Raw genomic sequence first — 72,089 nt, 5'->3', positions numbered from 1 at the left:
AAAATATGGTAGAAACAAAGGAGATAAACTTAAGTTAAGCCTTTAAGCATGAATCACATATTATTTACATGGAAGAAGATCTGACAGTTGAAGAACGGAAGGTGAAAGTAGAGATGAGTGAAAGGGTTCATTAGAACTGAGACTCAAATTCGGTACCTTTGCCTTTCGTCGGCAAGTGCTCTACCAACTGAGCTACCCAAGCACGCCTCACGCCTCGCCCTACAGCTTTACTTCTGCCAGCACCCCGTCTCCTACCCTCCAAACTTTACAGAAGCTCTCCCGCGAACCTTGCAGAACTAGCACTCCTGAAAGAAAGGATATTTCGGAGATATGGCTTAGCGACAGCCTGCGGGATGTTTCCAGAATGAGATTTTCACTCTGCAGCGGAGTGTGCGCTGATATGAAATTTCCTGGCAGATTGAAACTGTGTGCCGGACTGTGATTCGAACTCGGTACCTTTGCCTTTCGCGGGCAAGTGCTCTACTAATTGAGCTACCCACGCATGGCTAGCACGATTCGCAGGAGAGCTTCTGTAAAGTTTGGAAAGTAGGAGACGGGGTACTGGCAGACGTAAAGCTGTGGGGAAGAGCCATGAGTCGTGCGTGGGTAGCTCAGTTGGTAGAGCACTTGCCCACGAAAGGCAAAGGTCCCGAGTTCGAGGCTCAGTCCGGCACACAGTTTTAATCTGCCACAAAGTTTCAATAACTCCTTTATTTTCTGTTTCATTTTAACGGTTTTATGCGGTGCCATCTGCAACCAGATAGAGAGTTGAGGAAATACATGACAATCAGTTAACTACATGTTTGAGACGTACACTGTGCTGAGTAGTTTCAAGCTAGTATATTTTACGGTGGCTGTGCACCAAAACTGTACATATTGTACTAGAGTAATATTCATTGATATGATCTGTTGGGCCAATAGATGTTATATTTACTTCATGTTTAGATTCCGCAGATCAACGTCAGATACCCCGAATGAGACAAAAGCAAGAGAATATTTCTCCATTATAATGAAAATAAAAGAAATGCGATTCTCCTTCGTACACTCAATAAGTGACATACAGGGTTATTACAAATGATTGAAGCGTTTTCACAGCTCTACAATAACTTTATTATTTGAGATATTTTCACAATGCTTTGCACACACATACAAAAACTCAAAAAGTTTTTTTAGGCATTCTCAAATGTTCGATATGTGCCCCTTTAGTGATTCGGCAGACATCAAGCCGTTAATCAAGTTCCTCCCACACTCGGCGCAGCATGTCTCCATCAATGAGTTCGAAGGCATTGTTGATGCGAGCTCGCAGTTCTGGCACATTTCTTGGTAGAGGAGGTTTAAACACTGAATATTTCACATAACCCCACAGAAAGAAATCGCATGGGGTTAAGTCGGGAGAGCGTGGAGGCCATGACATGAATTGCTGATCATGATCTCCACCACGACCGATCCTTCGGTTTTCCAATCTCCTGTTTAAGAAATGCCGAACATCATGATGGAAGTGCGGTGGAGCACCATCCTGTTGAAAGATGAAGTCGGCGCTGTCGGTCTCCAGTTGTGGCATGAGCCAATTTTCCAGCATGTCCAGATACACGCGTGAAACTTGCCCGCACGCGTTCAACCGTTTCTTCGCTCACTGCAGGCCGACCCGTTGATTTCCCCTTACAGAGGCATCCAGAAGCTTTAAACTGCGCATACCATCGCCGAATGGAGTTAGCAGTTGGTGGATCTTTGTTGAACTTTATCCTGAAGTGTCGTTGCACTGTTATGACTGACTGATGTGAGTGCATTTCAAGCACGACATACGCTTTCTCGGCTCCTGTCGCCATTTTGTCTCACTGCGCTCTCGAGCGCTCTGGTGGCAGAAACCTGAAGTGCGGCTTCAGCCGAACAAAACTTTATGAGTTTTTCTATGTATCTGTAGTGTGTCGTGACCATATGTCAATGAATGGAGCTACAGTGAATTTATGAAATCGCTTCAATCATTTGTAATAGCCCTGTATTTGCTTGTACAGAAAATGTTAAGCCGGCGTATTTGGTACATAAAATTACGTCGCTCATACTTTTCCCAGAAGTAAATACGGATAAGAAGTCAATACACCTATCATACGAGCTGTGTATTAATAATAAACAGGGAATTTTTAGTATCATATCACAAGCAGGTTTAACATCAACAAGTGGAATAAGCGCATATTTGAAATCCGCTTAATTAGTTTGCATAAGTTGATGCAGAGGCTTGCATGGCGGTAAAGGTTTCATTTTTCTTTACGTAATATAGCAGAAAACGCGAAAAGACCGTACAGTCGTATTTTCTGTTTACGTTCTGCTGCAGCAAATCTATAGAATTTCGTTTAGTTGTTCCTTGCTCTCTCCAGCAATTTAACTTAGCGTACCTCTTCATTATTTAACTAGCATTTCCGGAAAGTAGCGTAAAGTTTAACTTGTTGTTTCAGAAACTGTGCACTTTTGTTTTTGTTTACACACAGTTGCGTATAGGCCAAATTTGTGTAACCATATTTTCGTGTTTATCTGTAATTTAACTGACTTATTCTTAATAAACTAATACGTTTATCATGAGTGAAAAGTGCTTGACTTGCCGTAGAATTGTTAGGTCGGGGCTTTGGTGTGATGGGTGCTGTAGTTTTTTCCATGTGGGTGACTGTAGTGGCGTGGGAATAGGGGAAGTAAATGAGACTCATCAGTGGTTTTGTAGGATTTGTAGTAGAGATAGGAAGATACTGGAACAGGAGGGGAAAATTGCTGCCCTTCAGGCTGAGTTAGACAAGGCCAGGGGAGATCTTGACAGGTTAAGGAGGGAGAAGGGTAAAGAGAGGTGGGAAGTGGCAACAGGCAACAGGAGGAACAGGCCTAGAACTTTGTCTGACAGCTTTATGGTGAATGTGGAAAATAGATTTGACCTGTTGCTTCAGTTAGAAGCTGGTGAGCCTCAAGCAGTTACAGGTGTAGACAGGGCACAACAAACTTTCAGCAGCAAATTGAAAAGTAAGAATGTAGGGAAATCAGTAAAGAGAAAGAAAGTGTTGTTGTTAGGTAGTTCCCATGGAAGAGGTGTTGGCCAACTCTTGCAGGATGAACTAGGATCAGAATACCAGGTCACCAATTTTTTTAAACCTAGTGCTGGTCTGGAGCAGGTGACAGAGGATTTAGGATCACTTTGCAAAGATTTCACTAAGGAAGACACCGTGGTTATAGTGGGTGGGGCAGGTAACAGTATTGACAGAGATCCTGGGTACAGTATAGAGTGTGACCTGGCGAAGATTGCATCAGCATCGAGGCATACCAGTGTTGAGTTTGTATCTGTTTTTGGGCGCCATGACCGACCTCATTTGAACTCTTCTGTCAAGAGAGTTAATTTGGAGCTGGAAAGGCTGCTCATGTCGGGTGCGGGGTCACACATTGGTGTGGTTCATGTTGATTCTATCAGTAGGTGGGATTATACTAGGCATGGCCTTCACCTCAACAGGAAGGGGAAGGGTAAATTGGCTGGGGAAATAGCAGGAAAGTTAAAGGGGGGAGGCACTGTCATGAGTGGTAAAATACCAGTGGTTGTAGGATTCAGAAAAGACCCTTTTTTAGGGTAGGGAGGACAGAAAGAAAGCAAATTTTAAGAGAGGTTAGAACTGAGACAAACCTTCAGTTTGAGAAAGAAATCAAAAAACATAATTCCAGCTTATTACATCAACATAAACAGCCATTGGTTAAGAATTTTCAACTGTCAGCAGATATTTTAACTCCACCCAATTTTAACTCAGTCAATGTGAAATGTCAGCTATCTTTATTGCATCAAAATATTCGAGGACTGAGAAATAAAATTAATGAATTAACTATCTGCATAGATGAATTAGAGTCTTCAAACCCAGCTGACATAATCTGCCTCTCGGAACATCATGTGACCACTGGTATAGAACTTTTAAGTGTTACAGGGTTTACGTTAGCATCTCACTTTTGTAGATCAGAAATGGAGAAAGGAGGAGTTGCCACATTCATCAGGAACTGTCATAAATTTAAGAACATAGACATTCATAAATTTTGCCTAGAACAGCATATGGAAGCATGTGCAACAGAATTAGATTTTCACAAAAAATCTTTCATAATATTAAGTGTATATCGAGCACCTGCAGGTAACTTTAATCTGTTTGTAAACCACCTTGAAGCTGTACTGGCCCATTTAACAATCAAAAACAAGGAAATAGTGGTTGCTGGTGATTTCAATGTAGATTTCCTTAAAGACTCTCCCAATAAGATCTTATTTGAGTTAGTAACACTATCATTCAACTTAATTCCCACAGTAAAGTTCCCCACTAGGATAGCCACTTGCTCACAAACAGCCATTGATAATATCTTTATAGAAAAGTCCAATGAACAAAATTATATTACAAAACCAATAGTCAATGGCCTCTCAGACCATGACATGCAGTTCCTTCTGTTAAATGTTAATACTGAACAGGATATAAAATCTGTTAAATCTGAGCTCAAGAGGGTAATCAGTAAGCCAAAAATTGGTTATTTTAGGACACTCCTCAGAGACATTCACTGGACTGATGTTTACAGTGCTCATGGCATGAATGAAAAATATAACATTTTTGCTAATAAAGTGCTTACCTTATTTGAACACTGCTTTCCCCCAAAACTTACCAAGGTTAGAGCAAAGTCTACAAAGAAGCCATGGATTACTCGAGGAATAGGGGTATCTTGTAAAACAAAAAGAAAACAGTATCTGTCAATCCAAAACATTTCCAATGTTGATGCTATAGCGCATTATAAGAAATACTGCAAAATATTAAAGACTGTAATACGGATGTCAAAGCAAATATATTACAAGGAAAAGATAGTCATATCAGATAACAAAATAAAGACAATATGGGATATAGTGAAGGAGGAGACCGGTAGAACCAGACATGAAGAGGAACAAATAGCATTAAGAGTAAATGATACATTGGTGACAGATGTGTATAGTGTTGCAGAACTTTTTAACAAACATTTTATAACTGTTACTGAAAAGATGGGGTTGTCAGGTTCGGTAGATGCTGCTATGGATTACCTTAGACCAGACATTTCAAGTAACTTCCATAATATGAATTTGACCCTCACTACCCCAACAGAAATAATGTCCATCATAAAATCTTTAAAATCAAAAACATCTAGTGGGTATGATGAAATATCAACAAAGTTAATTAAAGAATGTGATTCTGAGATAAGTAACATATTAAGCTATCTGTGTAACCAGTCGTTTATCAGTGGAATATTTCCTGAATGGCTGAAATATGCTGAAGTTAAGCCACTGTTTAAGAAGGGAGATAAAGAAATAGCATCAAATTTCCGTCCAATTTCACTGTTGCCAGCATTCTCAAAAATTTTCGAAAAAGTAATGTACAGTCGTCTTTATAACCATCTTATCTCAAATAACATACTGTCAAAGTCACAGTTTGGATTTCTAAAAGGTTCTGATATTGAGAAGGCTATCTTCACTTACAGTGAAAATGTGCTTAATTCATTAGACAAAAAAATTGCAGGCAACTGGTATATTTTGTGATCTGTCAAAGGCATTTGACTGTGTAAATCACAATATCCTTTTAAGTAAACTAGAATATTATAGTGTAACAGGAAATGCTGCAAAATGGTTCAAATCTTATATCTCTGGCAGGAAACAAAGGGTGTTATTAGGAAAGAGACATATATCAAGCTATCAGGCATCATCCAACTGGGAACTAATTACATGTGGGGTCCCACAAGGTTCCATTTTGGGGCCCTTACTTTTCCTTGTGTATATCAATGACCTTTCATCAGTAACATTACCAGATGCCAAGTTTGTTTTGTTTGCCGATGATACAAACATTGCAATAAATAGCAAATCAAGTGTAGTCTTAGAAAGATCAGCCAATAAAATATTTGTGGACATTAATCACTGGTTCCTAGCCAATTCTTTGTCACTAAACTTTGAAAAAACACACTACATGCAGTTCAGAACTTGTAAGGGGTGTCCCAAGAGTATATGCCTAACATACGATGACAAGAAGATAGAAGAAGTGGACAGTGTTAAATTCTTGGGATTACAGCTTGATAATAAATTCAACTGGGAGGAGCACACCACAGAACTGCTGAAGCGTCTTAACAAATCTCTGTTTGCAATGCGAATTTTGTCAGACATTGGGGATATAAAAATGAAAAAGCTGGCATACTATGCTTACTTTCATTCCATAATGTCATATGGGATTATTTTTTGGGGTAATTCATCAAGCCAAGCTAAAGTTTTCCGGGCACAAAAACGTGCAGTAAGAATTATATGTGGTGTGAACTCAAGAACATCCTGCAGAAGCCTGTTTAAGGAACTAGGGATACTAACTACAGCTTCCCAATATATTTATTCCTTAATGAAATTTGTCATTAAAAATATATCACTTTTTCAAACCAACAGCTCAATTCATGGAATCAATACTAGAAATAAGAATAATCTTCACAAGGATTTAAAGTCACTTAGTCTTGTACAAAAAGGTGTGTATTATTCAGGAGCACACATTTTCAATAACTTGCCAGCTGCCATAAAAAGCTTAACAACCAATGAAATTCAGTTTAAGAGAAGCCTAAAGGATTTATTGGTGGCCAACTCCTTCTACTCCATTGATGAATTTCTTAGTAAAACCAACTGATTTGTATATAAGTACAACATAACTTCTGCACAATTTCAGTGCAGTAATGTGTTCACTGAAAATTTGTGTGTCTGTGTGTGTGTGTGTGTGTGTGTGTGTGTGTGTGTGTGTGTGTGTGTGTGTGGTTGTGTGTAAGTATAATCTAACTTCTGCACCATTTCAGTGCAGTAATGTGTTCATTGTAAATAAGTATTACAGTAGTTGTATTACATGTTTATTACCTTATAAATAAATAAAAAACTTTTTTATTTTAAATTCAGTGCATTAGTATTTGTAAAATGACTCTTAGTGTTCATTAAAAAATGACGATCATTCCACTTGGGACCTGTGGAATGGTACATTAGCTTATTTGTTTTAGTTGTAAATATTTGTCATGTATTGTTGTTTTTCTGACATGTTCCACATCCTGGAGGACCTCCTCACTACGGATCAATTGGAATGAAAGTAAATCTAATCTAATCTAATCTAATCTACTGTGGCACATTCCAAATTAAATAAATGCATTGATCTGATCTTATTCTAATACTATTTAACTGCTAGAGTTTTTCAGCACTACTTTTGTCTCTATTTCAGCGCTCAGGATACATTTGAGTATCGACGACATAGTGTTTTAAGTATGCTGGCTTGACATTTTGTGGTTCCAAGTAGTAAATAAAATTTTTGTTCGACCAGCAAGCAGACGAATGTGAGGTTCTTTAAATCTGCTAGCTGTGTATTTCATTGTCACGAGCATACACGAATCATCATCGCCTGATTCACTGTTGACACCTAAAATCACAAACTAGTCATATGAATAAACAAGACTAGTGAGAAGAAAAGCTTGTAATTAATACTAAACGTTTTTTTTGGAGCTTTCCTGCTCAATATATTGGTGCATATTTGGGAAATGCACTTTGTTCGCTGTTATTTAATCTCCCGAAATTCCTGCTGCAAGACGTTACGTAGCTACTGAAGCTTTTTGTAGGTTACAAACTTCTTGTGTGCAGGATCGAGACTCGAACACGTCGCGCTTTGCCCTTCACGGGCAACTGCACGATTCACGAGTCATGACCCAATGTGGCGTCCTTGCTTCCGCCAGTTCCCCTCCCCTGTACTTTCTCCGTTGTCAAGGAGCACGCCGGCCAGTGTGGCCGAGCGGTTCTAGGCGCTTCAGTCCGGAAACGCGCGTCTGCTACGGTCCCAGTTTGGAATCCTGACTCGGGCATGGATGTGTGTGATATCCTTAGGTTAGTTAGGTTTAAGTAGTTCTAGGGGGCTGATGACCACAGATGTTATGTCCCATAGTGCTCAGAGCCATCTGAACCATTTGTCAAGGAGCGTCATTGACTGGCCAGAGTGCAATGCGCAGTCTGTCTGTTCCGTGATTGGCCAACGAGCTTAACAGCCCGGTTAGATTTATTTCTTATTTCTTCAGCCCAGTAATTAGGCAGCTCCTAATCAAAATGGTATCTCAAGAAATGAAAACGCACAGGATCTCACTCGTAAGTCCATCACCACAATTATCATCAAAGATATAGATTTATCATGCTTCTTCGTCGATGCAGCATGGAGTATGCATATCGGACTCTATGATTGACCTCGTTGAAGTACGAGGTGCATTCAAGTTCTAAGGCCTCCAATTTTTTTTCTCCGGACTGGAAAGAGATAGAAACATGCGCATTGTTTTAAAATGAGACCGCGTTCATTGTCAATATGTCCCACAGATGGCAGCACCGTACGGCAGATGGAATTTTACCGCCAGCGGCGAGAATGAGAACTGTTTTAAATACTTAAAATGGCGACGTTTTCCTTACTTGAACAGCCTGTAATCATTCGTTTTCTGAATTTGCGTGGTGTGAAACCAATTGAAATTCATTGACAGTTGAAGGAGACACGTGGTGATGGAGTTATGGATGTGTCGAAAGTGCGTTCGTGGGTGCGACAGTTTAATGAAGGCAGAACATCGTGTGACAACAAACCGAAACAACCTCGGGCTCGCACAAGCCGGTCTGACGACATGATCGAGAAAGTGTAGAGAATTGTTTTGGGGGATCGCCGAATGACTGTTGAACAGATCGCCTCCAGAGTTGGCATTTCTGTGGGTTCTGTGCACACAACCCTGCATGACGACCTGAAAATTCGAAAAGTGCCATCCAGGTGGGTGCCACGAATGCTGACGGACGACCACATGGCTGCCCGTGTGGCATGTTGCCAAGCAATGTTGACGCGCAACGACAGCACGAATGGGACTTTCTTTTCGTCGGTTGTGACAATGGATGAGACGTGGATGCCATTTTTCAATCCAGAAACAAAGCGCCAGTCAGCTCAATGGAAGCACACAGATTCACCGCCACCAAAAAAATTTCGGGTAACCGCCAGTGCTGAAAAAATGATGGTGTCCATGTTCTGGGACAGCGAGGGCGTAATCCTTACCCATTGCGTTCCAAAGGGCGCTACGGTAACAGGTGCATCCTACGAAAATGTTTTGAAGAACAAATTCCTTCCTGCACTGCAAAAAAAAAAAAAAAAAAAAAAAAACTTCCGGGAAGGGCTGCGCGTGTGCTGTTTCACCAAGACAGCGCACCCGCACATCGAGCTAACGTTACGCAACAGTTTATTCGTGATAACAACTTTGAAGTGATTTCTCATGCTCCCTACTCACCTGACCTGGCTCCTAGTGACTTTTGGCTTTTTCCAACAATGAAAGACACTCTCCGTGGCCGCACATTCACCAGCCGTGCTGCTATTGCCTCAGCGACTTTCCAGTGGTCAAAACAGACTCCTAAAGAAGCCTTCGCCGCTGCCATGGAATCATGGCGTCAGCGTTGTGAAAAATGTGTACGTCTGCAGGGCGATTACGTCGAGAAGTAACGCCAGTTTCATCGATTTCGGGTGAGTAGTTAATTAGAAAAAAATCGGAGGCCTTAGAACTTGAATGCATCTCGTAGAAGGGTTCCATTGATGAACGGGAAATGGCGCTACGTGATTTAGATTCCAGTTATCAGGAAGACACTTCAGGTCGACAGAGAGAGAGAGAGAGAGAGAGAGAGGCAGCGATGTGTTTTACAACCTTAAACCTCAAGGCGGTTTCTGGTCGTGTCGCGGCCTTCACGACTGGGATGTTGTTCTAGAATTACTCTCTTGCTTCTGGGAACCATGCGGCATTTGTCACCTAGCACTGCGCCACATAGTGTTCACTCGCCGAAAGCAGACGTGCGTTCCGTGGCTAGACAGCCGTGTTACAACGAGATGTCCGCCTGTCTGTCTGGTATGTAGCGATGTGACGTCCGCGGCATTCCCACACGACCCAGCATGATAGACTGAGATAAGCATCGAACGGCTGCATCACACACACACACACACACACACACACACACACATACACACATGCACACACACACACACAGACACACACACACACACACACACACACACACAAATCTTCCGTTCATACCAGGCTGCCTCAAATTTAGAAATTTTATTTTAGAGTCGCAATAGTGTGTAACATTAATGTTTCAGAAAATGGGTAAAAGTTTTCACGCTAGAAACTGAATATTTGTACAAGAATTTTTGAAAACAAGCCAGTTAAATTACTTTCAAATAGGCATAATTGTGTACAGAAGTTAGTTGAATTTTTATATAGTTTCCTAGTATTTTACCATCCCCTTTTTCTTTATTTTGAAGCAGATGATTCGTCAGACAGAGAATCCCTCCTCGAAGCTATGAAGGTATCTGCAGTAAATAAGAAAACTCTGAAAACAACTAAACAAACTCTGACAAGCATAGAATCGGAAGTTAAACTCTTCGGAACGAGCTCTAGTCCATTCCAAATTGTATCAGGAGTCAGAGAAGGAAACGGTCTGTCGCACTGAAAAAAAAAAGCTATAAGATAATGGAAAACAGAGGAAGAAAAACAAAAATTTAATCACGTAAAGCTGGATAGATAGAAGGAAGCAATAAATTTTTTGGCCTTTGTACACGATCTCGTAATAATAGATGGTACCTTAGGTAATGCAAAGGAAAGATTACAACTTCTGAAGGAGACAGCTGAAAAGACAGATCTGTAAGTATATTTTGAAAAGATGAAATACATTTTTAGTGTAGTTAGCTCGCCAAGAGTTTTAAAACCATGTTATGGAAACATCAAGAGAAGAGATAACTAAATATCTGGGTGAAAATATAAACGTAAAAAGTGAAAATAAGCATTTCAAATCGGAAATGAAAAATGAAAAGATCATAATTGAAAGTGAGAAATCTGTACAGTAAAAATGTTTTTCTAAAGATGTTAATAAGGCATTATAATACAATTGTAAAACCAAAGGTCTTCTACGGGTCATAAACATTATTTTTATCTGGGTCGGGATTGGTATTGTAAGGTTCTAAAAAGAAAGAAGATTGCGAAAAATATTCAATCAAGAGCAAGAGCAAAATTGGCACTTGGGTTTTGAGGCCAAATAATAAATATACTCTTTCTGTCCTAAAATAACAAATGAGATCAGGGAAGGCGTGTTACACTGTATGGACATCGAAAGAGAATAAAGGTACACAGGTTAACAAAGAAAATATATAAAGTCTTCCAAAACAGGCAAAGGAAATGGGGAAGCAAGATAAAAAAGGACTTAGAAGAAATGCGTATTGTACAGGCGATTTGGCTCAAGAGGGACAGATTCAGGCAAGAAGTCAAGAAATTCAAAGGTCTTCGGAACAAACAGAAAAACAACTGGTATTAAATGGCTTTTATGAGAGAAAAGAGCCGCGCGGAGTGACCGCGCGGTTTGAGGCGTCACGTCACGGACTGCGCGGCCCCTCCCGCCGGAGGTTCGAGTCCTCCCTCGGGCATGGGTGTGTGTGTTGCTCTTAGTATAAGTTAGTTTAAGTAGTGTGTAATCCTAGGGACCGATGACCTAAGGAGTTTGGTCCCTTAGGAACATTTTTTGAGAGAAAAGCACTCATTCTGAGAAAGTGAATGAGTTTTGGAGAAGGATGAAGGAAAAGTGAAGTAAATAGTTATCTGAACGTGGTTCTTAGCTGGTCTGAAACGAAAAAAAAGAATGATTATGGTATGTCACAGTGTTTCCCTAATGCAGTATGCGTACTCTGTAGGCATGATTTTGATGTTACCTTGTGGGCAGACCTGATCCTTGTCTTGTGCCTAATATAAGACAGCGGCATTATTTGATGGTTCTATGGTAAAGTGCCGGACTATAAATCCAGAATTCTGGAGTTAGAATCCCGACTGGTCCCAGGATTTGTTCTATCACTTGACGCTTCTTTCAGCCCTGGCAAGATTTGTTACTGTGGAAAAGATCAAGTCTCACTACAATTCGGATACCGTATTAAACTGCAGGCCCGACTACAACTGGCTGCGTAAGGCATGCCATCTGCCATTGGACCGTGCCTAGCAAAGCACTGTGTTGTTTAAATATAGCTTAGACTAAAGACAGACTCACGTTTTAGTTTTTACGTAGAAGACTGAAGTCTTGCGATATCTCGTTTCCCATTTGGCTTGTAGTTCAGGATATTCTGGGGAATTCAATCACCTGGCGTTCGCATGTGGCGTTGCCTCCAAATATCGTGAAGATTGTAGACAACACCTTATGAGAATGCCACCTCACAGAATCCACCAGAAGATCCGGAACTACAAGCCGAATGGAAAAAAAAGATATCAGATGACTTCGAAAAAGTTGGGAATGATTTCGTTTATTTGTGAGTTCGGAACAGGCAACAACCTAATCCTTGAAAGGAAGGTGATGATGATTATGATGCTGAGATAAATATGTACTTGTGGAACAGAAATCTTCTCTCAAGTGAACCAACACCATCTCCCCGTATTCAACGGTGAAAAAAATTCTCTGAAGAAAACGTTCGCTAGCTGGCTTTATAGACTCAGTTTCATGCAAGTTTATACCCAAGGCGATAAATTCCTTTCACTTAGAATGTTGCATATTGCGAAACATTTCTGTGTATCCATTCGTCTTCCTGGGTACTAGACCCTGCTGCATCGTACGATGGGCTCCATAAAGTTTTAAGTATCACCTAAAAAAAAAAATCAGCCAGGGATCGTGGAACTTGGTAATATTGTATCTATTTTGACTGTTGAGGAAACGTACTAACACCAGAAACACCTCGTCTTCATCGTGGAAATTACTGCCACGCAACGCTTTCTTCATTCGAGGAAAGAGGAAGAAGTCACTGGGTGCCATGTCACGAGGATACAACTCTTCGGGAAAAATTTCATAGCGGAAAGAAAGGGCGTGTTTTAGTGGTGAATCCACATCTGTCCACTGCTTACTGCGCTCCTTTGTCTGGGAGTCAAAAGTGATACAACACTCATGCGTAGTGATTAGGCGGCTAAAGAAAAAATGATTCAAATGGTTCTGAGCACTGTGGGACTCAACTTCTGACGTCATCAGTCCCCTAGAACTTAGAACAACTTAAACCGAACTAACATAAGGACATCACACACATCCATACCCGAGGCAGGATTCGAACCTGCGACCGTAGCGGTCGCGCAGTTCCAGACTGTAGCGTCTAGAACCGCTCGGCCACCACGGCTGGCGCAGCTAAAGACTTCATCTGGACTGCTTTGACGCAGCTTCAACATTTCAGCTGTCACCTCGCTTCGGCAGGCTTTTTAATGGGTGTCAGCAGTCGATGAAGCCAGCGGCCGGCGCCATTTGTCATGCTCAAAATGCCGTGCAAGATGTTGAAAAATAGCACATGGCTTATTTTCACATTGTCCGTCATCACCTCGACTGTGATGCGCTGGTCTTCGAGCACCAGAACTCCCACTTCTTTTGAGACATCCGGTTCTTCACAGAGCGATGACCTGCCACTTCGTTCTTCGTCCTTCACACTGGGAGTATGCGTGCGGAACGATTTGAAGTGGAATGATCATATAAAATTAATTGTTGGTAAGGTGGGTACCAGGTTGAGATTCATTGGGAGAGTCCTTAGAAAACGTAGTCCATCAACAAAAGAGGTGGCTTACAAAACACTCGTTCGACCTATACTTGAGTATTGCGCATCAGTGTGGGATCCGTACCAGATCGGGTTGACGGAGGAAATAGAGAAGATCCAAAGAAGAGCGGCGCGTTTCGTCACAGGGTTATTTGGTAACCGTGATAGCGTTACGGAGATGTTTAACAAACTCAAGTGGCAGACTCTGCAAGAGAGGCGCTCTGCATCGCGGTGTAGCTTGCTCGCCAGGTTTCGAGAGGGTGCGTTTCTGGATGAGGTATCGAATATATTGCTTCCCCCTACTTATACCTCCTGAGGAGATCACGAATGTAAAATTAGAGAGATTAGAGCGCGCACGGAGGCTTTCAGACAGTCGTTCTTCCCGCGAACCATTCGCGACTGGAACAGAAAAGGGAGGTAATGACAATGGCACGTAAAGTGCCCTCCGCCACACACCGTTGGGTGGCTTGCGGAGTGTAAATGTAGATGTAGATGTAGTTTTACAACAGTGGAAGCGCCTCTACTGTCTAGCCACAGCGTCATATCGTGGTGCATTGTTGCCGTACATTTCCTTCAACTCAGAATTGATTGTTGCGGCGTTGGTCTTTTCAAATCCAGGGCCGGCTGGGGTGACCGAGCGGTTCTAGGCGCTACATTTGGAACCGCGTGACCGCTACGTCGCAGGTTCGAATCCTGCCTCGGGCATGGATTTGTGTTATGTCCTTAGGTTAGTTACGTTTAAGTAGTTATAAGTTCTAGGGAACTGATGACCTCAGATGTTAAAGTCCCATAGTGCTCAGAGATATTTGAACAATTTTTTTTTCCAATACAGGAAACGCATTACCGCACGCACACCCGCACACAGGATTATTTTTCGGGTGGGGCTTCAAGTAGGAAAGCTAATTTTACCTATTGTGGCTTTTTATATTATAGTATAAATACACATTCGATTAAACCTTTTAATAGATCAGACTGGCGGACAAGAACTGATTTGCTATTGTCATTCTCAAAAAAATGGTTCAGATGGCTCTGAGCACTATGGGACTTAACTTCTGAGGTCATCAGTCCCGTAGAACTTAGAACTACTCAATCCTAACTAACCTATGGACATCACACACATCCATGCCCGAGGCAGGATTCGAACCTGCTACCGTGGCGGTCGCGCGGCTCCAAACTGTAGCGCCTAAAACCGCTCGGCTTGTCATTCGCCTTAAATGATCCATGAACGTGTTAATAGCTCAAATTTCCGCAAAACTGGTTGATAAATATTTATATAATTTAACAGTGAAGTATCAGTCTTACCTAGTACGCAGTAGAGATGCAAATACCTCGAAAAATTAAGAAAAACTAACAGGAGGCTACAAATTAAACTCAAAATCATTCACTGTTTTTTTTTTCTACGTGAAGCATCCGTTTACTTTACAGAAGTGTTTGCAGAAAGATGCTAACCTCCAGTCTATTCTGTTCTGTTCCGAAACAGCCTGGACGCAGCGATGTGTCACCTAAATTTTTTCTTTAGGCATAAATAGGCATTGAGACTGGAGGCAAAGGAAGCTAATTAGAGCAGACCTGTCCTTGAGTGATCCATTTTCAACACACGGAAATTGTTACGCAAACACAGATTAGTAATTTTATGCAACTGTTTACCATCTATTCTGGTTTACAAAAGTTGAAACCTCATACACACCGACGGAAAAAATCGCAACACCAAAAACGAACTAATGTAGAGTAATAAACTTTCGGGAATATATTTGTCTAGATAACATATTCAAGTGAATAACATTGCAAGATCACAGGTTAATGTAAGCGCGAGATAAGCCATTGCAAATGTGAAATGCTGGTACATTAATAACCAGTGTAACCGGCAGAATGTTGATTGCAAGCATGCAAGCGTGCATGCGGTGTATTGTACAAGTGCCGGATGTCAGTTTGTGGGATGGAGTTCCACGCCAGTTGCACTTGGTCGGTCAGTACAGGGATGCTGTTTGTGGATCACGTGGGAATTGTTGTCCGATGATGTCCCATATGTGCTCGATTCGAGCTCGAGTAGGCCAAGGCAACATTTCCACACTCTGTAGAGCATGTTCGGTTACAACAGCGGTATGTGGGCGAGAGTTATCCAGTTGGAAAATACAAGCACAACAGGTCGAGTCACCAGACTGACGCACAAATTTGCAGTCAGGGTGCGTGGGATAACCAAGAGAGCTGCCATACGAAACCGCATTTGGACCACAACTCTAGGCATAGGTCCCCTGTCTCTAGCATGCAGAGAGTTTGGTTACAGGCCGTCGACAGGGGCCCTATTCTGTATCGTTCATACCGATCGGTGTAGTAGGTTTGTCTCTGTAGTGACGTCATTTTCGGTTCTTTATCGAAATATTCGATTCAGTAAGCTTCTGAGACCTGTTACCGAACGGTCCTCCCACCGATTTTACGACAATTGTACCGAGAGGTTTTGGATTTCGGTGTGGCCCTGTCGATCGGTGAGAAGTGGTTTATGTACGCCTATAATTTGTTATTTTAAACATATTTAGCGGTTTAAGCTTTGGGCTTAGTGATTGTGTTACTAAAAAATCACCAGAGGACGCATCTGGTGAGTCCATAATAGACTATTTTCCTTTGTTAGAAATATGGTTGGGTTAGGTTGTTACTGTGAATAATTACATTAAAAAAAAGTTTTCGGTCAATATTCTCTCAAAATACGTGTTATTTTTATGCAAATAAGAGTTTAAAGATAATTAAATATCAAGACATCACCTCTGTTTACGTATATTACATGAGTGTGAACTGACGTTACTAATGACTTTGTGTACTTTTTCCCCTCGAATGGTTTAGTTAGTAATTATCGAAACGTGTTTACACCTTTCAAGTAACAATGAAAAGCAATTATGTGAAGCCTGATATTGGAAACGTTCCAAAATATCACGCATTTATGACTTAACGTAGCACCGTTTGGCAGCGAAGTCAGTCTACGTTCCTCTGCACAATAGTACGAGAATTGAGCCCGCGGTTTCTGTTGTTTGGCTGGGCCAAGAGGTTAGCACGCAGGAGTGCGATCCTAAATGATACGGGATCGCGCACGGATGGGTGCGAAAGTTTTTTTTGCCCTCTTCATATATGCAACGCATTCTGAGACATTGTTATTCGCGTAATTTAAGATTTTTCTGCATTATTCGCTATTACTTACATGTAAGAGCGCACTTCCTCTGTAATGATTTCGTGATTTCTGTGTGTTTAAAAAACGAAACATGAAATTGCTGGAGATGAAATTGCTGCGAGTGAAACAACCGACAGTGACCTTTATATTTTTGCTTGTCAGAAATAATTCACCATTTTTTCCGAATATGTAGCGATTTCCGAGTTGTGGTTAGACAGGAATGTAAGAGCACAACTTTAAATTACTGGGAATGTAACTAGCGGCGGTCATCTTCATAATCTTGCTTGTCACAACTGTTTATGTGCGATCGAATCTTCAACAGCAGTAGACTGAGATGAAAGATCTCCGCCGTAATATTTTTAGACTGTAGCACCATATACGAAACACTTTCATTCATGAGATGCGTGTTATAAACTTCGACGAATTGCAGGAGCTCTCGAAAACGCGATTTTCAAATTTTGTTTTTAAGACCCAAATCGTTGACGTATCATATAGGGAAGTGAGCTACTTAATCATTTGGATCTCTAGGAGCGAGTTATAACCACATTCTGTTTATCTTCTTATTCTTTGAAACTCTCCGAATCAATTTTTCGGGTGATTTTATAGATGTATTAGTACAATGTGGTGCTACACACTGTTACCAGCTCATTTTCCGAAACATAAAATAAAAAACACGATGTCAGTGTGAATGAGAATAAGATGACATAATGCGGCATTTACGACAATCTGTAGAATGCAGTCAAATAGTTGTTATGCATGCATGGAAACAAGCGGTCAGGGAAACTTGGAAGAATAGCGCGCCTGTGTCTACTGCTAGTCGCTTTGTGTTCGTGGCGCTGTGCGCGCTGCAGTGCGCATGCGCGGATCTGCGGCCGCTTGCTTTTGATTGGCTTGCGCGACGCGAACCGACAACAGCGCTTCGGTTCTCTAGACCCGAACGGTATCGCTACCGAAATGCATACTGAATAACGCAGGGACTCTAATTCGAGTACTAGACCGTTCGGTGCTCTTGAGTACCGAAACGATCGGCGCAATGGCGGAAAGATACAGAATAGGTACCCAGGCCTCCTTCTAACCAACGAATGGCCATCACTGGCACCGAGGCAGAACCAGTTTTCATCAGATCCCCACCCTATCCTCCAATGAGCTCTCACTTGTCACCACTGAAGTTGGAAATGGCAGTGGTTCGAGGTCAGTGGAATGCACGCTACAGGCCGTAGGGCTCGGAGCTGTCATCGAAGTAACCGATTTGTAGCAATTCGATGCATCAGTGTCGTGCCAGCTGCTGCTCAAATTGCTGCTGCAGGTACAGTACGATGCGGCACAGTCGTACGCCAAACACGATGATCTTCCCTCTCGATAGTATCACGTGGCCGCCAGGAACCCAGTCTTCTTGCGGCCATACATTCTCTTGACCACTTCTGGCAGCAGTCATACACACTGGCTACATTCTTGCCAGGTTTTTCTACAGTATCACAGAAGAAACATTAAGCTACTAGCCGGCTGGAGTGGCTGAACGGTTCTAGGCGCTACAGTCTGTAACCGCGCGACGGCTACGGTCGCAGGTTCGAATCCTGCCTCAGGCATAGATGTGTGTGATGTCTTTAGGTTAGTTAGGTTTAAGTAGTTCTAAGTTCTAGGGGACTGATGACCTCAGAAGTTAATTCCCATAGTGGTCAGAGCCATTTGAACCATTCAGCTACTCACAGCATTATTACACGAGCTTGTTCAAACTCAGTATGCTGTTGATAATGTTGTCTTTGTCGCCTAAAAAGCCATTCTCCACTAAAGTCAACTCACCTCGACCAATCTCAAAGATATCTAACGCACACGACCGTTACAGCACATGTTTAAAGAAAAACTGAGTTGCATCCTCATAGTGGCACTGCTACCGCCACTCTTATGCGACTGGCGCGAAATTTGAATAGACATCATCTTTCCGGAGTAGAAGCACGACTGCGAACGTCGTTTGTTTCGCATAACTTGTTACGATTTTTTTCCCCGTCAGCACAGTTTCGTGAATCTCCCTCTGCTGTTTTTCATTAACTTCTTAACACCTGAAAGTCCTTTCATTTGACTTTCAGTCATAATCCAGAAGTTAACGCAAAATAATGTCGTCAGTATTCGTAGGGCCACCTGATTATCTATCTGTTCAATCCATACGCCAGATTCACTTTCTCACTGATGGTGTTGGACAAGGCTTGGACTACTACGAACAATATTTGCCAAATGATTCATCAACTTCTCCCATCGTACTTCATGTCGAAATTGTTCACTGGTGCTCTGCAGAATGTCAGTGTGCAAAGGGCGCAATATTTCGACAAACGACCATGTTGCCATCATCAGATGCGTTGATGAACAGTTCATCACCACACCGATGATGGCGACGTGATCGCTTGCCTAAATATTGGACACTGACATCCGGGAGTTCACGTGTGAACTATTTTGACAAGATTCGCAAAGATAACGCAATGCCTGCATTTTAACCAGTGCCTAGTGTTAAGCCTTGCAGAATTACAGACAAACTACACTGACGCGCGAAAGAAACTGGTATAGGCATGGGTATTCAAATACAAAAATATGTAAACAGGCACAACACGACGCTGCGGTCGGCAACAACTACATAATAAATATCTGGCGCAGTTGTTAGATCGGTTACTGGTGCTACAATGGCAGGTTATCAAGATTTTAGTGAGTTTGAACGTGGTGTCGCAGTCAGCGCACGAGCGATGGCATACAACATCTCCAAGGTAGCGACGAAGTTGGGATTTTCCCGTACGACCATTTCACGAGTATACCGTGAATATCAGGAGTCTGGTAAAACATCAAATCAGCGACATCGCTGCGGCAGGAAAAAGATCCTGCAAGAGCGGGCCAATGTCGACTGAAGAGAATCGTTCAACGTGACAGAAGTGCAGCCCTTCAGAAAATTGCTGCAGCATTCAATGATGGGCCGTCAACAAGTGTCACCATGCGAACCATACAACGAAACATCATCGATATGGGCTTCCGGAGCCGGAGGCCCACTCGTCTACCCTTGATGACTGCACGACACTAAGCTTTACGCCTCGCCTGGGCCCGTCGACACCGACATTGAACTGCTGATGACTGGAAACATGTTGTCTCGTCGGACGAGTCTCGTTTCAAATTGCATCGAGCGGATGGACGTGTACGGGTATGGAGACAACCTCATGTATCCACGGACTCTGCACGTCAATAGGGGAATGTTCAAGCTGGTGGAGGCTGTGTAATGGTGTGGGGCGTGTGCAGTTGGAGTGATGTGGGACCCCTTATAATTCTAGGTACGACTCTTGAGAGGTGGCATGAGCCCCCTCTCATATTTCTATCTTACGATTTTCCTCTCGAATTGCATGCAGTGAAAAGTCGCTATTCCTTCACATGCGGACTTCCCACGCAGCGTCTCTCGTCACCCGGGTGGTCCGGTGACAGGCGGGCTCTGCTGATCTGGAAAGCGTTAAGCCGACGGGTGTGAGGAAGTCGAGTGAATGCTTTGCAGACGCCGACATTGTCAAAAGACACGCCCGGAGGGGTCTGAAGTAGCGGCTGGGCTAGAGGTTCCGTTACTTCGCAGAAACTTAGCGAAAACACTTTCTGGCGGGCTACCAGCGAGGCGTGGGAATGACTTGTGTACCCAGGCAGTTGTGGCGGGAAAATTCGCACGCTTTCTGCAAAATAGTAACTGTGATTGGCTTGCTCAGGGCATAGCTCCGTGACGTAGCAAAATCAGCAAAGAAATTGGCGCCAAGAATCTCCATTGGTGGAATGATAGTGTTCCGGCAATAGAGTGGAATTTTCCGCCGGTTTTAGAGTTGCTGATTGGAACGGTTAACCACGGCCACTGTCGTGGGGGCGGGAATGTTCAGTGTTCGGTTTGTACGGGTGCTCTTGTGGAGTAGTCGGCTCTCGCCTTTCGGTCGAGGACGTCGAAGCAACCAGCCATCGTCTCCGGTACGCCAGATTGTGTTCTGGCAGTTAAGAAGACAGTTTGGTAATGTATGTCCGCAGCACTGGCAGATAGGGATTTTCCTAGGTGATAATCAGAGCTCAGCAGAGCGCGCCTGTTCGTCTTTTTCTAACTTTGTTCTGTCTTGAGTAGCAGCAATTCATGTTGGGTTAGCTGTGTGTCTCTCTTAAGATTTGAGTGGCAAGGAATTGGCTCCACATACCACTTCGTCTTAAACCTCACAATCTAGTTTAGGGACAACTTCACCTTCATAGCGTTTGTTTGAGTATCCAATTTGAGCCAATTTGATGTATTATAAAAGATTCATGTGTTTTTGTTTATTATTTTGTGTTTAGTCTTAATAAATCATATTGTTATTTTGGACAGAACTTTCATTCTGTTAATCGGTAGAGCAATCCATCATTTCTCACTACGTTAATGAAACCTTCCTTTATTTAACGTATTTATCAAATTAAATTATTGCAGGTGCCAAACTCTTTTCTACTCCACTTGCAGGGTTGATTACAGTCAGTTCGCATATATTTTTTAATCCATGTGCAACAGCAAAAGTCGGAGTTAGAATAGGGGGGGCTTAGAGCATCATTTACATACGGAGATTCTAGAAGAATTTAGTGTTAAATCACTGCTTGCCCCGGCACCTCGCACTCTGACGAGCGACACGTACGTAAGCATCCTGTCTGATCACCTGCATCCATTAATGGACATCGTGCATTCCGACGGACTTCGGCAATTCCAGCAGGACAATTCGACTCCCCACACGTCCAGAATGGCTACAAAGTGGTTCCAGGAACACTCATCTGAGTTTAAACATTACCGCTGGCCACCAAATTCCCCAGACATGAACATTATTGAGTATTCTGGGATGCCTTGCAACGTGCTGTTCAGAAGAGATCTCCATCCCCTCGTACTCTTACGCATTTTTGGACAGCACTGCAGGATTTATCGTGTCAGTGCCCTCCAGCTCTACTTCAGACATTAGTGGAGTCCATGCCGCGTCGTGTGTGGCACTTCTGCGCCCTCGCGGGGACCCTGCACGATATTAGGCAGGTGTACCAATTTCTTTGGCTCTTCTGTGTCATTCTCCGTCGCATCTCTACCGTAAGGTGGAAACACAGTCGTGGTTCTAGTTTATAAAGATGGAGCTTTGGCAGAGTGTCGACGTTCTTAAAAACAACTACAATACTCGAGGATACATCCAAGTACTACGGATGACAACGAAAGCAACAATGACATAATACAACGGAGACTTCCAAGCACTAGATTTCCTTGGGTAACTGAGATAAGCTGTTATCAGAATCACAGCTGCTCAATCATCTGCCCTATCAACACGTATCTTCATGCAGATAGCTGCAAAGAATTCTAGCGTTTTAAGGCGACATCTCTTCCCATTCTGGACCAATTTGGCAGCCCATTAACTTCGTAAATGTCCATCCAAAGCAAATGCGTTCTTTCTTACCCAGAGTTATTCTCTAATTAGGAACTACGTAAAATGTGTTTGTTTTCAGAAACCCTCACTCCACTTCGAGTGTTATCAATCCACGCGTCCGGTAACTTCCCATCTCTTTATTGTTGCTATGCAAAGTACCATGTGCTGCCTTTAAAATCTTCCTTCAAAGCTTACTGTGAGTCTCCTACTGTTGGCTTATCGAGTTGTGTAAATATTTTTGTCGTCAGTTTTTCGGCTGTTTCACACAAGCCTTTTCTATCTTTTCCCATCTTGTGTTAATCTCCTGATCTCCAACTATTGCACCCACCATCCACTACCATCAGTTTTAGTCTGGTCGCTGCCTTCCTCTATTGCTTTCCCCTCTATTGCCGCGTCCAGCGATCCCTGAATGACGTAGCGAAGGAGGTTGTTAAAGTGTCCCTTCTTCTAGCAGCTTATATGTCGCGTCTAGTAGTTCCTCATTCTACGCTTCTTCTGTTCATTTAATTAGAATATTCTTCGATAGCATTACGTTTGAAATATTCCCAGTTCCTTCATCTCCCGATTTCGATGAGCTGTGTCTCACTTTCATACAGTACTTGCACGGTATTAAGAGCTCCAGTAGCCTAACCATATAAATTGGTTTTTTGTTGCTAGGTGGGGTCGCGTAGGAGATATGAAGGTCAATTTTTTTATATGAGAAGCTATTGTTTGGTACTTATTTTCTGATAATCGGCTATCAAGACGAATCCAATGATGTGTAACTGTAAGGTCTCTGAATGTCAACAAAGGTCAAAAAGGTGGCAAGAACGTCCATTTACAGAAGGTGTTCGAAGTGATGACCGTAGGTATCTTCGTGCGTCATCAGGCAGGCCACACGTAAACAATAATACAGCGCGTCCTACGAGGAATGATTAATATTCGGGGATATGACAGGAACGATGGTTCAAATGGTTCAAATGGCTCGGAGCACTATGCGACTTAAGTTCTGAGGTCATCAGTCGCCTATAACTTAGATCTAATTAAACCTAACTAACCTAAGGACATCACACACATCCATGCCCGAGGCAAGATTCGAACCTGCGACCGTAGCGGTCGTTCGGTTCCAGACTGTAGCGTCTAGAACCGCACGGCCACTCCGGCCGGCAGGAACGATGATTCGAAGCAAAAATGTCTAGTAAACATGGGCACTAAACTGCGTAGCTTAAGTCCTAGAACTCTGCTACAAGCAGGAAAACTAGAAAATCTTAAAAGAGAGATGGAAAAGAATCATATGGACCTCGTAGGAGTTGCTGAGGTAAGATGGAATGGACGTGGAGAGCTCCAGTCAGATGAATATGTGTTGTACTACTCTGGAGGAGAAGTAAAAGGAATGAATGAAGTAGGAATGATTATGACAAAGGTATTGGCTAAATGTGTGGAATATGTAGACTATGCAAATGACCGGGTTATTGGTGTAAGGCTGAAAGGAGCACAAAAAGATTTACTGATTGTCCAGGTGTATATGCCAACTTCAGAACATGATGACCAAATTGTAGAGGAAACGTATAATGTAATAGAGAGAATAATGGACGAAAGTAAAAAATGCTGCAAAATAGTAATGGGAGACTGGAACGCCGTTGTGGGAAAAGGGAAAGAGGGAAACATAGTAGGCAGTCATGGTCTTGGAAAGAGAAATGATAGAAGTGAATGACTGACTTCTGCAGGGAAAGGCAGCTGATAGCGGCAAACACATGGTTCAAGAACCACAAGAGGAGGCTCTACACTTGGAAATCACCAGGGGATAAATACAGAAACCAAATCGATTTTATACTGGTAGAAGAAAGATACAGGAATGGAATCAAGAAGGTGCACACATTACCAGGTGCAGATATTAATAGTGACCACAACTTACTTATGGCAGAAACAGAAATAAGAATGAAAAAACTGAAGAAGGCGACCATGGTGAAGAAGTGAGACCTAGAGAAGATAAGAGCCAACAAAGAACAAATTACAGAAATGCTGCCTCGGGAGTTTCTAAACACATTACGAGACAAAGAACCACCTGATAATGCCAACGAGTACTGTAATATACTGATAGAAGGAATCATTAAAGCAGGACAGCAAAATATAGGACATGTAAAAGGGAAATGGTCAAAAAAGTATGGGTCACACAAGAAATGATTTGCAAGTTGGAGGAGAGAAGAAAATTGAAAAACAAGATCACTGAAGAGGCAAGAAAGATATACCGAAGGTTAAATAATGAACTGCAAAGAGAAACAGAGCAGGCTAGGAAAAAATGGCTAAAAGAGGAATGTATGAAATTGAAGAACTGGACAGGAAGGGAAGATACGGCCTACTATACAACAGAGTAAAGACTATGACATGGGAACAAAACAGAGCAGGAAGTGCTACTATGGAAATTTTGAGTAAAGACGAATAGGTAGTGTACAAAGATCGTGATGATGTCCTCCAGAGATGGGAAGAATATGTAAAAGAGCTATATGACACAAATAGCAAACCAGAAATCTGGAACTTGAATCACACAACAGTGTAAGTGATGACGAAGAAGGACCAACCATCATAATGGGAGAAATAAAGTCTGCCATAGCTGCAATGAAAAATGGCAAAGCGAAAGGTACAGATACGATACCGGGAGAAATATTAAAATGCTTGAACCAGGACGGAATAAGAGAAATATTGAGATTATGTAATAAAATATATGACAGTGGTGGATGGCCTGAGGTCTTTCTGACAACAGTAATGATTCCATTACCGAAAAAACAAGGAACCAAAAAATACAGCGAGCACAGGACAATCAGCCTCATTTCACATGCACCCAAAGTGATGTTAAGAATAAATAATAAAAGACTTGAAAAAGTAATGGAGGAATCTAGACGGAATACGGGCACCAGAGATGCAATAGGGCTCCTACGACTCTTGGGAGAAAGGTTCATTGAAAAAGGAAGAGACCTATATATGTGCTTCATTGATCTAGAAAAGGCATTTGACAATGTGGTTTGGGACAAGCTGGCGAATATAATAGGGAAAAGAGAGTGGAATGGAAAACCAGAAGACTTGCAAACTCATTATATCTTAATCAAAAAGTTTCAATTAAAGGGAGAGGAGAAACTACAAACTGGATCGGACTAGGAAAATGAGCAAGACAAGGATGCTGTCTATCACCTACTCTTTTCAACCTCTACTTGGAAAATATGATTGACCAACGCTCATTAGATGACAAAGGCGTAGAAATTGGAGGAAGAAGAGTAGGGTGTTTGAGGTTCGCTGATGACATGGTCCTTCTAGCCACAGGGGAAAAAGAGTTACAGGATTTGGTGGACACCATTGAAACTAACGGAAAAAAATATGGAATGAAAATTAACACAAGTAAAACAAAAGGATTGGCACTAGAAGGAAATAAGGAAATAAAAATTGTGCTGAATGGAGAAATACTAGAACAGGTGCAAAATTTTAAGTATCTTGGAAGCAGGATAGACACCGATTGGAAGTGCACCATAGAAATTAAAACAAGGATAGCAATGGCAAAAGAGGCGTTTTATAAAAAAAGAATTTTCTGCAGCGGTCTGGACAGAGAACACAGGAAGAGACTCATAAAGTATCTTGTGTGGAGTGTTCTTCTATATGGCGCTGAAACATGGACTATGAGGAAGAAAGACAGAGAAACGCTGGAGGCTTTTGAGATCTGGACATGGCGGAGGATGGAAAGAATAAGTTGGATGGACAGAGTAAAAAATGAAGAGGTATTGAGAAGAGTGGGAGAGAAAAGACAGTTACTAGATGTAATAAAGAGAAGAAAAAGAAATTGTTTGGGCATATATTAGAAAGAATGACGGACTGGTAACAGTTTTAGACAGTTTTAGAAGCTTATGTAGAAGGGAAAAGGAACGAGGAAGGAAGAGATTCCAGATACTGGATGACATGATGAACGGTACAACATGCAGCAGCCTTAAGAAGGAAGCAATGGATTGCAGAAAATGGAGAGGCAAAGGACCTGCTCTAATATAGCAGATAACTGATGATGATGAAGTCCTATGAGCATTTATTCAGTACAAGAGATGTTTCACAGTAGCGAAGATGAACAAGTGCTCATAGCTTTTTGCTTCGAATAATCGTTCCTGTCATGTCTCTGAATATTGACCTTTCCTCCTAGGACACCTTGTAGCCTGTATGTCGCAGAGGTAGATCTAAGTGATCTTAGTACCGGAATAATCAACACACTGGGTAAACCTTAACTGCGTACATTTTTGACCACAGAAAAAAATAAACAGTAGAAGCAAACCAAAAGTAAACTATCACGTGCGCATTCAAACCCTAACAAAAATTTATGTTTTGATCAATGTGTAAGTAGGCTGTTTAGGTTTCTATATTGGTAACACCACGTAGCACTCTGTATGAAAATCACTGGCTGTGCTGCGTGCAGTCTGTGGATGGTTTGCATTGTTGTTGGCCATTGTAGTGTTGTGCAGCTGGATGTGAACAGCGCATAGCGTTGCGCAGTTGGAGGTGAGCCGCCAGCAGTGGTGGATGTGAGGAGTGAGATGGAGTTTTGAAATTTGTATTACTGGATATCATGAACTGCTATATACATTATGACTTTTGAACACTATTGAGGTAAATACATTGATTGTTCTCTATTAAAATCTTTCAGATCAGTTCACTAACTTATCTACAAAGGTAGATGATGATCTGAATAACACAAGACCTGTAGCCATCACTGACACAGAAGAGTATGAACAAATTAAGAAATTCAAACAAAATCAGAATCAAATTAATACGCAACACAAAAGAGAAATCTGGGAAGTACAAGATCAGTTGGCACAAGTAATACAAAAATTACATATTTCAGAGGACACTCGCGCTCCAACACGGGAAGAGAGACTTAGAAATACGGAACAACCACAAAATAATAACACAGGACACTTCGGAAATTATGAAAGAAATTGGCAAGGCACACCGAATTTTGAGATGGAACCGACGAATCGACGTAACAAGGACCGACATGTGACTCGCCTAAATGATGATTTTGACTATAAGCTGTTCATTACTACACGTAAATTCAAAACATTTAAGAATTCTGGCAACGACATTCATCCACAAGCATGGCTCCATCAATCCTCTCATTGTTTTCCTCCCAACTGGTCGTCAGAGCACAGATTAGAATTTATGTGTGGCTACTTAGAGAATGAACCAGCTGAAAGAATGCGATCGGTCATTCACGATTGTCACAGTGAAGGAGGATTTTACCATGCGTTCCTCTCAGCATATTGGTCTCAAGCTACACAAGACCGAGTAAAACATAGCATCATGATGATGAAACACTTTGAACAATCTGAATTTTCCAGTCTTGTCAAATATTTTGAAGACATGTTGCACAAGAATCAGTACCTGTCAAACCCATACAGCCCCTCAGAACTCATCCGCATTTGCTTAAACAAATTACCTGAACATTTACGACATATTATTTTGGCAGGACGTTGCAAAGACGACATTGAAGCTTTTCAGGGGCTCTTACAAGAACTGGAAATTGACACTGACAATCGCGGAATGCGAAAACAGGAGCACAACAATTACAGGTTACATCCATCAGAATTCTGCGATGACAGAAATAATAACTGAACGTGACAAGGCCATTCTTACAACGTAAATCGTGACCAAAACAGACACCACCCGTATGACAACCGCTGGCAGGGTAGTAATAATTACAGGGAAAGATCACCTCTCCGCGGTAGTGACTATCACAGAGACAATCAGAGAAACAGACAAATTGGGAACCAAAATAATTATTATCAAGGGCGACACAATAACTTAAGATGCAACAGCCCACCGTGCAGTGATAATTCAGGGAGAAATTCTCCACCACTTAACCAACAAGAAAGAAACTACAGGAACTACCGATATGACGACAGACGATATAATCATAACGACAGACATGAATTTCATCAGAACTGGCAGGATTCTAACAGGGCTGGGCCCTCTCGGCAAGGCGAATTTGTAGAAGTTAGGTCTCCTAATCCCAGTAACGACGCATGCCAACAAAGAAACAGACAATGACTCGCACCGCAGGCAGCCACGTGTGCCCGCTGGCTCAGGGAAAAATAACATAGATGCTAACCTTGAGAAAAATTCCAGTATTCTTTACCGACGTATACCACATGATAATTATGATAATTGCGTTAAAGTTGAAACTCTGCATACTAGGAGGAGCAAAGGGTTACACCACATTTCACATGTAAAACCTTTTATTGGGAGATAATCTGCTTTTTAACTTAGTCTTTACTATAAAATTTTTCACTTCACGTTACTAGTACTCTTTTTCAATCTTAGAAACTGTTAACATGCAACTATGTTTTAAAGTTAACTATCCAGTCAAGAACCAAGAGAATTTATTTAAACAGAAATTACGAATACATTGTTATAGTGAACAGACGTCACAGTGTTATTGTGTGTGCGCATTCTTGCTTGTTAGTTGCACGATTACGTAACGACTATAAGGCTCACATACTTAGAACATTTACCAGTACTGCTAATGAGATTTTAACGCAACATTTTGGTTAACTTGAAAATACATTCTGGATTTAAAGTACTTTCTGTGAGATACCAGATGACACAGTGGTTAGTTTATGTGACAGCTACACGATTTTATCACAACACTGCTAATGAGTGACAATTTACAATGTCACTTTTGCGGTGTTTCTGTTTTATATCTGCACAGTTTTTCTGAATTATTCTGGAAAGTAAAACATGTTTTAGTAGTAACTTTTGTGGTATAGCTACAATGTGACAGCCTTTTCCGTAGCACAACAATACGTTACAGCACAGTACTTTCTTCATCACGGCAATAAGCGTAATAACTAAGATATCTATACGCAAAGCATTTCACTTTTGTATATCATTGGCTTCTGCAGAACTTAGCTTTCAGAGGACAATAACTACGACACTTCCACAGAGATTATCTTACAGCAAGACGCACATTTAGCGCTACAGGACACGTATTTGAGTGATTAATTTTGTACTTAAATCATTTATTTTTAAAGATATTTGAAGTACAATGATACAAAGGTTTTCCGTAATACATTTCATTCCATTCTTCTAATCTGTAACACCTGAGGGTATAATTACATTAATCCTCAGGGGGGTACACACTTACTTTGTGTACCATGTGTTTGGCAAGCACAAGGAGCCCTAGCTAATATGGTATTTGCTTATACAACTTTACACATCGGTACCATATTTCTCTAACATACAAATTACACAGCTACCTGATCGTTTAACTGAGAGAGACAAACATTTATTTTACTACATCAGTGACAGATGTTTACGTAATTACACAGTTGGATAACTTCACACTTATGAAACTGTATTTTGTCTGTACTTTGTGAACTGTTCATATTTTTTTTGGAACCATTGTGATACTACGAGAGCTTTGAATGATGTATTTGGTATGGAATCATGATTTTTAAAGAACGCTTGAGGTAGATGACACTTTTGACATGAGCAGAGAATTTTTTTAGGTTTTGAAATTATTGGAGGAAGCTACGACGATTTTGAGATTTGACTGAGGTGTTATGATGTTATTTTTACGACGACGATGTGTATTATGCTGTTGAGGTATGTTTATGATCAATAAGCTGATGTTATATGAGGAATTTGATTATGCTCCGTACTTATTAAGATGAAATATTGAAGAAGTGTCGACGAATATGTATATTTGTAATAAGGTAAGGAGTAATGAATAGTGGTTAGGGACTCTGACTTGGGGAAAAGGATGTTGGAAACCAAGAATCGTACTTTAAGAGTTATGAAATGTGTGTAAATGCATGAATGTATCACAATGCAGGCGAAAATTTTTTGCACACTGTTATATTCATAGGATTTTGTTTCTACACATTTGCAACGCAAATTCTCGACCTGTGAAATTTTTTATATGAGACTGTCACTGTAATGCAAACTGGTGTCGTAAATATTTCGGTAAGAAAGCCAAGTGACCTTGATGTAATGCATCTTGAGCGGCCAGCTGTGTCAGACGCCTGGAGAAAAAGCCATTAGTGTGTGCCTTTTCAGAGGCACAGGTAAAAAAAAAAGCCATTATCCTCGCTGTTAACATTCCTTTGTAGAAAGCATCGCAAATACGACACGCTCAAACTTGAAAATATATGATTACACTGTGGAGCTCTTAATTTATGATATTTACTAAAATGCCTAATGAAATGATGAGAAACATTTTACATCTATTGTCTTTCTAGTTGAGAGATTGCTCATTTTGTTTGATATCTAGTTTCTAGCTGCATTGCTGCATTGGTTAAAATAAAATTTAATAGATGTTTTATGCCTACAGATCCAGTAAATAACCATTTTATAATCTACTTCAAAAAAAAAAAAAAACGATGGAGCACGAAAAGACATTTCCCTTCACAGGAACTGCGTACATAATATTCTTTTCAAGTACTTGGTAATTTATTTCATAGAATAAGTTTTTGTGGTGCACCACTTTAATTACATAGACATTAAGATGTGAATATACATTTCCCTTATCTGCATTGTTGTCTTTAGTGTACTATTTTTTCTGCTTGAGCTTTGTCATGTTTAGATATTAGTTATTGCATTTGCTGCTGCTGCTTGCCAGGCATAGTGCTACTAAATTTCACTTTGTATTACTATGTTAAGCTAGTTTTACTACTGATTTTTTTCTTGTTGCTGCACATTGGCTCATATTAGTTGTAATGTTGCATTGCTTGGTAATTTAGATTTACTGCATCTTGCATTGACAATTTCCATTTTTTTCATTGTTCTTTGTATTAATTGTTTTATGCTGCTGTATTGCCTTGTCCCTTAGTTTAGCATCTGAGCTCAGTAGATTTAAGTTAGCTTAAGAGGAGGTAGACTATTTAAGAGAATGAGTTGCGATGAATTGGAAGAAATGTATTGAGAAGTTATACGAAAAAAGTACAGAAAGCAGGTATAGGTAGGATTTTCTTGGAAATAAATGATGAGGTAAGATAATGGAAAATAAATGATGAGGTAAGAAATATGTGAACATATAAATACAGAAAGCATGCTTGGATAGGATTTTTTTAGTGGAAACAAATGTTGAAATAAGACGAAAGATCTATGGAATGAAGTTTTGGGTTGGACCGCAGTACCAAATGTTACACTGAAAACAAACCCTGTCCTGTCCTTTTGTATCATTCTGCTATGTGTTTATATACCCTTGTGTATTTGCCTTATTCCTGTCTTTATTTTTAATTTTTCTAATACTCAGCTACATTCACTATGATGAGGAATACTGTTATCCTCAAATATAATTTGCATTAATAATATGTTATTTACTTTGTAAAGATGTTTAGATATTATTTATCTGTTCTGTTTGTGGTGTCACCGCCAGACACCACACTTGCTAGGTGGTAGCTTTTAAATCGGCCGCGGTCCATTAGTATACGTCGGACCTGCGTGTCGCCACTGTCAGTAATTGCAGACCAAGCGCCACCACAGGGCAGGTCTAGAGACACGTCCTAGCACTCGCCCCCGTTGTACAGCCGACTTTGCAAGGAACGGTTCACTGACAACTACGCTCTCATTTGCCGAGACAATAGTTACCATAGCCTTCAGCTACATTTTCTACGACCCAGCAAGGCGCCATATTCAATTGATATTGAGATTCTATTAATGTATCATCAAGAGCTATGTTCTACAAATGTGGATTAAAGTTAAGTATTCCAGAAGCTACATACTTTTCTTTATAGCATTCATTACGTATCCTGTTTCAGACCTCATGCAAGCCTGCGTGAGTTTAAGTGCGTGCCTTTCGGCTTCCTCCAATTGTGTCTAGGCGGTCTTGTCTAGACACAACACTGTTTTGTTGGTCATGTGTGAAGTTGATGTTTCAAAAGTTATTCTGATCTTTTATGTAGGTACTTATAATTCCTGTAACACTGATGTATATGTTATTTCGATTCTTTTGTAAAGCCTATATTACTACAAATGTTATCTGTATTTTTATGTTTTCAATGATGTTTTCTGTATCTTTGTAATTGTATTCTTATGTTATAAAATTGTAATTGACACCCGTTCATCATATTATTAACTTGTAAGTTCCATTTCACTGTACACGTTTCTGTTGGTCATAGTATATGGACAATATGTGAGAAGTAGGGACTGTTAGTGTTTGCACGTGTGTTAATAATTCAGCAAGGGACTGGATAACAGCATTGCTGGTTCTAAGGACAATTCCAAAAAACTTTGTGAGTGCACAAGTGGTGGTTATGGACTTACTATATTATCTGCAAGACTCTTCAATGGTGATTGTGCACCTGTACAGTTACAACAGATGGCTGCTGGCCATTTCTACAAGGACTACAGTGGGTCTGCATCTTTGATGACCCACCAGTACCATTATCTCTACAAGGACTGCAGTGGGTGTGCACCTCTGGTGGCCCACCAATACCACAATCTCTACCAGGACTACAGTGGGTCTGCACCTCTGGTGGCCCACCAATACCGTAATCTCTACCAGGACTACAGTGGGTCTGCTCTGTGATGGACTACCTACCAATATTCTTCAAAACTTCGAATGACTCTGCTGTGGGTTTGCTCTGTTGTGGCCCATTACCTGTCTGCATGTCGAGAGTCAGCACTGTCTTTCCATTGGAAGGACAACACTACTTCTTCAAGACAGCATGGAAATCCACTACTTCCGTGTGTATTTTCTTTTACTGCTCAGACTTTGAAAAAAACACTGCTATTTTACTGTGATGAATGATCAGGACTGTCTTTATGGACTGTGAGAAAATTTTAGCTTATGACCAACATTGTATCAATGAGTGTGTGCATTTAATATCTTTGTTATTGTAACTATGAAAATTTTTTTCAAATCTGAATTGGCCACTGCCCAAAACAATTTGTAAAATTTTTTGTGGGGAGCTTGGGGGCTATGTAAGTATGCTGTTTAGGTTTTTATATTGGTAACGCCACGTAGCGCTCTGTATGAAAATCACTGGCTGTGCTGCGTGCAGTCTGTGGCTGGTTTGCATTGTTGTTGGCCATTGTAGTGTTGGGCAGCTGGATGTGAACAGCGCATAGCGTTGTGCAGTTGGAGGAGAGCCGCCAGCAGTGATGGATGTGAGGAGAGAGATGGAGTTTTGGAATTTGTAATACTGGATATCATGAACTGCTATATACATTATGACTTTTGAACACTATTGAGGTAAATACATTGTTTGTTCTCTATTAAAATCTTTCATTTTCTAACTACGCCTATCAGTAGTTAGTGCCTTCCGTAGTTTGAATCTTTTATTTAGCTGGCAGTAGTAGCGCTCGCTGTATTGCAGTAGTTCGAGTAACGAAGATTTTTGGTGAGGTAAGTGATTTGTGAAACGTATAGGTTAATGTTAGTCAGGGCCATTCTTTTGTAGGGATTTTTGAAAGTCAGATTGCGTTGCGCTAAAAATATTGTGTGTCAGTTTAAGCACAGTCAAGTATAATTGTTCTAAGGGGACGTTTCAAATGTACAGATTAAAGACGCCTCTCATATTAAATAAAACAACCATTTTACAAGCCTTCTCGAAGACCAAAGTACTTGAATGGTGGTTATCTTTAAGTAGTGGTCCTTTAACGCACGTGTTTAAAGTGTACAAAACCGCCGATATCGTTGTAGTAGCATGTACCGGGTGTTTATAATTACTTGCAACCACTCACAGATGTCCAGTGTGGGGCGCAATTATCGTGTGGTAGCAAACGCGGTAGATATTATAATGCGTTAATGCGGAACCGGTTTACACTGAGAAACAAAAAAGGTAGCTCAATTTTGGCTACGAGGTGCAAATCTGGCGCTATACAGCATCTCGTCGGCGTCTCTGGTACCGTTCTCAATGTTGAGCAAATTGTGTAAGCTGCAGTTAATAATAGTATCAGTATTATGGCTTTCTCTCTTGTTTGACCTTTTCTGCCCACGTCTCGTTCCTAACCAGTTTCATAAGGAAACATATCTATACGTCTCTGTTCTATTCATAGCGTCAGAGTTGCACCTGGTTGCCAAAATTGGAATTAGTTTTTTTTTCAGGACATCTGTGAGGAGCTGCACTTTCATTATAGCAACCTAGTATGTTAATGATAAATCTTTTCTAGCCAATTATGAACTCATTTACGAAGAGTTGCGTAACAGCTGTGCCAGAGCGACGAACAGTTCTCAACAGATAACAAATAGTCCCCAAGAATCTCTCGAAAGAGTGTTTTGTAAGCCATTTCTATCGTGGCTGAATTTCATTTTATTAAGAGTCTACCAATGAATCTTAGCATAGCATCTGCTTTTCAAACTACGTATTTGTTTTATGTTTCCTACTTATTTTACGGTTGTTGTTGTTTCCAGTGGCTTATTTCCAATAGTGTAATACAGCAACATTGTGTTTCTTCGCCTGTTAAGGTCAGTGCATTACATTTATTTACGTTCAGTGTAAACTGCCAGTCACTGCATCTGCTGCCGACAGTTTTCTAGCGGTACGACTCCTCTGCATACAAGAGCACCGACTCGTGGAGCCGCGCAGGTGATCAGCTTCAACATTTATTTGTAGTGCACACGATAGCAACCCTGTAACTCTCCATTTGGTTACCCCCGAAATTACTTTCATGTATGTTGATTTCGTCCCCTTAAGAACTACGTGCTGAATTCTGACTGTTCAGATGAGGCCGGTCACAAACCTCGTCCGATACTCGGAAAGCTCGTAATTTCCTCACTAAGAGACTGTTTGGAACTGTGTCAAATACCTTCCGAAAGTCAAAGAACCCATAAACAGACTAAGGCGGTCTGGATTTTACGCTCGAACAGATCGAGGTGTTTCGCAAGATCTCTGCTTACGCAGGTCGTGCTGGTTTTTTTTAGATGAGATTTTCGTTCTCCAAAATCGCATAAAGCTCTTGTATAGACATATTCCGTAGTTCTGTCATTTACTGACGTCGGCGACAGTGGCCTGTAATTGTGTATAACGGTGCGACGACCCTTCTTGAAAACGGGAATGACCTGTGCTTTTTTCCAATCTCTCGTTACCTTTCCTTATTAGGGTAGGAACAAGTTCCTTCGCATAATCTCTGTGGAATCTCACAGGTATCTCGTGCCTTTCCAGTGTTGAGTGATTTTAGTTAATTTTCTATCCCGTCGTTATTTATCTCAAAATACGCCATTTCGACGTTAGAGCGATTACTACTGGGAGAAGTCGTATAACGAATTTTACGCGGTGAAACCGTCTCGGAAGATCGAACTCAATATTTGGGTCTTCTCTCGGTCCTCTTCCGTCACGGTGTCAGGATGGTCACTGGGTAATCGAGTAAATTATTTCGATTTCAATCTGAGAGTGCCAGTATTGGTCCTCATGACCTCAGTGAGGCGTTCAAAATGGTTCAAATGGCTCTGAGCACTATGGGACTGAACTTCTGAGGTCATCAGTCTCCTAGAACTTAGAACTACTTAAACCTAACTAACCTAAGGACATCACACACATCCATGCCCGAGGCAGGATTCGAACCTGCGACCGTAGCAGTCGCGCAGTGAGGCGTTCATCTGTCTTAGAAGCAGACTGACGTGACATGAGATACCGCCTTCGTTTTGACTGACAGGTCCTTAACCTATTGTCCCCCCCCCTCCCATTCCCCTTCCCCCCATCAGGAAACCTCTAACCCACCCTCTCCCCCTCGCTGCTACAGGTCCACTTTTAGGTCTGAGTTATTGGATACTAGTATCGTGTCGGACATCTTTTTGCCCGTCTTAGGGCAGGAACTGGACGTTGGACATCTCCTGCACAAATATTAAGCCATGCTACCTCCATAATCGTCCATAATTGCCAAAGTGTTGCGGGTGCAAGATTTTGTGCCCGGACTAACCTCTTGGTTATGTCCCATAAGTGTTCAATCTGTGGCCAAATCATTCACTCGAACTGTCTAGAATGTTCTTCAAACTAATCGCGAATAATTGTGGCCCGCTGACAACGTGCACTGTCATCCATAAAAATTCCATCGTCGTTTAGGAATATGAAGTGCACGAAAGGCTGGAATTTTCTTTCAGAAAATTACTAAGTGGTTCCTTGTATACGGACTCTCACTGAATTTTGATAAGACACAGTACATACAGTTCCGTACAGTGAATGGTATGACGCCATTAATAAATATAGACCTTAATCAGAAGCATATAGCTAAGGTAGAATATTCCAAATTTTTAGGTGTGTCCATTGATGAGAGATTAAATTGGAAGAAACACATTGATGATCTGCTGAAACGTTTGAGTTCAGCTACTTATGCAATAAGGGTAATTGCAAATTTTGGTGATAAACATCTTAGTAAATTAGCTTACTACGCCTATTTTCACTCGTTGATTTCATATGGCATCATATTTTGGGGTAATTCATCACTGAGGAATAAAGTATTTATTGCACAAAAGCGTGTAATAAGAATAATAACTGGAGTCCACCCAAGATCATCCTGCAGACATTTATTTAAGGATCTAGGGATATTCACAGTAGCTTCTCAGTATATATACTCTCTTATGAAATTTGTTATTAACAACCAAACCCAATTCAAAAGTAATAGCAGTGTGCATAACTACAATACTAGGAGAAAGGATGATCTTCACTATTCAAGATTAAATCTAACTTTGGCACAGAAATGGGTGAATTATACTGGCACTAAAGTCTTTGGTCACTTACCAAATAGTATCAAAAGTCTGACAGATAACCAACAAGTATTTAAGAAGAAATTAAAAGAATTTCTGAATGACAACTCCTTCTACTCCATAGAGGAATTTTTAGATATAAATAAAAAAAAAATATTAAAAAATAAAAAATAAAAATAAAAATAAAAAATAAAAATAAAAAAGCAGAAAAAATGAAAAAGTTGTTATATTAACTTAAGTATGTTGTTAAATTAACTTAATTATGTCATGTATTGGAAAATTTGATTCGTTCCACATCATTACGAAATATCGTATTCATGATCCATGGAACTAGTATTAGTCTAATCTAATCTAATCTGATCTTCAAGTAACCGAACATAACCACTTCCAGTCAATGGCCGGTTCAGTTGGATCAAGAGGACCCAGTCCATTCCATGTAAACACAGCCCGCACTTTTATGGAATCACCGCCAGCTTGCACACTACCTTGTTGACAACTTTGCTCCATGGCTTTATGGGATCCGCGCTACACTCGAACTCTACCACAAGCTCTTACCGACGAAAACCAGGCCTCATCAGACAGTCGTCTAGGATCCAACAGATAGGGTCACGAGCCCAGGAGAGGCGCTGCAGCCGATGTCCTGATGTTACCGAAGACACTCGTGTCGGTCGTCTGCTGCCAGAGTCCATTAACGCTAAATTTTGCCGTACGGATACGTTCGTCGTACGTCCCATATTGATTCACGCAGCTTGCCTGTCTGTTAGCCGTGACAATACCCAGCTCTCAGCCACTGCATTGTCCAAGGTCAGAGGTGGTGCCTGGAGTTTGATATTCTCGGGACACTGTTGACACCGTGGATCTCGAAATACTGAATTCCGTATTGATCTGCGAAGTAGAATGTCCCATGCGTCTGACTACAACTATCATTGCGCATTCAGAGTCTATTAATACCCGTTGTGCGGCCGTAATCACGTCGGCAACCGTTTCAGATGAATCGCCCGAGTACAAATGACAATTGTGCCACGGTACTGAACTTTTATACCCTGTGTACGCGATACTACCGCCATCTATACAGGGTGTTACAAAAAGGCACGGCCAGACTTTCAGGAAACATTCCTCACACACAAAGAAAGAAAATATGTTATGTGGACATGTGTCCGGAAACGCTTACTTTCCATGTTAGAGCTCATTTTATTACTTCTCTTCAAATCACATTAATCATGGAATGGAAACATACTGCAACAGAACGTACCAGAGTGACTTCAAACACTTTGTTACAGGAAATGTTCAAAATGTCCTCCGTTAGCGAGGATACATGCATCCACCCTCCGTCGCATGGAATCCCTGATGCGCTGATGCAGCCCTGGAGAATGGCGTATTGTATCACAGCCGTCCACAATACGAGCACCAAGAGTCTCTACATTTGGTACCGGGGTTGCGTAGACAAGGGCTTTCAAAAGCCTCCGTAAATGAAAGTCAAGAGGGTTGAGGTCAGGAGAGCGTGGAGGCCATGGAATTGGTCCGCCTCTACCAATCCATCGGTCACCGAATCTGTTGTTGAGAAGCGTACGAAAACTTCGACTGAAATGTGCAGGAGCTCCATCGTGCATGAACCACATGTTGTGTCGTACTTGTAAAGGCACATGTTCTAGCAGCACAGGTAGAGTATCCCGTATATAATCATGATAACGTGCTCCATTGAGCGTAGGTGGAAGAACATGGGGCCCAATCAAGACATCACCAACAATGCCTGCCCAAACGTTCACAGAAAATCTGTGTTGGTGACGTGATTGCACAATTGCGTGCGGATTGCCGTCAGCCCACACATGCTGATTGTGAATATTTACAATTTGATCACGTTGGAATGAAGCCTCATCCGTAAAGAGAACATTTGCACTGAAATGAGGATTGACACATTGTTGGTTGAACCATTCGCCGAAGTGTACCCGTGGAGGCCATCAGCTGCTGATAGTGCCTGCACACGCTGTACATGGTACGGAAATAACTGGTTCTCCCGTAGCACTCTCCGTACAGTGACGTGATCAACGTTACCTTGTACAGCAGCAACCTCTCTGACGCTGACATTAGGGTTATCGTCAACTGCACGAAGAATTGCCTCGTCCATTGCAGGTGTCCTCGTCGTTCTAGGTCTTCCCCAGTCGCGAGTCATAGGCTGGAATGTTCCGTGCTCCCTAAGACGCAGACCAATTGCTTCGAACGTCTTTCTGTCGGGACACCTTCGTTCTGGAAACCTATCTCGATACAAACGTACCGCGCCACGGCTATTGCCCCGTGCAAATCCATACATCAAATGGCATCTGCCAACTCCGCATTTGTAAACATTGCACTGACTGCAAAACCACGTTCGTGATGAACACTAACCTGTTGATGCTACGTACTGATGTGCTTGATGCTAGTACTGTAGAGCAATGAGTCGCATGTCAACACAAGCACCGAAGTCAACACTACCTTCCTTCAATTGGGCCAACTGGCGGTGAATCGAGGAAGTACAGTACATACTGACGAAGCTAAAATGAGCACTAACATGGAAATTAAGCGTTTCCGGACACATGTCCACATAACATCTTTTTTTTTGTGTGTGAGGAATGTTTCCTGAAAGTTTGGCCGTACCTTTTTGTAACACCCTGTAAATGCGAATATCGCTATCCATGACTTGTGTCAGCACAGTGTTCAAATGGCTCTGAGCACTATCCGACTTAACTGCTAAGGTCATCAATCCCCTAGAACTTAGAACTACTTAGACCTAACTAACCTAAGGACATCACGCACATCCATTCCCGAGGCAGGATTCGCACCTGCGATAGCAGCGGTCGGGCGATTCCAGATTGAAGCGCCTAGAACCGCTCGGCTACACCGGCCGGCTCAGCACAGTGTACGTACACCGTTTCTCCATGCAAAAGTACAAAGTTCAGCAGCTGAATACTCAAGCGAAATTGTACATTTGTAGATGCGCTACACACTGCTAAGTTGTTGCCTGTTCTGTCCAATATTTCCCCTCCGGACTGGTAATGCGCAAATTCTTAAGAAGTTTCTGATACAGCAGTTACGTTCTAAGTGCATTGCACTTATGGGAATCCACCAGCAATCCACGCAAGTCACCTGAGGACTATCTGGAAGTCACACAGACGATTCGATGTCACCCACAACGCCCACCCAGTTCAAAACCCAACGATGAAGTCTGCGAGGTTTGATCTTCCCCACTGCGGTGATCGAGACGCAGCCGAATCCAACGAAACGAGGGAGATTTGGCTACAGCTTGAAGAAGTGTGGTTATTGTGAATGCTATGCGTGTGACTACGGTGTGAAGAAATAGGCAGTAAGATATGTGGTGAAGTACTGACCGCTCCACACTTTTAAAGGTGTTCTGGAAGAATTGCATGAAGAAGCACCAAGTGCTGTCTGGTTGTCAGAGTTAAACGTTAATTTGTAAGTTCATTGTGTACGGGAAAATGACGGCTAATATGTGTCACTTAAGCCAAATTGTCATAAAATTTCTTTTGCTGTTTTTGAAATGAGGCCTAACTGTATAAAACGTTTATTTGAACATTTGTCTTGGTGTAAAAGGCGAACAAAAGATTTCTGACCGCACAACAGACACCAAGAAAAGATTTTCTAAGACTTACAATTAGAGATGTTAAAAGTATTACGTAGTATGGACCATACAGCAAAATATAGTTTACAAAATAAAAATATTTTTGAGGTTCACAAAAAAATTAATCTGTTTATTTACCAAAAATACAAAATAATAAAGAAAGTAAAGTAACGACTTACATCGGTAGGCTAAAAAACCTTTCATAGTGTAGGCCATAGAACCTAACACAACGCATTAATGTTGTGGACTGACGTTTTTTGGAAGACTGTCCTGGGTGCTTCTTCGTACAGTTTACTGTTAAATCTGAGAGGCAGTGTTAAATTTTCTTCCGAATCGGATGCCAGACTACTGAACTCAGTCACAACTCTCAGCATTAACTTGGAACCTAAATCTCTCACGTATGCTACATGCATATCTTCGCAATTTTCTTCGAATTTTGACTCGAAGACCTCCGTCTGTGGGGTCATAGGTGTCTGCTGATTCCCAACAACTGGTTTTAATCTCTTTCCGGTCATTACGCCTTCCAAAAAGCCTGAAACCACTTGCTTCATTGCAGTCTCGCACCACCCCCTTCGGCCCTTCCCAGCATGCTTCTTCTTGAACCTTGGCACCGTCCACTACAAACAAAAACAGTTAAAATTATTAATCTGGTTCATACCGCCTGGCTGTGGTGTGACACATACTACCCGACTGACATTACACATTAAACATCGCGGAAACTGAAACCAGCTTGAGTGGGGATGATTTAATTATTAAGATACAGTTTGCTTTAGACTATTTAAGTATTAAGTTAGTGCATAAGTTGGCAGGCTTTTTGTTTTGTATGTTAAGTGATCCTGTTACTATGGCATATTTATCGATTGTCGTTTTTTATTTGCATTTCACTGTTGTTATTTGAGTTTACATATTGTCATTTTGTCGTTTGGAGATAAAGAGTGGTACTGCGGACGTTAGAAAATGGAGTGCCAAGTGGAAATGTCGAAACATTTCCGACACATTCTTCTGTCTGTGTTCTGTACAGGGGTGACAGCCACGGAGGCAGCTTGACACGTTTGTGCCGTGTATAGGAATAATGCCAGAACACGGCAGGAAAATGGCTTTTTCGTTTTAAGGAGGATCATTTTGACATTAGTGGCTCTCCACTTTCAGGAAGACCATCGGGCTTTGATGAAGATCGTTCAAACGTATTAACCCGCGATAAAAACGTAAATGTCGTGTGACTAGGGCCTGCCGTCGGGTAGATCGCTCGTCTGGTGCAAGTCTTTCGATTTGACGCCACTTCAGCGACTTGCACATCGATGGCCATGAAATGATGATGATTAGGACAACAGAACACCCAGTCCCTGAGCGGAGAAAATCTCCGACTCAGCCGGAAAAAGAACCTGGGCCCTTAGGATTCACATTCTGTCTCGCTGACCACTGAGTTACCGGGGGCGGACAACCCGCGATTATTCACGTCTGTATACTCTAGAAGCGGCAAATGTGACGAACTGTGATCATTCCACCATCGTGCCACATTCGCGTGCGATGGGGACGGTTCAAAAATCGTGTGTATGGCTACCGCAAGCACTAAGCCAAAATCACAAAAAACAGCGGGTGGCCACATGTGCATCTGCTTGCACTTCGTCAATTGCCCCGCGAACAACGCCTACCATTCCTATTCTGTATCGTTACTACTGACGAGAAAGAGTGTGTTTATGCTAGCATAAGGAAAAGAATAGAGTGGTTGAGCCCAAACGAAGCAGTAACTCCCCATAGACAGACCTGCGCGCATTCACAAAAGAAAATGTTATACATCTGGAGGCAGAGCGGCGATGTGGTGTACTGCGAATTGATGCCCGAAGTGTAACCATCACTGCTGATATTTATTGAAAACAACTGATACGTCTGAAACGTCTTTAATTAAATGTGTGAATCTGTACTTAAATTGCTGAATGACAGAGAAGATGAAACTTCTACGTTATTTGATTCTGAAACAGCTGGGTAAAACTGAACGTACTGAGCCTACTTTCTCTACACTTTTTATCATGTCAACACTGCCCCACAATATTCTAGCGCAACGCAATCTGACTGCTCAAAAAAATTACAACCTGACTTTAAATAATTAATTCAAAAGAATGGCCCTGAGTAAGAAGCAATCCTGACAATAACCTATACATTTCATTAAGCACTTACCTCACAAAAATCTTCATTACGCGAACTACTGCAATACAGCGAGTGTCAATACTGCCTGCTAAATAAAAGATTCTAACTACTAAAGTCACTAACTACTAATAGGCATGTGGTTAGCAAAGGAAAGATTTTGTTGCAAACCAAACGATGTATTTTTTATCTTAATAATGTGACATCCAGTTCAAACACGAATATAAATCGTCATTGACATCCAGTCAAAAGAATGGCCCTGAGTAAGAAGCAATCCTGACAATAACCTATACATTTCATTAAGCACTTACCTCACAAAAATCTTCATTACGCGAACTACTGCAATACAGCGAGCGTCAATACTGCCAGCTAAATAAAAGATTCAAACTACTAAAGCCAAAATCACAAAAAACAGCGGGTGGCCACATGTGCATCTGCTTGCACTTCGTCAATTGCCCCGTGAACAACGCCTACCATTCCTATTCTGCCAAATTGTCATAAAATTTCTTTTGCTGTTTTTGAAATGAGGCCTACCTGTATAAAACGTTATTTGAACATTTGCCTTGGTGTAAAAGGCGAACAAAAGATTTCTGACCGCACAACAGACACCAAGAAAAGATTTTCTAAGAATAATTTTCAGTCTCCAAGTCGAACAGATCGTAAGCCTACGCTAACACTTCAGACTCCATTAATGCTAACTTCTCACATCTAACATCCATCATTGCTGGCTGTTCACCTCCAGCTGCCCAACAGTACATGCATCATTGCTGGTGACTTACTTCCAACTGCCCAATACTACTGGCGATTAACTTCCAGCAACGAGTCCAACCAGCCACAGGGTCTCTTACAAAGAAAGCGCAGTCAGAGAGCCAATGCAAAGCGCTACACAGCGCTGCCAACACAGAAGCAGCCCACATACACGTCTTGGCAGACGCAATCCAAGAACAACGACCAAGAAGACTGAGTGAAAAAGTGCACTCCATGATAACGGCCGCTCGAATTCTACTAGACTGACAAAAAACACTGTACGGGAGTTGGGTTGCGAAGTCACTCCCCACCCACCTTTTTCACCTGACCCTGCGCTCCCAGATTCTCACCTTTTCCGCTCTATATCCAACAAGCTTCAAGGAACTTCCTTTCCGGATAAACATGCGCTCCGAACTTCGCTCCACGCGTTCTTCGCCTCAAAACTACGTGATTTCTACATCGCCAAATCGAAAAGTTACCCCAACTTTGGCAGTCGGTTGTAAATAGTGGAGGACAATATACAGAGTGGTCCAGAGAAATGTAGGCACTCTGTGATAGTCAATATTAAAGGAAAAAAATGGCATACCATTACAAATTTTGCACCAGGAAAAGGTTATTTTATGGCCGGCCGAAGTGGCCGTGCGGTTAAAGGCGCTGCAGCCTGGAGCCGCGAGACCGCTACGGTCGCAGGTTCGAATCCTGCCTCGGGCATGGATATTTGTGATGTCCTTAGGTTAGTTAGGTTTAACTAGTTCTAAGTTCTAGGGGACTAATGTCCTCAGCAGTTGAGTCCCATAGTGCTCAGAACCATTTGAACCATTTTTTGGTTATTTTATGCATTCAAAGTGAACCCCATAAGCAGCCAAACAACGTCGATGCCGCTGAAGTGTTGACCGAGCTACGGTTGTCAGTGTTGCCGATGTCATAGCCGCACAGGGGACCTCCATGGTTTCTTGCAGCTCATTCAGTTTAGTTGGCTTCTACTGATAAACTTCATTTTTCAAGGTCTCCCACAGGTAGAACTCAAGAGGTGTAAGGGCTGGAGATTCAACAACTCCTCTTCGACCTACCCAGGTAGATTTTCATCCAAGTAGGCTGTGATGTCACTGTGGTAATGAGGCGGAGCGCCATCTTGGTATTGTAGATAAAATCTTTCATTTCCAGACACCCTTCGGACGGCAGCTAAAATCGATGTTTGTAGCATATGAAAATACGCCTCACCAGAAACGGTACCTTCAAACAAGAATGGGCCAGCCAGACTGCGCGGTGACAAAGTACACCACAGATTAACAGCCGGTAGATTGACACATTTGTCCACGCGAACGTGAGGATTTTCAGGAGCCCAATACACGCAGTTGTGGCGGATTACAGCACTGTTCAGTTTGAATTGCGTCTCGTCAGACCAAATAACCACCCCTGCAAATCATTCATCCTCGAGAAGCGTATCTTCAGACCAGTCGCAGTACTCCACTCTTCATCCGGGTCGTCCTCGTTCGCAGCGTGCAGCGATCTTGGAATGTACAATTTCCACTTTGCAACCTTGGGAATTCGTCGTACACTTGATCTGCTTACCCCGCTTTCACATGCCGTGCTTCACATATTTCTTAGGAGAGCTAGTAAAATGCTGCAACACGCTGGAAGCCGGACTTGCTGATGTTTTTGGTCGATCAGACCTTTCCGTATGCACATCCTGAACAGTACCGTCGGCTTCAGATTTATCCCGAATATGATAAATTGTTGTACGTGTTGTTGGCTGATTGCGTACACATTACGCCATTGTTGTTGTACCCCCATCATGTTTTCGCATTTTCAGTACCACTTCAATACGGCCTTGCGTTGCTCAAACGATAATCTATTTTCATTCATTGCTGCACTGTCATCTGCTGGGAAACGCGCGCCAAGACCTGCTGAGAAAAAATGGATTACGCTACCGCGCAAAATTGCAACGATATTTCATTTTGTTCCAAAGATATTAACTATCACAGAGCGTCTACATTTTTCTGGACCCCTCTGTATTATTGATGACTAAAGTCTCCGCTATGTGTATCTGTTGTGTTTATTAAATTTATGAAAAACCGCTAAGAACTAATGCACCAATCCAATATCAATACTAGTAGCCGCGCGGTATAGGGCCCCTCGCCACGGTTCGCGCGGCTCCCCCCGTTGGAGGTTCGAGCCCTCCCTCGGCCACGGGTGTGTGTGTTGTCCTTAGCGTAAGTTAGTTTAAGTAGTGTGTAAGCCTAGGGACCGATGACCTCAGCAATTTGGTCCCATAGGGACTTATCACACAAATTTAAAAAAAAAGTAATACTAGTATGATAATAGTACGTCTTACTTTCAGCAATAAAAACCGATGCTGAGAAATGCACCGTTCACGAGCTTCGATACTTGTGTGATACAAATTCAACAGCTACACCCCTCAAGTTCAGGAAACGGCGGACTGATGTCGAGTGTATGAATTCTCCGCCCTGCGAACTTTCCGCTCCACTAGAAATACGCGAACTCTCCGCCACGTACCTGCGTCCATTGTGTCTCGTCCAATCTGCAGCGGACCGTCCTAATCACCTTGCTCTACCTGTCCCCTGGACTCGGCCCAACTCCGCCCGCACAGTCCCGTCTGTCTGTTAGTATCGCTCTAGTTTTCGTAGACTTCACATCGTGCCACTTGCATATTACCATCTCAGTAGTTGTGATATGGAAGTTTCAGCGACAATTCGTGGTAAGCGTAGTTACCACTGTGAAGGTTATTCTTACACAGTGAAGAAAACGAAGGAAGATGGGACTGTGATTTGGCGCTGTTCAAAACAGAAAGAGAAGCATTGCCGAGGAAAGCTTAAAACCAAGGATTCTACAGTGTTCTTTTCGCACGATCATCAAAGTGGAGCTCCGGATGACGCAAGGTTGGAAGTGCAAAGGACTCTGAACTAGGCAAAGAAGAGGGCACGAGAGGAAAATGCGTCTATTTCCAAAATCTATTCAGAGGAGCTAGTACGACGTTGTGACAGAAATGCCTGAGCAGCGAACAACTAACAGCACGTTATACAAACAAAGGGTAAAGTCGCAGGCAAGTCAGAGGGATCCAGAGACAAGCGACGAGATTGAACTTAAAGCAGAGCTGTTGTTGTTGTGGTCTTCAGTCCTGAGACTGGTTTGATGCAGCTCTCCATGCTACTCTATCCTGTGCAAGCTTCTTCATCTCCCAGTACCTACTGCAACCTACATCCTTCTGAATCTGCTTAGTGTATTCATCTCTTGGTCTCCCTCTACGAGCTTTACCCTCTACACTGCCCTCTAGTACTGAATTGGTGATCCCTTGATGCCTCAGAACATGTCCTACCAACCGATCCCTTCTTCTAGTCGAGTTCTGCCACAAACTCCTCTTCTCCCCAATCATATTCAACACTTCCTCATTAGTTATGTGATCTACCCATTTAATCTTCAGCATTATTCTGTAGCACTACATTTCGAAAGCTTCTATTCTCTTCTTGTCCAAAATATTTATCGTCCATGTTTCACTTCCATACATGGCTACACTCCATACAAATACTTTCAGAGACGACTTCCTGACACTTAAATCTATACTCGAAAGCAGAGCTATTAACTATGAATGACGGCAGCAGTTTCCTGTTACTCGACGATGAATCAGGAGACAGGATAAAAAGCTATTTAAATATTAAGTTACTTAATGACTTGGCGATATTTGCGGTGATAAATTTCGAGCTCACACAGAACTGTATTAATTTCCTATTTTTGTTACCTACATGTCGAATATTTTGTTCTGCTTCAGGCTGATGTTTACGCAGTGGTTCAGCTATGTATTTTGGCACCTGACGCGGACTTCTGTCATCCTTATTTATTTACTAATTCGTATAGGACCATTCTTCAGTTTGTGGTGCTGTCTAGGTAAGGTATTTCTTTTCACAGTTAGACTTCTTCCTAAGGTTTTAAGGTTTAAAAATTCAACCACGCTTGAAAACTTTTAACAAATTCATATGCGTTGTTCAAACTCGTGCCTGTGGTAAAGAGACTATAACAAGAACAGTACAAACTGTGATTTTTAGTCGAATGTACCATTCAAGTTCGAAAAAAACATTCTCACGCTGTGGCTGATATAGAAGGAGTCAGGTGTTAACTGTTAGTTAACGCTTTTTTATCTCATTGTCTGTTAAACAAAAACGAATGAGTAATGTTTGTTTTTAAATTTTTTTCACTATTTTGATGATTCAACTGTTAGATTTCCAAGACAGTCAAAGGTCACTGACAGATGTCAGAAAAGAAAATATTACAACTACTTTCACTGGGTTCTTCTTCATTTGCTCTTTCTTCAACTAATACACTGTCTTCTCTTGCATGACAGTTATGTGCAAGATTTTCCACGTTTTCTCTAAGTCCTTCAGTTTTACCAAGAACCACCTCCTTAATAGGTTCTTAAGTTTTGCTAGTCTCGACCATTTTTTGATCATCTACAAATGCACTCTTGAACTATAATATTTTTGCGCCTTCTTTAATGTTCTTTGGGTCAAGTGCTTCTGTGACGTAAGTTTAACAAATTTCAGCATTGAACCAGCCAACAAATGGCCCTTCGAAAACCTGACAGCAATTTACTTGCTTATTTATTTATTTACTTATTTTGTTCTTCACTTGGGCAACATCGCTGTGTATGTGTTCTAAACCAAATTTCTGCATAAATTAATATATTCTTTTTTTTTTACTTTTAATCAGTAAGAACTCTCTACGTAAAAATAAATAGATATCACAACTAATGCCGCGCGGGATTAGCCGAGCGGTCTAGGGCGCTGCAGTCGTGGACTGTGCGGCTGGCCCCGGCGGAGGTTCGAGTCCTCCCTCGGGCATGGGTGTGTGTGTTTGTCCTTAGGATAATTTAGGTTAAGGGGCTCCGGAAAGGCTCAAAATCATGAAAAGTTCAATTTTTACTTTTTTGCGTTTTCTGAATCTGCAGACTATTACCTTTTAATAGATATATAATTTATTCAATTCCGAAGACTACAACTATTTTTAAATTTTTTTTGAAATGTGTTCTACATGGGCGTGACCCACTGTGGTGCTGTTAAACTGCTGTCAAATGGTGTTATTATTAACGTCCGTGTTCATCAGGTACATTTTAGTGATGTGAGATAAAGTATGTGTTGTGGCTAACCTGTGATGGTTCAATATATATCGCTGGTGTGATTGTCGATTGTTTCATGTTTATTTACTCTGTCGTTATCTCAAAAATATTCGTAATTAATTCTGTTTCTTGAGTCTCTGTTTTGTTGAAGTATAATAATGAGTAAAAGTAAAGTTATTAGAAATCCTCTGAAGGCTTTTAAGAAAAGGAGAAATGTTGGAAAGCCAAAGGTATGTGTTATTACTGTAAATAATAACATTCTAACATGGTACGAGCGATGCTTGCTTTAGACAAGGAACGCCTTCGGGCTGCAGACAGGGCTTTAAAGAGTCTAGAAATACAAGCAAGAGTAAACAGGAGGAGGAACAAGAGGAAGCTGGAGGTGGAGTTTGCAGAGGATGAAGATAATCCATCCTATGGACCTGGAATGCACTAAAAAGTTAATCCAATCTTTGTCGCTCGATTCCCAAAACTTTTATTTTCTCATACTAATTACAGGTTTTCTAAGGATCTTCCGAACATATTTGTTTCAAACTTTCAGTAAATGTTACACAGTACCTTCTGCATAATTTAACACAGCCTTTTTCCAAAAAAACTGTATATTTCTGAATATGTAAATAAAAAATTGCAAAAAAAATGTTGTGAATTTTCATTACAATTGAAAAAAAATCATCTTTAATAACTGAACTAAAATTTTGTAAAATCCCTGTGTTAAGTTGTAGCCCATATTCCAATAAATAATCTGTAAAAAGTTCAACTTCCTACCTCAAATACTTTGTGAGGAAAGATGTAATTTATAAGCGTTATTTTAACATTGCAAGTATAGGGCGTTCCGGAGCCCCTTAAGTAGTTTGTAAGCTTAGGAACTGATGACCTTAGCAGTTAAATCTCATAAGATTTCACACACATTTGAACATTTTTTCAGAACTAGTAACACTGGAACTGTTACATGCAACATATAGTATGGTTAGTACGGTTCGGCTTGAGCATGCGAGCTCGCGTCCCCAGGGGATTAGTGGGCCCTTCCTCGACCTTTTCTGGGCGGAAATTTCACAGGGCGGAAAATTCACAGGGCGGAGAATAAACGACACCCCGCCTGCCCTGTATTCTAATCACTGCATGCATCCGATGTCTTGCGGCAAGTCCGAGAAATACCAAGTGGTTCAAAAATGGTTCAAATGGCTCTGAGCACTATGGGACTCAACTGCTGTGGTCATAAGTCCCCTAGAACTTAGAACTACTTAAACCTAACTAACCTAAGGACAGCACTCAACACCCAGCCATCACGAGGCAGAGAAAATCCCTGACCCCGCCGGGAATCGAACCCGGGCGTGGGAAGCGAGAACGCTACCGCACGACCACGAGATGCGGGCACACCAAGTGGCCCGCACTCCCTGCCAGCCCACTCTAACCCCGTTCCTCTTTACATGTACATGTTCTCTTACTCCATACGATAACAGTACTAGAGATAATAATCCGCTTACTAACATTCAATTAAAACTGTGCTCGCTGCGCAAAGATTACGCCGCTCAGACGTGGCAGAGTACAGGACGGAAAGGCGTTCCGTCAGATACAGGAAACTTCTGGCGCCGGTACTTCACGGCGCGTGGCCTGTTATCAGAACCGGCCGCAGCTGATTTCGCGTCGCGATAGGCGAGACAACGTCTCCGCTGCGCTCGCGTATGTCAGCGGCTAACCGCAGAGGAGGCCGCGGAGAGAGCCCTGCCTACCTTCCTGCCCTCCCTGGCGGCCACAGGCGCAACACGCGAGCTTCATTACGCCGGCCTCACGCAATCGCGCCCGGTAGCTGCCACGCACTTGCGGATGGAATTACGCCGACTGGCCATTTCGTCTCCTTCGCTTTCCGACCTCCGTATCTTTGGCGTGACGGACTCGCGTTAGCAAACGAGTGGGGGGTGTTGCTTTTGGCTGACTAACCCATTTCATTTCTGCCTGCATTAATCTCCTCTCCAGCAAAGCGTATCTACATCTACATCTACATTTATACTCCGCAAGCCACCCAACGGTGTGTGGCGGAGGGCACTTTACGTGCCACTGTCATTACCTATCATTCCTGTTCCAGTCGCGTATGGTTCGCGGGAAGAACGACTGTCTGAAAGCCTCCGTGCGCGCTCTAATCTCTCTGATTTTACATTCGTGATCTCCTCGGGAGGTGTAAGTAGGGGGAAGCAATATATTCGATACCTCATCCAGAAACGCACCCTCTCGAAACCTGGCGAGCAATCTACACCGCGATGCAGAGCGCCTCTCTTGCAGAGTCTGCGATTGCGTGAGTTCCCCGTACCTCCATTGACTTTCTACAGTTGGCGAAATAAATGGATGTTATACTGTTTCCTATCCGTACAAGAGCATCTGAACTTTAAGTAGCGCGGTCAACAGTGCGTGACTCCGGGGCCGATGTCATGACGATTTCTTCCAGGTGTGCACAGAAATACACTGAAAGTCCTTGTATAGTTACACTGCTGGCCATTAAAATTGCTACACCACGGAGATCACGTGCTACAGACGCGAAATTTAGCCGACAGGAAGAAGATGCTATGATGTGCAAATGATTAGCTTTTCAGAGCATTCACACAAGGTTGGCGCCAGTGGCAATACCTGCAACGTGCCGACATTAGGAAAGTTTCCAACCGATTTCTGATACGCAAACAGCGGTTGACCGGCGTTGCCTGGTGAAACGTTGTTGTGATGCCTCGTGTAAGGAGGAGAAATGCGTACCATCACGTTTCCGACTTTGAAAAAGGTCGGATTGTAGCCTATCGCGATTGCGGTTTATCGTATCGCGACATTGCTGCTCGCGTTGGTCAAGATCCAATGACTGTTAGCAGAATATGGAATCGGTGGGTTTAGGAGGGTAATACGGAACGCCGTGCTGGATCCCAACGGCCTCGTATCACTAGCAGTCGAGGTGACAGGCATCTTATCTGCATGGCTGTAACAGACCGTACAACCACGTTTCGATCCCTGAGTCAACAGATGGGGACGTTTACAAGACAACAACCATCTGCACGAACAGTTCGACGACGTTTGCAGCAGCCTGGACTATCAGCTCAGAGACCATGGCTGCGGTTACCCTTGACGCTGCATCACAGACAGGAGCGCCTGCTATGGTGTACTCAACGACGAACCTGGGTGCACGAATGGTAAAACGTCATTTTTTTGGATGAATCCAGGTTGTGTTTACAGCATCATGATGGTCAAATTCAAATGGCTCTGAGCACTATGGGACCCAACATCTTAGGTCGTAAGTCCCCTAGAACTTAGAACTACTTAAACCTAACTAACCTAAGGACATCACACACACCCATGCCCAAGGCAAGATTCGAACCTGTGACCGAAGCAGTCCTGCGGTTCCCATGATGGTCGCACCCGTGTTTGGCGACATCGCGGTGAACGCACATTGGAAGCGTGTATTCGTCATCGCCATACTGGCGTATTACCCGGCGTGATGATATGGGGTGCCAATGGTTACACGTCTCAGTCACCTCTTGTTCGCATTGACGGGAATTTGAACAGTGGACGTTACAATTCAGATGTGTTACGATCCGTGTCTCTACCCTTATACCTGCGAAACCCTACATTTCAGCAGGATAATGCAGGACCGCATGTTGCAGGTCCTGTACGGGCCTTTCTGGATGCAGAAAATGTTCGACCGCTGCCCTGGCCGGCACATTCTCCAGATCTCTCACCAATTGAAAACGTCTAGTCAATGGTGGCCGAGCAACTGGCTCGTCGCAATACGCCAGTCACTACTCTTGATGAACTGTGAAATCGTGTTGAAGCTGCATTGGCAGCTGTCCCTTTACACGTCATCCAAACTGTGTTTGACTCAATGCCCAGACGTATCAAGGCCGTTATTACGGCCAGAGATGGTTGTTCTGGGTACTGATTCCTCAGGAACTATGCACCCAAACTGCGTGAAATGTAATCACATGTCAGTTCTAGTGTAATATATTTGTCCAATGAATACTCGTTTTCATATGCATTTCTTCTTGGTGTAGCAATTGTAACGGCCGATAGTGCATATTCCCGCGCACAGCAGGAAGAAAACACGCCCACCGGAAGACAACAGCTGATTTTAAGATTGTCGCCAGTCACTGACAAGCTGGTTAGCACACCAATAGCTTCTTTCCTACCCCATCCTTTTCGTCATGACTAGCCTATTTCATTCTAGGTCCAATAAAGCTGCGCAAATATGACGTATTGATACAGATGGTCTGCAATAAATGTAGGCAACTTTCTTCCACCAAAGCCTCTCTTGCCCTGAGGAAGGCGACTCTAATAGAGTTGAAACCTCGGTTTTACAGTTGCATGGGGGCTTAATTAAAAGGGAAAACGACCAATATTAATGAATAAATGCAATAATTTTACTAGCTATGTGATCGGTTATGAAGTCTCGTAACAGGTTGGCCCTGACTATTATTAGCACGCAATCTGACTGCACAAAATAAAAATAAAGAATGACAAGGAATTTCCATTAACACAATTGATTAATTAAGTCTCCTGCAACTATAAAAGCTACGAAACAAAAAAGCACAAGTGTAACTGTTTTGTGTGTGGTAGTGTGACTCAACGTACATGTATCTGGTTCGATTCTTTCTCAATACGACAAAATATTTTAAACACCATTTACAATGAACTAATTGAAAAACCAGAAATACTATAATTGCACATAGAAACCAGAATTACAAGTCTAATAAATGAACACGAGCCAGATGCCTTGTTGACTGTACCTGTGAGCAAGAGGCATTGTCATTAAAGAAAACTGTAATACCTTTTTACCTCATTATATATTGACGAAAATTTTCCATTACACCAGCATCAAAAATCAAAAGCCCATCTCCTCAAATACACTCTGACAATTGCAACTTCTTCCATCAATACATTACACCAACCGAACAGCATCTACTCTCTCGACCAACAGAACAACAACTGCCCCCGACACCCTCTCAACTACTACTGCCCCAGTGGAGGCGGCGGAATAATAATCTTTGGAGCAATCTCTGGCGCTGTGACTCAGTGTAGCCACCTTTCACAGTTTATAATAAAAGTATTTTATACAGTGGCACGGTACAACATCCAAAAGAATTTTAATCATAATGCACGACTATGTTATAAAATACGAGGGCAGTTCAATAAGTAATGCAACACATTTTTTTTCTCGGCCAATTTTGGTTGAAAAAACCGGAAAGTTCTTGTGGAATATTTTCAAACATTCCTGCTTCGTCTCGTATAGTTTTCATTGACTTCCGGCAGGTGGCAGCGCTGTACGGAGCTGTTAAAATGGCGTCTGTAACGGATGTGCGTTGCAAACAACGGGCAGTGATCGAGTTTCTTTTGGCGGAAAACCAGGGCATCTCAGATATTCATAGGCTCTTGCAGAATGTCTACGGTGATGTGGCAGTGGAAAAAAGCACGGTGAGTCGTTGGGCAAAGCGTGTGTCATCATCGCCGCAAGGTCAAGCAAGACTGACTGATCTCCCGCGTGCGGGCCGGCCGTGCACAGCTGTGACTCCTGCAATGGCGGAGCGTGCGAGCACACTCGTTCGAGATGATCGACGGATCACCATCAAACAACTCAGTGCTCAACTTGACATCTCTGTTGGTAGTGCTGTCACAATTGTTCACCAGTTGGGATATTCAAAGGTTTGTTCCCGCTGGGTCCCTCGTTGTCTAACCGAACACCATAAAGAGAAAAGGAGAACCATCTGTGCGGAATTGCTTGCTCGTCATGTGGCTGAGAGTGACAATTTCTTGTCAAAGATTGTTACAGGCGATGAAACATGGGTGCATCACTTCGAACCTGAAACAAAACGGCAAGCAATGGAATGGCGCCACACCCACTCCCCTACCAAGAAAAAGTTTAAAGCCATACCCTCAGCCGGTAAAGTCATGGTTACAGTCTTCTGGGACGCAGAAGGGGTTATTCTGTTCGATGTCCTTCCCCATGGTCAAACGATCACCTCTGAAGTGTATTGTGCTACTCTTCAGAAATTGAAGAAACGACTTCAGCGTGTTCGTAGGCACAAAAATCTGAACGAACTTCTCCTTCTTCATGACAACGCAAGACCTCACACAAGTCTTCGCACCCGAGAGGAACTCACAAAACTTCAGTGGACTGTTCTTCCTCATGCACCCTACAGCCCCGATCTCGCACCGTCGGTTTTCCATATGTTTGGCCCAATGAAGGATGCAATCCGTGGGAGGCACTACGCGGATAATGAAGAAGTTATTGATGCAGTACGACGTTGGCTCCGACATCGACCAGTGGAATGGTACCGTGCAGGCATACAGGCCCTCATTTCAAGGTGGCGTAAGGCCGTAGCATTGAATGGAGATTACGTTGAAAAATAGTGTTGTGTAGCTAAAAGATTGGGGAATAACCTGGTGTATTTCAATGCTGAATAGAACAACCCCTGTTTCAGAAAAAAATGTGTTGCATTACTTATTGAACTGCCCTCGTATTTGAAAATGCAAGGGTTTATACCGATGTTTGTGAATGAATTCTCTGACGTCGAATCCTGCCTCGGGCATGGATGTGTGTGATGTCCTTCGGTTAGTTAGATTTTAAGTAGTTCTAAGTTCTAGGGGACTGATGACCTCAGAAGGTAAGTCCCACAGTGCTCAGAGCCATTTGATCCATCTCTGACGTCGATGTGGAGCAGCGAGTTGCAACCTTCCGTGCTTTTGCTGTCACAATTTCCGAATGCCGTGTCTCGCTCAGGCGTATTGCCTTCTGACGAATGTACGAGAATACGTTGCAGTTCACGCATACGGAATTTCGTCTTCTGGTCCAAGGAAAATCCCCATCCACCACAGAAGTTGGAAAGGAATCCACCTCATGTTGTGTTATCGGTCGGGATGTAATCGCCATACCTGTTTGGAACATTTATTTTTTAAGACTACGGCAATGCAGATTCTTATTTGGACAAACGTCGTTAATGCAGCAGATGGAAAGCAGGTTAATCATGTACCATGTGTGGCTGGCAGCCAGACGGAGCTCCAGGAATTTTCTATTTAGGTGTGTGAACTCCTTGATGAACTGTTACAAGGGTACTGGATTGGGCACGGTTCAGCAACATCTTCAGCCCCATTGAAACGGCCACCACAAAACCTGGACCTTACCGCACCAAACAACTCTTAAAGGACAATAATAAATTTTTACGATGGTCAGTATCGTTTGATGGACCACTGCTCTATTGTTCGCTCTGATTTATGTTTATTCATTTTTTTAATTTTTTAAGATCCTTGTACAACAAGCTACAGTTCTTACTTCCTTATTAGGTTGGCCACACAAATCGCAGTCGGTTTTTGATCTCCTCCATCTCTCGGTCCACGTAGATTTCTACAGCTAGTCCGATAACACACATATCCTCTCTGATCTCGTCTGTCCAGTTCAACTGTAGTCTTCCCTCCGACTGTTGCCTCTGATGTCCTCTTCCACCACCTGCCTGGCGATGTGGCCTTCCCATACCACTTCCATCTCCTCTCTCTAATCCCAGCAACAATGTCCAGTAACGCGTACATCTCCTGCAGTGCGCGGCTTTTCCTTTTTATCCAGTCGTCTCCGTCCTTCATTGGCCCAAACATCTGTGTCAGAACAGTATTCTGAAATGTGAGGAGTTTTCTTTGTGTGTTTTGTGTCATAGACTAAGTCTCTGTTCCATATAGTACGAATGTTGTATTAGTGTCCCGTATATCCTAATCTTTGTGGATCTCGACTGAAGTCAGGACTTCAGCAGCTTTCCGAGTGCAAACCTTGACCTGTTTCCTATCTGTTTCCTTGCCATTATTTCCTGCTCTGTCTCATTCCTTTTACTGAGTACCTCCCCATGTTCTGATACGTAATTTTTTTTGCCATTATTTCCTGCTCTGTCTCATTCCTTTTACTGAGTACCTCCCCATGTTCTGATACGTATTTTTTTTTCAGGAACGCTGCGCGATTCGCTACGCAGTAAGGAAAAGGGCACTCTTGTGACTCTTGTGTTAGAAAAAATAGACGTAGTGTTATCAACAACCATCAGATGCCAGCATGTTAGATCAAGGTAAATCAGCGAAATAAATAGTACAACTTGAAAAGAATACAACGAGGTACAAACAAAGAAAAGTGCGAGGTCAGCCACATGGGTACTAAAAGAAATCCGATAGATTTTGGGTATACGATAAATCGCACAACTCTAAGGGCTGTCAATTCGACTAAATACCTAGGAATTACAATTACGAGCAACTTAAATTGGATAGACCACATAGATAATATCGTGGGAAAGGAGAAACAAAGACTGCGCTTTGTTGGCAGAACACTTAGAAGATGTGACAAACCCACTAAATAGACAGCCTACATTACACTTGTCCGTCCTCTGCTGGAATATTGCTGCACCGTATGGGATCCTTACCCTGTAGGATTGACGGAGGACATCGAAAAAGTGCAAAGAAGGGCAGCTCGTTTCGTGTTATCGCGCAATAGGGGTGAGAGTATCACTGATGTGATACGCGAGTTGGGGTGGCAGTCACTGAAACAAAGGCGGTTTTCTTTGCAGCGAGATCTATTTACGAAATTTCAATCACCAACTTTCTCTTCCGAATGCGTAAATATTTTGTTGACACCCACCTACGTAGGGAGAAATGATCATCATAATAAAATAAGAGAAATCAGAGCTCGAACGGAAAGATTTAGGTATTCCTTTTTCCCAAGCGCCATTCGAGAGTGGAATGGTAGCGAAGTAGTATGAAAATGGTTCGATGAACCCTCTGCCAGAGTAACCATGTGGATTTAGATGTAGATGTAGAAAGAATACCACGCGGCTGCTACGGTCACACGTTCGAATCCTGTCTCGGGCATGGATGTGTGTGATATCATTAGGATAGTAGGGGTTACATAGTTCTAAGTCTAGGGGACTGATTACCTCAGATGTTAACTCCCATATGCTTACAGCCATTTGAACCATTTTTTTTGCAAAGAATAAAACACTCTGTTTAGTGCACACTGGCCACAAAAATGAACAGTTATAATAAATATATAGATTTCTTTGTTGGTTATTAATGTGGAATCATGTAAAAAACTTTCTGATCTCTCTCTCTCCCTAATGTAAAATTACGAAGAGCTATCTAATTGTATGTAGGAATTGTATTTTAAAGAAAATATAAAAGAAACAAGTAGCTGAATAGTGGTGTTTTAAACCTTCCTTGTAATGTTTGCTGTGCTATTCGAGTACGCCGTGTAGGAAGATGTGTAGAAATCCACTTCCGATATCATTTTCTGTATACCTTACAGACATTATTAAAAAATAAAATAAAGGCTACGTACCGGTGAGAAAGACATAATTAGACAGATAAGGATAGTATTGCATCATGGCAGTGCTCTGTTTTTCTTTGTGGGAAAGTGACGTTTTTCAACTATAACCAAACAAAGAAGGAGAGTAAATTATCTTTTCTCATTGTACATTGGTACTTAAGGATCACTGTCACTGCAGTAAATCACTTCTTTTCGTGTTGACGTCAGAGCTGCACTCGAAAACTCTTTTTTACTCGTCTCGCAATATTATCCTCACGCGGTGAAATAACCGAAGTTTGTTCCGTAACATTATTTTTTCGTTTCTTAATTTAATTGTTATTGATATGGGAATGGGGAACGTGCTTGTGTAACAGTGTGGAAAACTGTCTGAAAATCACACCAGCAGACGATTTTCCGGCAAGTAGATTACATCCCAGCCTTGTAAATGATTGCTGGATTCTCTTAAATGAAAACAAGGTCGCGGACTGCAGCACTGCTGAGTAGAACGTTTGACAGAGGAAGTTGTGAGCTACACACCTTCCTTTCTCTAACAACAACTGATGTGTTTAGATGTGTTTGTAAACAGCTACAGGCCTGACGATAATGCGGTACATTTCGACAGAGGAACAGAACTGCAACAGTAAGAGAATGAGAGAGCGAAAGAGAGAAGTCGAAGACAGAGAGAGATGCCGAAGGAGGAACGGAAGGAGAAAGACCTGGATAATAAGGTCTTGTACGCTAGAAAAGCTTAAATTAAAAAAAAAATATCTATTTTCACGATTTACAAGTGATTATTTTTCATACTGTGGAAGCGACTCAGAGATACATTGCAGACGTATGAAACGTCGATCTTAGGAAAATAGCTCGACCTTTGTAAAGTGAACGGAAACTAGAATTGGAACGGGAGATGAAACTATATCTTTTTCGTTTCAGATGATGATGCCAAAAATTCGAACGGAAATATGTCAGAGCAGCCTCTGTCACGGTTTCGTATTTTATAAAGGACATGCTACAAACTGTCAGCAAAAGTTGCGGTTTCCAAGTATACAGCCGAAAGAGGATAGAGATTGAAGCAGAAAATCTTACTAAAATGGCGAAACAACTAGAAGAAAAATACCTTTCATTATGTTGTAGACGACACCTGTTGAACAGAGATGAACCGAAAAAACAATGATTATTTCTCTGCCCCGTATTACTCTCTTTTGATTATTTCGCTACAACTCATTTACTAGGAACCGCGGTAATTAGCTTACAGTACCAAAACCGTCGTTTGCTTGCCACGGAGTAGTTCACGTTGGGTCAATTGAATCTAAGCTGTGCGCCCATAAATCTCTCTCTCTGATCCTGACACTCACCGACTTGGCGGGTCGTCTGCTCTCTGTGCTATTGATATTCCATAAATCAGCTATGACCTCGAAACAGCCCTTAACGAGTCACGCCATCCTCAGTAGCTGGCAGCGAGAACAAAGGAAGTCTCTCAGGCGATGACAGAACCTCACTGCTGCGAAGAATAAAAGAACGAGGCCAATATTGAATGTTAGTACTGGAACACTGAAAATGGATATGGTTATAGGGACTCTTGTCATGTAGATGATCCACTGCAAAAAAAGTTAGTTTTTTTTGAGCTGTCACATTTATTTGTAATCCGTTTGCTGAATGAACCTGAGATATAACAACAAGCATCTACCCTTCGTATGTCTCTTTTATATTCAATAAAGGCACCTAAATACACTCATGCTCATAAATTAAGGATAATGCTGATACATGGTGAAATAACGCTCTGGTGGGCGGGTTGCGGGTTTAAATCACCTCGGGGTATGACCATGCGGTGCATTTGACCTGCGGTCGTCGCACGGTGGCGCTGGCAGCAGTCCACATACGCAGAGGTGTGTTGGTGCATGTCAGAGTACGGTGCAGCGAGTAAGTGTGCAGACGTCTTCAGACGTGCTATTGGTGACTGTGTGTTGAAAATGGCTCAAAGAACACATACTGATGACGTTATGACGGGTAGAATACTAGGGTGATTGGAGGCTGGTCAAAAACAGCAGGTCGTAGCACGGGCCCTCTGTGTGCCACAAAGTGTGATCTCACGATTATGCAACGATTCCAGCAGACAGGAAACGTGTCCAGGTGTTACAGTACCGGACGTCCACGGAGTACAACAGCACAAGAAGACCGATATCTCACCATCAGTGCCCGCAGATGGCCACGGAGTATTGCAGGTAGCCTCGCTCGGGACCTTACCGCAGCCACTGGAACAGTTCCCAGAAAGAGATTTTCACTCGGCAGCGGAGTGTGCGCTGATATGAAACTTTCTGGTAGATTAAAACTGTGTGCCGGACCGAGACTCGAACTCTGGACCTATGCCTTTCGCGGGCATGTGCTCTACCAACTGAGCTACCCAAGCACGACACACGCCCCGTCCTTACAGCTTTACGCCTTCCAATACCTCGTCTCCTACCTTCCAAACATTACAGAAGCTCTCCTGCGAAACTTGCAGAACTAGCACTCCTGAAAGAAAGGATATTGCGGAGACGTGGCTTAGACACAGCCTGGGGGATGTTTCCAGAATGAGATTTTCAGTCTGCAGCGGAGTGTGCGCATGATATGATACTTCCTGGCAGATTAAAACTGTGTGCCGGACCGAGACTCGAACTCGGGACCTTTTCATTGGAAGAGCCGACAGGATATCTAGTCCACCCACAGGGGAGGTAGCTTACAAAATCCTCGTCCGACCGATACTTGATTACTGTTCGCCAGTATGGGATTCATAGCATAGACGACGATACTTACTATGGGGTTACTGTTAAAATTCCGAGAACCTACCATTTAGAAGAGTCAACCAACGTACTGTATTGCTCTCTCCTACGTATATCTCGCGAAAAGACCATGACGGTAAAATGAGAAAGAATCGAGCTGACACCGAAACTTAACCAACAAGCATTTTCCGGCGCACCATTTGCTACTGGAACAGGACTGATAGAGGAAATAGCTACACTGTGTGATCAAAAGTATCCTGACACGCCCAAAAACATACGTTTTTCATTTTAGGAGCATTGTGGTGCCTCTTACTGCCAGGTACTCCATATCAGCGACCTCAATAGCCATTGGACATAGTGACAGAGCAGAATGGGGCGCTCCGCGGAACTCAAGGACTTCGAACGTGGTCAGGTGATTAGGTGTCACTTGAGTCTGTACGCGAGATTTCCACACTCTTAAACATCCCTAGGTCCACTGTTTCCGATATGATAGTGAAGTGGAAACGTGAAGGGGGGGGGGGGACACGTACAGCACAAAAGCGTACAGGCCGACATCGTCTGTTGACTGACAGAGACCGCCGACAGTTGAAGAGGGTCGTAATGTGTAATAGGCAGGCATCTATCCAGGTCATCACACAGAAATTCCAAACTCCATCAGGATCCAGTCTACGTACTATGTCAGTTAGGCGGGACGTGAGAAAACTTGGACTTCATGGTCGACCGGCTGCTCATAAGCCACATGTCAAGCCTGTAAATGACAAACGACGCCTCGCTTGGTGTAAGGAGCGTAAACATTGGACGATTGAACAGTGGAAAAACGTTGTGTGGAGTAACAAATCACGGCACACAAATGTGGTGCTCCGATAGCAGGGTGTGGGTATGGCGAATGCCCGGTGAACGTCATCTGCTGGCGTGTGCAGGGCCAACAGTAAAATTCCGAGGCGATGGTGTTATGACGTGGTCGTGTTTTTCATGGAGGGGGCTTGAAGCTCTTGTTGTTTTGGGTGCCACTATCACAGGACAGGTCTACACTGATGTTTTAGGCACCTTCTTGCTTCCCACTGTTGAAGACAGATTCGGGTATGGCGACTGCATCTTTCAACACGATCGAGCATCTTTTCATAATGCACGGCCTGTGGCGGAGTGCTTGCATGACATTAACATCCCTGTAATGGACTGGCCTGCACAGAGTCAGGACCTGAATCCTGTGGAACACCTTTGGGATGTTTTTGAAGGCCGACTTCGTGCCAGGCCTCACCGACCGACATCGATACATCTCCTCAGTGCAGCACTCCGTGAAAAATGGGCTGCCATCCCCCAAGAAGCATTGCAGCACCTGATTGAACGTATGCCTGTGAGAGTGGAAGCCGTCATCAAGGCTAAGGTTGGGCAAACACCATATTGAATCCCTGCATTATCGATTGAGGGCGCCACGAGTTTGTAAGTCATTTTCAGCCAGTGTAATGGGACGCAAAATTGAAGCGTCACCCATCCACCAGTGTCAGCCCAGTTTGCAGGTGAATATAAGTTTAATTTAGTTTTTTTATGTATTTTTGTAATATTTTGTAATGGTTGTGAATTGTCTAAAGTTTTTGTATTTTTTTATGTTTCATGTACGGAGAGAGCGGCGCAACTAACGGAGACAGCATCTTCGCTGCCGGGACCAGAGAGAAAATTGCTGGCCACTATACGTCGCGGGTCGACAGCCAAAGAGCAACAGAAGATCCTGGAACCGAGTTGTTGCGTCGTGCTTCTAAAAAATAAAATAAATGAAAATTTGTAATCTTCTGTACAACAATGATATCATAGGAAGTTTAATCTTATTGAAAATGTTAGTTTTGTCTCGTCAAGGCTCAGGTTCACGTCTGTATGTAGGAAGATAATAAACTAGTGGATGCTACTAAAGTTGAAATACGTGTTCTGAGGATTTATTTATGAAGAATTATGTGAATGGATTAATAATATATTTGACAAGATTATTGAATTTTGACAGCGTTCATCGCAACTTTGAATCTCAAAAGTTTATTTAATGTGTGATTCTAATATCGATTAAATCAAGATAACGTGTGTCAATATAATTTCTGAGGAGAAACAAACGAAATCTAAATTGAAAAAAGTTTACGCAAACCAATTGGCCCGAGTGACGTAATTCTGTGCATACGACTCAAATGATCTTTTACAGTTTCGTTCAAGAACCATTCTGAGACAATTTAAAAAGAATATAAATAATTTTGAAGTGGGTTGTAACTGACGTAGGTGACGAAGTCTACACATGGTCATATGTCGAAAGAAAATCATTTATAAGAAACTTACGTTACACTACACCAGGTGTCCGGATACTTTTGATCACATAGTGTACGATCCAAAAAGAGCTGCGCGTTTCGTCACACGTTCGCTTAGCAAGCGCGAAAGCGTCGCGGCAGTGCTCATACGACTGCAGTGGCAGACACTACAAGAGAGGCGTTGTGGAATACAGCGTGCATTAAGTATAAGAAGAAACAACGTAACCAGTCAAACAGCCGCTAAATTTTAATCATCAGCTGGCTGTTCGGGTGGGATTAACAAACGAACTGCCAGCTGACTGCTTAGCAAAATTCAATTAAAAATTACGTTGTGTTTTTACTTATTTTGAAACTGGTAGTCACACGAACTGTCTACCAAATTCGCCTAAAGCAATCTGTGTCGTTTATTGTTAAAGTCCGAGGGCGCACATTCCTAGAAGAGGGAATATATGGCTTCGTACTGTGTGTATCTCGTGAAAAGACATTGAAAGTAAAATTAAAGAAAGATTCAAGCTCACGCAGAGGCTTAGCAACGATCATTCCACCCACGCAGCGTTCGCAGTTAGAAAATGAAATTATTCCGAATGGTTTCCGAGATAAGGACACATTTAATGTACATTATTATTTATTTTCAGCATTTTTCAACACACAAAAATGATTTTTAAACTGGAATTTTACGTGCCCATTCGACAGAGCCGTCCCAAATTAGTCTAGTACGGTAGTTGTTTTGTCGATATGTATTAACAGTGAAACGTCCCCTTAGAAAAATTTCTGAATTACTGTGCTGATAAACCTCTTACATTATTTGCTTTTCAAACAGCTGAGCAAAACTGAACGTACTCAAACATGCACTAAAGTGACACACAATATTTTTAGCGCAACGCAATCTGACTTTCAAAAATCCCTACAAAAGAATGGCCCTGACTAACATTAACCTATACCTTTCACAAATCACTTACCTCACAAAAATCTTCGTTACTCGAACTACTGCAATACAGCGAGCGCCACTACTGCCAGCTAAATAAAAGATTAAAACTACAGAAGGCACTAACTACTGATAGGCATAGTTAGCAAATGAAAGATTTTAATAGTGAACAAACAATGTATTTACCTTAATAGTGTTGAAAACTCATAATATACATAGCAGTTCATGACATCCAGTCTTACAAATTTCAAAACTCCGCCATTTCTCTCCCAACATCCACCACTGCTGGCGGCTCACCTCCAACTGCTCAACGCTACGCGCTGTTCACATCCAACTGCCCAACACTACAATGGCAGACAACAATGCAAACTAGCCACAGACTGCACACAGCACAGAAAGTGATTTTCATACAGAGCGCTACGTAACGTTGCCAATAAGAAAACATAAACAGCCTACTTACATAGTCCCCATGCTCCCCACAAAAAATTTTACAAATTGTTTTAGACAGTGGCCAATAATGATTTGATAAAATTTTTCATAATTACAATAACAAAGATATCAAATGCACACACTTATTAATACAATGTTGGTCAAAAGCTAAAATTTTCTCACAGTCCATAAAGACAGTCCTGATCATTCATCACAGTAAAATTGCTGTGTTTTTCTCAAAGTCTGAGCAGTAAAAGAAAATGCACACAGAAATAGTGGATTTCCATGCAGTCTTGAAGAAGTAGTGTTGTCCTTCCAACGGAAAGACAGTGCTGACTCTTGACATGCAGACAGGTAATGGGCCACAACAGACCAAACACACTGCAGAGTCAAAGTTTTGAAAAATATTGGTAGGTAGGTCATCACAGAGCAGACCCACTGTAGTCCTAGTAGAGATTACGGTATTGGGGGACCACCAGAGGTGCAGACCCAGTGCAGTTCTTGTAGAAATAATGGTATTCGTGGGCCATCAAAGATGCAGACCCACTGTAGTCCTTGTAGAGATGGCCAGCAGCCATCTGTTGCGACTGTGCGGGTGCACAATCACCATTGAAGAGTATTGCAGATAATATAGCAAGTCCATAACCACCACTTGTGCACTCACAAAGTTTTTGGAATTGTCCTTAGAACCAGCAATGCTGTTACCCAGTCCCTTGCTGAATTATTAACACATGTGCAGACACTATCAGTCCCTACTTCTCACATATTGTCCATATACTATGACCAACAGAAACATGTGCAGTGAAATGTGACTTACAAGTTACTTAATTTGATGAACTGGTGTCAATTACAATTTTATAACATAAGAATACAATAACAAAGGTACAAAATACATAATTAAAGAACATAACAGTACAGATAACATTTGTAGTAAAACAGGCTTTACAAAAGAATAGAACTAACATATACATCAGTGTTACAGGAATTATGACATAAGTAAATACATAAAAGATCAGAATAACTTATGAAACATCAACTTCACACATGAGCAACAAAACAGAACAGATAAATAATGTCTAAACATCTTTACAAAGTAAATAACATATTATTAATGCAAATTATATTTCACTTACCTCACAAAAATCTTCGTTACTCGAACTACTGCAATATAGCGAGCTAAATAAAAGATTCAAACTACGGAAGGCACTAACTACTGATAGGCATAGTTAGCAAATGAAAGATTTTAATAGAGAACAAACAATGTATTTACCTTAATAGTGGTGAAAAATCATAATATACATGGCAGTTCATGACATCCAGTCTTACAAATTTCAAAACTCCGCCATTTCTCTCCCAACATCCACCACTGCTGGCGGCTCACCTCCTACTGCTCAACGCTACGCGCTGTTTTCATCTAGCTGCCCAACACTACAATGGCAGACAACAATGCAAACTAGCCACAGACTGCACACAGCACAAACAGTGATTTTCATACAGAGCGCTACGTAACGTTGCCAATAAGAAAACATAAACAGCCTACTTACAACAGGGACAGCAAAACACTAAAAGTAGCCACTACTGCAGCACGACAGCACCACCCTGGCCCGCGCTATTACGGCCATGCAGAACCTGGAAACTATTCGGTACGAATGGTTCAAATGGCTCTGAGCACTATGGGACTCAACTGCTGAGGTCGTAAGTCCCCTAGAACTTAGAAGTACTTAAACCTAACTAACCTAAGGACATCACACACATCCATGCCCGAGGCAGTATTCGAACCTGCGACCGTAGCAGTCGCGCGGTTCCAGACTGTAGCGCCTAGAACAGCTCGGCCACTCCGGCCGGCAAACTATTCGGAGTAGGGCATCTGTCTATATGAAGTTCTTTGCTTTAAGTGATTGTTCTCGTCATATCTCTAAATGTTGTTTTGTAGGGCGGGCAACCGCAGCCAAACGTTGACATTTTTTTCAAAAAAATTCCCAACTGGCTGTATGAATGATTTTTATTAAATCTGCGACCCGTTTCGCACCACTTATCGGTGCATCCTCAGGCAATCTGTAAAAAAATATATATATAATAAGAGCTCATATCAACTATTTGATGTCCCAATTCTGAGGTGTAAATTAAACTTTTAAATAGCCAGGTTTTTGAATGAAACAAGAAAGTACTCTTATACGCTATTTATAACAGAGTAACGTTGAACATTGCCCTGTAGCCACTCCCCACTATTCACGTCCAATATACCGTCATCTGGTGAGAGCGATATTTAAATTTAAAAATCTTGTTTAAGAAATTTTTAAACGATGGAAGCGGCAATGACCTAGAAAATAAAAATAAAATACGATGCTGATAAAACTCCCTTAAACACCAACGTCGAAGGGCGGAATATTACCATGAACAAACAGCGGAATTAGAGCCATGTAAACATATCAGAACATACCGTACAAATTGAGAGGACACGGCCTGACTGAATGACCGAAACCCTGAAAGCGCTCACGCAGTGTCGCGAGAATTGTCAGAGGCCGGATGAAGTATACAAAGCGTGAAGAGTGTGTGTGTGTGTGTGTGTATGTGGGGGGGGGGGGGGGGGTGCTGAACATTTGATAAGCAGATCCTTATGTCTATTTTTTAAAAAAAGTCTAATACCATACTAGGTGGCCAATAAAAAAATGGGCAGTTAGTTAAAACCATAAGAATTTTGAAAAAATATTTTTAAATTTTAAATACCGCTTTCACCAGATGACGGTATATCGGACGTGAATGGGGGGGGAGTGGCTACAGGGCAATGTTCTGTTATAAATAGCATATATGAGTAGTTTCTTGTTTCATTACAAAACTGGCTATTTAAAAGTTTAATTTACACCTCAGAATTTGGGCATCAAATAGTTTATATGAGTTCTTATTATATTATTTTTTGTACAGATTGCCTGAGGATGCACCGATAAGTGGTGCGAAACCGGTCGCAGATTTATTAAAAATCGTCCTACAGCCAGTGCGGAATTTTCTTTGAAAAAATATCTGTAAATACTAACCATTCCTTCCGGGACACCTTGTAGAAGTAGATATAGTAAGGGAGCAGTTGATAATGTAGTGCAGGTGCTCAGCCCCGAACCTCGTGCGGAGGCGTTCAAAGCGCCGCCGGACCTGTGGACACGATGTTAATGAACTTTCTGGATAGACTAACGGACCGATCGGAAGGGAAGTCGGCGCTTCATTGGTTTCGCCGAAACGGCCGCTGGAAGCCATGCACACCGCCGCGCGTAAGGAAATATTTTGTCGGTTATTGCCACTGAGACAGAGCCAGTCGCAGGTACGACTAGGAAACCCCGCCGTTTCCGAAACCCTCTCGCCGCCACCTGTGGGCCCGCCTTCCGCCGCTCGCCCAGCCCCGGCCATCCGGCGACACCAGATACACTCCGGGACCGCCGGCTCTCCCACCGGGAAGTGCATCCGCTGCCGGCGGGCTTCGTCCCCGCGGAACGGCTGCACCCGCTGACGTCACACCTCTGTCTGCTACCCACCCAGCGGAACGGATCAACATCGATTCGTCCAGATTTAGGCTCTCCTTGTCTCTATCTAAAGCGATTAACGTAAAGGGTTCGTCTAGAAAAGTCACGACCGATTTCCCGCACCATTCTCATCTTACCCCAGTTCTGCAGCTAAAATCGCTGTTCCTGTCGAACGAAGGAATTTAGCTTAGGACTCTTCATCTACAGGGTGTTTCAAAAATGACCGGTGTATTTGAAACGGCAATAAAAACTAAACGAGCAGCGATAGAAATACACCGTTTGTTGCAATATGCTTGGGACAACAGTACATTTTCAGGCGGACAAACTTTCGAAATTACAGTAGTTACAATTTTCAACAACAGATGGCGCTGCGGTCTGGGAAACTCTATAGTACGATATTTTCCACATATCCACCATGCGTAGCAATAATACGGCGTAGTCTCTGAATGAAATTACCCGAAACCTTTGACAACGTGTCTGGCGGAATGGCTTCACAAGCAGATGAGATGTACTGCTTCAGCTGTTCAATTGTATCTGGATTCTGGCGGTACACCTGGTCTTTCAAGTGTCCCCACAGAAAGAAGTCACAGGGGTTCATGTCTGGCGAATAGGGAGGCCAATCCACGCCGCCTCCTGTATGTTTCGGATAGCCCAGAGCAATCACACGATCATCGAAATATTCATTCAGGAAATTAAAGACGTCGGCCGTGCGATGTGGCCGGGCACCATCTTGCATAAACCACGAGGTGTTCGCAGTGTCGTCTAAGGCAGTGTGTACCGCCACAAATTCACGAAGAATGTCCAGATAGCGTGATGCAGTAATCGTTTCGGATCTGAAAAAATGGGCCAATGATTCCTTTGGAAGAAATGGCGGCCCAGACCAGTACTTTTTGAGGATGCAGAGACGATGGGACTGCAACATGGGGCTTTTCGGTTCCCCATATGCGCCAGTTCTGTTTATTGACGAAGCCGTCCAGGTAAAAATAAGCTTCGTCAGTAAACCAAATGCTGCCCACATGCATATCGCCGTCATCAATCCTGTGCACAATATCGTTAGCGAATGTCTCTCGTGCAGCAATGGTAGCGGCGCTGAGGGGTTTCCGCGTTTGAATTTTGTATGGATAGAGGTGTAAACTCTGGCGCATGAGACGATACGTGGACGTTGGCGTCATTTGGACCGCAGCTGCAACACGGCGAACGGAAACCCGAGGCCGCTGTTGGATCACCTGCTGCACTAGCTGCGCGTTGCCCTCTGTGGTTGCCGTACACGGTCGCCCTACCTTTCCAGCACGTTCATTCGTCACGTTCCCAGTCCGTTGAAATTTTTCAAACAGATCCTTTATTGTATCGCTTTTCGGTCCTTTGGTTACATTAAACCTCTGTTGAAAACTTCGTCTTGTTGCAACAACACTGTGTTCTAGGCGGTGGAATTCCAACACCAGAAAAATCCTCTGTTCTAAGGAATAAACCATGTTGTCTACAGCACACTTGCACGTTGTGAACAGCACACGCTTACAGCAGAAAGACGACGTACAGAATGTCGCACCCACAGACTGCGTTGTCTTCTATATCTTTCACATCACTTGCAGCGCCATCTGTTGTTGAAAATTGTAACTACTGTAATTTCGAAAGTTTGTCCGCCTGAAAATGTACTGTTGTCCCAAGCATATTGCAACAAACGGTGTATTTCTATCGCTGCTCGTTTAGTTTTTATTGCGGTTTCAAATATACCGGTCATTTTTGAAACACCCTGTACATGTACATACGCTATCTGATCCTATTATTACGACGAAGTACATTAGACGCTCCCACAAAGACAACGCCGCCGACAATGTAATTCAGCTGTACTATTAGTGACACTCCGCTCGGGTGTGCTCGACGATGTTAACCAATTCTCTGTGACGGTGTTGCAAGCAAGACTCATGTTACTTCATGGCCTTGAAGTACCTCTATATGAATTCCATTTAGATATGAAGGGCTTGTTTCAATAGTGGTACAAGTCCATTTTTGTTCATTCTGAGATACAGAGTCCTAAAGTTAAAAAGTATATATACTTGAATACTTCTGGTATCTCAACTGCAGATTTTTCAGCACTCATTTAACTTTAGAACTCTGTATCTCTGAATGAACAAAAATGGACTTGTACCACTGTTGAAATAAGCCCTTCATATGTCGCCATTAACCAACACGAATTCAATAAAGCTGCGCATTAACCAATACGTAGTTTAGACGACTTCTTGTAAAAAAGTATCTAATTTTATAAACTGTTTTAGTATTTTATCGGTACGGAATGCATTATACTTTTTTACGCGAGTTCTAACAGAAAAATATGTTTCGCATAACCAGTGTTTCGAAATGCAGGTAAGACTCAGAAGCGAATTAACCTCGTTAAACGAGGTCCCACTGTATAGTCAATTTGTAAACAAGAATATCTTTTTTCTAATTTCTCACAGTTACTTATTAGATCTTCCGCATTTAGTTATCTATCGGTTCCTGAAAACAGTTTTCGTGTTTTGCGTTTATTTATTGTTAACATGATGTATTTGTTATAAAACAATCTACATTATGCTCAATTCAGAATTAATGTTAAAGAAGGAATTACGTAATTAAAAAAAATACCAGTTTCGATAGGCCTATGTTTTTGTATTACAGAATCCCTAGTTTTGAGACATGTAGCATTCCTTTAATTCAGTTTCTAAAGAAGACAACATTTCTTTTTAATTAATTACGAGAATATGTAGTATATATTTTACAAATGATGGTACTAGTTTTTTTGTAAGATATTTTTCAACTCTTTTATAAAGCACTATAAAAAAACAATGATTCACTTCACGGCAATCACCACAATTAACTACCCGAAAGAAATGAGAAACTAACCAGGTGACCAGCACTGAAGATTTTGTTGGAATTCCGCCGAAACCACAGAACAAAGAAAATAGAAACAACAAGCAGTGTGTGAATTAAAGTCTGAGTTGAGCTCAGGCATCCTAGATCCGCTCGGCAGAATATGCTGTACTTCGTGCCTTGTCTCACTGCTGCCAATCCTAGCGATCTATTGTTTGGTTCGAAGCTTGTTACTGAAATGCATTCTAGTAACCGTGGTGCCCAATCTTGCTTTGTGCGTGTGCGTGTTGTTGTAGCAATTTTGTATCACATTTGAATGTGAGCATCGCTTTCATAAATTGTTGTCGTTCCACGTGATATTTTTATCACGGCAGATGATTTTTTGGCACGAAAACACAAACGCCGCCACTGCACCACCGTTGCAGCCCGGAAGTTGAAGTGATCCTTTCCCTCTCCCTGCAAACCTCTCAGAGGTATATACTATCTGTAAAAGACTTAGTGACTCTTGCCGCCCTAGTTCCAAGTGGGAAGAGGTGGATAGACATAGTGTCGCTTCTCACTGCTGCAAGTGTTTGCGTATTTGAACTCTTCAAGGTCGGCCGGTGTGGCCGCGCGGTTCTAGGCGCTTCAGTCCGGAACCGCGTGACCGCTACGGTCGCAGGTTCGAATCCTGCCTCGGGCATGGATGTGTGTGACGTCCTTCGGTTAGTTAGGTTTAAGTAGTTCTAAGTTCTAGGGGACTGATGACCACAGATGTTAAGTCCCATAGTGCTCAGAGCCATTTGAACCATTTTGAACTCTTCAACACGTTTAAATTAAATTCGTATTCATTATTATGAATAGGTACCAGACCTGAACGTGAGCGAATTTGTAAGATGCTTTCACAAAACCTGGTCACTTCTGCGTGACATTTATACCATAAAAGATGATCGTCATGAAACATGCGCTACCAGCTATGCTACAACTGCTTTCTCCTGCGACCGTGACCCCCTGAGCATCGCTTTGCGACCCGCCAGGGGCTCGCGACCCACAGGTTGAAAAACACTGCTGTAGGTGATGCTGTGGTATTTGATCACCAACGCCTCCGGTGGAATTTCCTCAATATGTTGTGTCATTCGTACTCAGAACCGTGTGCTGTGTATCTGTGACCTGTGAATGCATTATGTTGGAGCTAAATGTATTGGAACGTGAGCAAATTGTTGTTGCTCTTAAGGTTGGTGCTTTCGTGTCCAACGTGCCCGAAATGTTTGGTCTTTCAAGACTTATATGGGGAAAGTAGAAAAACATCAAACTACACACCTATATCATTGACGTCGGTTTGCAGTTGGGTTTTGGAGCATATACTGTATTCAAACATTATGAATCACCTCGAAGGGAACGATCTATTGATACGTAATCAGCATGGTTTCAGAAAACATCGTTCTTGTGCAACGCAGCCAGCTCTTTATTCGCACGAAGTAATGGCCGCTATCGACAGGGGATCTCAAGTTGATTCCGTATTTCTAAATTTCCAGAAAGCTTTTGACACCGTTCCTCACAAGCGACTTCTAATCAAGCTGCGGGCCTATGGGGTATCGTCTCAATTGTGCGACTG

Source organism: Schistocerca cancellata, chromosome 7 (assembly GCF_023864275.1).
Source record: "Schistocerca cancellata isolate TAMUIC-IGC-003103 chromosome 7, iqSchCanc2.1, whole genome shotgun sequence".
NCBI lineage: Eukaryota > Metazoa > Arthropoda > Insecta > Orthoptera > Acrididae > Schistocerca > Schistocerca cancellata.
The sequence above is the reverse complement of the archived record's forward strand: the minus strand, read 5'-3'. Positions refer to the sequence as shown.